Genomic DNA, 58,312 nt, shown 5'->3' with positions numbered 1-58,312 from the left:
TTTCATAGTACGATATAATTTCACCAAAATATAAACTAAAAAATAGATATACCGTGTTCTGAAAAAAAAACAAACAAATAAACTCAAATAAATTATTCTTCAAATAAATAAACTATAAAACAAACAAATATATGAGGAGAGTTCAAATGCCTCCATTTTTTGTGCCTTCATCATGCCTCTATTTTTAAAAACTTAATAACTCAAAGTTTAAAACTTAAACGTCAAAATAAAACCGTTAGATGTAATCTATGTTATTTTCTCTATGTGCCCATAAAAAATTATCACATTTTGATTTTACTTTTATACGAATCAATAAGTTGAAAAATCAACGTCTAGAAATTATCTACATTTGTATACATTTTTACAAGCTCAAGATGACAATCAAAACAAAGTTGAAATGCCATAATTTTTTACATGTGCATAGATAAAATGATATAGTTCATATCCAACGGTTTTATTTTGAATTTCAAGATTTAAATTTTGAATTATTAAAGTTTTTAAAAATGGAGGCACAAAAAATAGAGCCATTTAAACCCTCCTCCAAATATATTGTGTTTTGAAAAAAAAAATATGTATGGTCCGTTGTTTAAATTGGCGGACCGCTTAATGGGCTATCCATCAATTCAATTGGTGATCCATTATTCGGTTTGCCAATTGTATTGGTGGATACCTCATTTAGGTCAGCTAATTCAAACAACTGACGTGGTAAATTCAAAATCTCAGAAAAAAAAAATCTGGTTATTTGATTTTTTTTTTTTTTAAATGGTAAAAATAAAAATGTCTGTCTTTAAAACCCACGTATTTTGTATGATCAATATATCAATAAAACAATCAATTCAATTATCTCGCTTATATAATAGTAAGAATTTGACCCAAGTTCAATTAGGATTTTTTTTATGCCCAATTATAGGAAGGTTTTTTCCTCTATTCAAATATGAATGTATATATTCGTGTGAATTTTGTGAGCATATAATAATAAACACAAATCTTGTACTATGGTAAAGCAAAATAGAATATTCATATATCAAGGCTATTCTATTTCCTGCAATAACATGAAATATGAATGCATATATTCGCGTGAATTGCAGAAAATAGAATATTCGCGTAATTTTGGCTGATATATGAATATGCCAAGTAATTAAATAATACTTGCCATTCTTTCGTCATTATAGGAATAATAGTATAATACGAATGTGTTTACCAACCTTTTTTTATTATTAATTATTGAGGACATTTCAAAGAGAGCATAATTCCTGGTGATTTTATCTTGATTTATGTTAATTATAGAGCATTTTGCGGTTCGTTTAGTGATTTGTTATTGCAGTGTTGTCTGATTTTGGTTAGAATCAGCTCAAGAAGTACTAATAATTAACTATATTGTTGATTTAGTAGTACAGTCGGCTAGAGAAAAAAAATCTTAAAACTGTGGTTAAAAAATTAAGAGTTTAAATTTCTCTTACGATTTTGCAACTTTTGTGAACCTTTCAAAAAAAATAAATAAATAATAATTGTTAACGTACAACAGTAAGGTAATCGTAGATGTTATTTATCGTACTGCACGTGCAATGATTTTGTTCGAATTTTTTTCAAATTGTCAACAATAGCAACTCGGTCAATAATATGAACTGGACAAATGAGATTGTCTAAATTAATTACCATTAGTGATTTGCTCTCGGGTAGGGTACGGGTACCTCGGGTAAACCCGGGACGGGTAACGGGTAGGGCGGGTACTCGGGTAGAACGGGTACGGGTAGGTGGGTTTTTTTTTCAAAAACTCTACCCTACCCGTTTCATACCTGTGCCCATCTCGGGTAGGGGTAACGGGTAACGGGTACCTCGGGTAGGGTCCAGGTATTTTTTTTTCTTTTTTTTTCTATTTTTTTTTTCTATTTTTTTCCTGTTTTTTTTTTGTCTGAACCGGCGGGAATTTTTGAAAAAAATTGAATTTCAAATTGAAACGGGTTAACGGGTACGGGTTAAACGGGTAAAGGGGTGCGGGTACAACGGATAAAGGGGTGCGGGTAGGCGGGTTTCGGGCACGGGTACGGTGGGTACACGTTGGGCGGGTTTTTTTGCAAATAATGGTGTCATATCCGTTTCAAAACCGTACCTGTGTACCCGTTTACCCTCCTATACCCGGACACGGATACGGGTACCTCGAGTAACGAGTACGGGCGGACCGGATTCGGGTAACCCGTTACGGGTTTTAGCAAACCACTAATTACCATACGTTGTGCCCGAGCATTACATATATAATTTTTGCTGATTAATATTTTTATGTTTTAAATTGATTTATCATTATAACAAATTCGACGGACATGACCCGGGAATGATTGCCCTTGAAAACTACCGTGTCCACCTAATATGTGAATTGCATATTAATAGCAGAGTAATAATAGACAGGGCCTAAGAGTGTACAGGCTGATGTAATAGGAGTCATTAAATGTAACAGTACAGGGTATGGTGCTTATATACATCTCCAACTGATTCTGTTATATCTAATGACTCATATTACATGAATTATCCTATTACATCAGCCTATACACTTGACTTAGGCCCTGTCTATTATTACTCTGCTATTAGGTGCGCTGTTGATGGCATATTGATTAACGCCATCTGTTTTGATCCGATAGCATAGACGTCTATATTTCCTATCGGGACAATATGCATTGAATCGGACTCCAATAGCGCATCGCGATTCTAACCGAAATAAAAGAGTTTTTTTTATAGTAGTGGGAAATGCACTTTTTTGTACTGATAATGTTGCACTAGCCGAAGGAGTATCGCAAATACAACCTCCGATATCTATTGATTGGAGAGCGGTAAGAGAATTGCTCCAGATTTGGAAATTTTTAAAGGGAATCCCTCTTTTAACTGCATATATGTTTCTAGACGCCACAATGAGTTGGCAGATCATTTAGCAGGTTTAGGTAGAAGGGAAAATTGGGATTATGTGGGTTTACTTATCCAATATTCAAATGTATCCCCAGGATTATGTAACTTTGGTTTGTCATGAATGGGACTTTTTTTTAGGAAAAATAAGGATCTAGTCCTTATTTGTTTTATTAATCATAAAAAGTTTCAACATGAAACCAATTACAGAAACTTAATGTTATTCAACCTAGTTGAATATGAAAAAAAAAGAGACTGAAAAAGGAAAATAGAAATCTATCAAAAGCAGGGTTTAAAATGCAAAAATTATAAAACTCTTCTTGTCAGTGAGGAGAGATGCACTGTTATTGAACTTCCGCCATCTCTTCTTATGCCACTTTGCACTGCTCTTTTGAAAATACGACACCATCCATTGTTGCGCACCATCATTATGTAACTTTATTCTCCAATTTGTATTCGGTATCTCTGTCATTGGTACCGGTCCTTGTACCAGTAACTAATTCATCACTGTGATTGACAATTTTCGTACCAATATTCAGAATCTCCACTGTTTTCGGTCACCAATATCCGGTCTCTTACCAGTAAGCAATTCCCTCATGAATGGAAATTGTCTACGGCCGTGTTTGAAAGAGAAAGAAAGAAAAAAAAACATTTAAATTGACAAAGTTTGTTCATATCCTTAATTTTGATTTTTAATTTCTGGTTAAACTAAAAAAAAATGTCAAAAAGTTTAAATAGCATTGCGGTGAGAAGTTGTTTAACCAACGATACATTTGATGTTGAATGGAAATAATTAAATATCAAAACATATATATCATTTTAAAATATTTTTATTAGTTGACAACGGCAACACAATATTGTTAGCTTGTAATAATCTAGAAGTCAATAATACAATAAATTATTATAAAGCTTTGTTCATGAATTGAGTGATTAATAAACTGTCATTTTGTTGTCTTGAGTATTATTACATTTATGGATCATTCATTTATCCGACTAGAGTCAATAACTGAAATTGTGAAACTTCATAATATAGATGATATATATTCTTAAAACTCTCTAACCGAGGTAATTAGCAGGAACACTAATTTACCGTTACAAGGTTAGTATGTGGATTAAAAGATGATCAAGTTTTACAGACCACTGACAAGAGATGTCATTTTAATCACATAAATACATGTTCTAGGAACATGGTATTTGACAGACCCCAAATGAAACATTAAATGGAATTGTGTACGTGTCATTAATGTTTTCATTCAGTGTTAAGTTCTAAAGTATGAGGTATTTATCTTTCCTACTAAGAGATGTATATGTGTGATTGTTATCTAACGCTGTCGGTAAAACACAGTTATAACGGTAGCTCTTCGGTATACATAGCTTAGCTGAGGTAGTGATGGTTTACCAAAAGTACTATTGTCCCTCGTATCTCTATACGAGCTATAGCATCACTGGGCCCCTTGGTAGAGTAAGATTATCTGCTAGCGGTATAATTACAAGAGTAATTATATTTGATAATCTGCTCAAGATCAAGAAAAGATTAAGTTTGCAAGGATGACACACACCTACCTTGAAACTGATCTGATAGCTATGAGACGAAAGAATTAACATGAGTAAAAATAGTTTACTGGATGTTGGTATTGTACAGTACAACATCATCTGTGTAATTGGATGATCATAGTGCAGATGTCAGATGCCTCATATGATTATATATAGAAGTTAAAACAGTTTTAATTCTATTTACCAACATAACACAGATCCTATTGGGTCACACCGTATAGGAGTTGTTAGTTTGTAATAATCTAGAAGTCAATAATACGATAAATTATCATAAAGCTTTGTTCATGAATTGAATGTATATCATTTTGTTGCCTTGAGTATTATTGCATTTATGGATCATTTCGAGTTCATGACTGAAATTGTGAAACTCCATAATATAGATGATATATACTCTTAAAATGTCACTGACCAAGGTAATTAGCAGGAACACTAATTACCGCTACAAGGTTAGTATGTGGATTAAAAGATGGTTAAGTTTTACAAACCACCTGACACGAGATGTCATTTTAATCACATAGATACATGTTCTAGGAACATGGTATTTGACAGACCCCGAATGAAACATTAAATAGAATTGTGTTCGTGTCATTAATGTTTTCATTCAGTGTCAAGTTCTACAGTATGAGATATTTATCGTCCCCACTAAGAAATATGTATGTGTGAGTGTTATCTAACGCTGTCCGTAAAAAACAGTCATAACGGTAGCATTTCCATATGTATAGCTTAGCTGAGGAAGTGATAGTCTGCCAAGAATACTATTTGTCCCTCGTATCTCTATACGAGCTATAGCATTGATACCTCGCATATTTAGCCTATATTTGACTTGATTTCGTACCAAATTCACGTTTTAAATTGTCAAAATCATGTTCATTTCATTGATATATCCTTAGAATTTGGTACTGCTGAGAGTTTGTTTGTTTTCTGCAGGATTGGAGCAAAATAAACGAAGAAATGGCGTTTTTGGACTCTCTGGTACGACCCTTACCAGGCTTGGTACGGCCCTTACCAGGCTTGGTACGGCCCTTACCAGGCTTGGTACGGCCCTTACCAGGCTTGGTACGGCCCTTACCAGGCTTGGTACGGCCCTTACCAGACTTAGCCGATCCAGCCTCCCTCCCATCTTGTACGGCCTGGCCGTACCACTTTGGTACGGGCCGTACATAGATGCCGTCTGACAGAATTCAAATCTTGGCAGAGGCTATTTAAAGCGAGGGATCTCTCCATTTTCGGAGATAGACATTTCATTCCAGATTGAGAGCTCAGAGAAAGAGAGAAAGAGAGCAAAGGAGCAAGGAGAGAAGAAGAAGGAAGAGGAAGAGGCGAAAATCGACGGATCAACCTCTTCTCCACATCCGATCTTCGATCTAGTTCTATCATGCCTCTCTTTATCTCTTTATTTGCATTTCTGGACAGATCTATGACTTGTGAGTAGTAGATCATTGTTTCTAGGGTTTGTAGATGGATTTTCTTGATTTGTGTTGCTTTTCTTGATTTGGATCTTGTATGAACTCTTTTGATTGTATTGATTGTGTATTTGCTTGTCTTGATTGCTTTGTCTTTCTGTGATTGCATATGGTGTGCCTATAGTGGTAGATCAACCCTAACAAGGTCATGTGACCATTGCCTTCTCTCAACCAAACCAATCCCTTTAGGTAGACTTGTTCGAATTGAAGCCGAAAGGTTGAATTCTCCCCTAATTGACAGATTAGATGATACCTTAGATCTCCAATCAATCAACTAGAGGATCTGGACCAAAACATGAGAGTTGAGGTTTAGAAACCCTAGAAGGTGAAGAATTGACTCCAAAACCTAGATCTTGAACCAACAAACGAGAGTTGAGGTTTAGGAACCTTAGGTATGGTCAATTGAACCTTTCTCAAGAGTTTAATACAAGGTACCAGCAAGAAATGCATCAACTCGAACTTGTAAGCTCTGTTCTGGTAAATCAGTACGGGTCTTACAAGAGTGGTGCGGCCTACCCGTACCAAGCCCCACTCGGCTTGGTCGGACCAGGTTGGTGCGGCCTAGCCGTACCAACTTGGTAAGACCCGTACCACTAGAGGCAAATCAGAGATGAAGTCTGAAACCCTTGAAACATCTTTTATCCTAAATCAAAACACAGTTTATACCTTTCCTTGCACAGTTACTATTCTATTGCATTGTTTGATTGCTTGAGTTGATTCTTTAGGAAGATTAAGTACCAAAACTTTCTCTTTCTCACTTCTAGTCTTTAGTCGAGATAAGTAAACTCTAGATAAAGAAACCGTCCCTGTGGATCGATACCCGATTATACTCCTCGATAGGGTTGTGCACTTGCAACCCTAATCGGAAGGTGTAACCGCGGTTTTAAAAGGTACGCTCCCAAGCGTACCGAAACTTGCGTTGCGCTTTCACGCGAACAAGCATCACTGGGCCCCTTGGTAGAGTTAAATTATCTGCATGCGGTATAATTACAAGAGTAATTATATTTGATAATCTGCTCAAGATCAAGAAAAGATACAGTTAGCAAGGATGACACACATCTACCTTGAAACTGATCTAATAGCTATGAGACAGAAGAACTGACACAAGTAAATTGTTTACTGGATCGTGATATTGTACAGTACAGCATCATCTGTGTAATTGGATGGTCATAATGTATACTGTCAGATGCCTCCTATGATTATAGAAGTTAAAACAGTTTTAACTCTGTTTACCAACATAACACATATCCTATTGGGTCACACCATATAGGAGCTATTCGGAGAATCTTACTGATTAATTATAAATTGATTGTAATTAATATTAAGATGGTTATAATTAATTATACGTGTTATAATTAAATTATATTTGTCATGTTAAAAATGACAAAGCAAAAACTAATGGTTATAATTAGTTATACTTGGTATAATTAATTATAATTAATTGTACGCCATTTAGAATGACAAACAGAAACACTGGTTAGTTTATAAACGTGTTTGACATGTTGTATAAAAATTACCAAACGAAAACCGTAGACGAATATAATTGTACATGACAATTATACATATTTGAATTGGATATTTACTATTAATAATGGGTTTGGGTTAATGGGTTTAGAATCCATTAAACTAATCTAACCAATATGAAGTTGCAAAATCAAATTTGAATGCCAAAAGGGCATTTTGGTAATTTTGGCAACTTCGGGGGTATTTCGGTCTTTTGCGAACCTCCTCAAATGCCTATAAATAGAGGGGCATAGGTGAAAGAGAAAACTCACTAATTCATGTGTTAATCCGATTACTTCGTTAATTAGAATTTCTCTCTTTCTCTGTTTACGGTTTTTCGATCGGTGAATAATGTTTTACCGAATTTTCGCGGTATTTCAGATTTGGTTTATTAGTGAATCTGATTAAGCGAAATTTTTTGGCAAATAGTGTTTTTGCATAATTCCGTAGTTTATAGTATTTCTGGCAAAAGAAATAAACTGCTCTATGGTTAGTCCTGGTGGATAACCAATAGAGGTATCACACGTGTGATACTCCGAGTCGATTCCTTCCCTGGCGTAGCTCTACTCGCTCGGTCTGCATTCCAACTGTGATTTGGAAACAAGGTATAAACTTGTTATATTAATTTATTTAATTGATAAATAGATTTAATATTTTAGAAATCAATTATGGAGTAGATCTGTAAATAGGATTAAACGGATCTTCTTGATTCATTTAATCCGTAGCTTAAGGTAGATGTAAAAGTTTTGTTTTACTCTTTTCGCACCTTAAGCAAATAAATGAGTTTGAACCGTCAAAACCCCAACAAGCAAATAAATGGGTTTGAACCGTCAAAACCCCAACATACTTAATCAATGGGTTTGAACCGTCAAAACCCAACAGGAGTTAATCAGAGAATCTTATTGATTAATTATGAATTGATTATAATTAATATTAAGATGGTTATAATTAATTATACGTGATATAATTAAATTATAAATGTCATATGAGATGACAAGCAAAAACAAAAGTTAATTTATAAGCGTGTTCGACACGTTGTATAAAACCATACTGAAACCGAACCGTAAGAAATATAATTGTTTAGAACAATTATATATATATTTGACTTGAATTTTAAATATTAATTATGAATTTGAATTTTGGATTGAAAGCCCATTAGAAATTTAAACCTTAATTAAAAATTAAAACTAAAAAAAATGCACAAAAATAAATCAATTGAATTTCGGCCATGTAACCAAATTCAATTTGATTTTCTCATTTGGCAAACCGCCACAAAATGGTATATTTTGTAATTGGTTTGATTTTTGGGGGCATTTCGGTAATCGGGCGAACCTCCTCATTTTTCTATAAATAGAGGGGTGAGGGTGAAAGAGAAAAATACTAATTCACGTATTATAGAATTGTCTGATCAGTTCGTTAATTATATTTTCTCTCTTTCTCGGTTACGGTTGTTATGGGATCGGTGAATAGTGTTTTTCCGAATTTCGCAGTATTTCAGTTTTGCTTATTAGTGAATATGAATAACCGAAAGTTCATGAATAGTGTTATTATGCCTTTTTTGGTGAATAATATTTTTGTAGAATTCTGCGATTTATGGTATTTCTGGCAAAAGAAATAAACCGCTCTCCGGCTAGTCCTGGTGGATAACCGATAGAGGTATCATACGTTTGATACTCCGAGATGAACCATTCCTGATCGTTCTTCTCGCTCTACTGCATTCCAATTAGAATTTGGAGACAAGGTATAAATATGTTATATTAAAACTTTAGAAAACAATTATGGAGTGGATATGTAAAAAGATTAAAGGAAGTTTTGATGCCGAAAGAATACTGAAGGTGAACTGTCTTGGAAAGTTTCCTAACATACCTCGTTTAATCTTTGGCTTAAGTTAGAAGTAAAAAAAAAATTATTTTACGTTCTTTCCGCATCTTAAGCAAATAAATGAATTTGAACAGTCAAAACTCCAACATACTTAATCAATGAGTTTGAACTGTAAAACCCAACAAATATAAAAGGGCAAATTCACGTTAGTTATTACCTGCTTGACCAAGTCAGACTATTTAATCAATATGTAGCTGGTTCAGTAGTTCGCATATTTTGCTCCACCAATTATATACAATTTTTCTTTTTTATGAAAAATAGGGATCATGTCTCCATTTTATTATTTCAAATTAGGTTCGGTGTTATAACTATCAGGTTTTGATGTAAAACTTGTGCCCCCCATTATAAAGTTAGACTCTACATTAAGTCTTTTACGTAAATAAAAATTGAACAAAAAAACCCTCAAATCATATTTACACCGAACCCTAAATTTAAAGCTAAAAAAGAAAATCTGAAAAACAGAGAGTAAGAAAAAGATGAAATAAAATGTAATTTGATTTGCTCATTCTATGCTAATTAAAATTTGTCCACTGATTGTAAATTTCTTCCGCCAGTTTGTGTGTTGTTTTATTCTTCTTCCTAAATTTCTGGCACACCTCTCTTTCCATGTCACAAAATGTGTTATTGTCAAAATCTCGCGAATCTTTTTAGATGTCTATTTGTCCATCAGTATTTGTGTCATGTCGAGATTTGATCTCTGCCTGCCTAATGGAAGTCAGTTTAGGGTTGTCATAATGTCATCTGAATTTCTATTGAGATAACACAAACGCAAAATAAGTGTTTCATGGATTTTCCTTCTGTCTTGCATAGGATATATCTATTTGGTAAATTCTTTCCCCTCTTCATCAGATTATCTATGGTCAGAATTTTGTTGAGGATCATTAACCACACTAATACTTTCATTTTTGATGGAATCTTCAATTTCCTAATTGGTGTATATCTGTATGCAAAATGGGACCCTTTTTTTAGTGTGTTTGAGTGTTATGTAAGCTAATTTTATCAAAAAAGCCTCGCTACTCAAACATTTCCATATTGCACCATCTTCTATTGCCATATTGATGAAAATGTTTCCTTTACTCCTCCAGGTTGATAGCAAGTGTTGTATATCCGAAACCTTTCTAGTAGATGGATCTTCTTTGAACAATGTTAATATGTCTTGTAATTCAAAAACTGCTGAAATGTTGCTTGTGGCATTGTGGTGAGTATGTAAAGTGCCGCATATTTTTGCTTAAGTATCCTAAGTCCCCAATCTTGCGACCAGAATTGTATGGTGTCTCAACACCCCAGAGTTCTTCAGATGAAGCAATCACCAAAGGATATGCACTCTTTGATTGTATGTAGAAAGGAAGGATGGTTCGGTGGTATTGTTTTGTTGTCAGACAGGATGTTTTGAAACATTGTTTTTCAAAAGCCTTTTTTTTCCCGAAATTTTTATTAATAGAAAATATAATAAAATAATATCCAGATTAGGGGACGCTTTTTGTGATTTTTCAGATATAAGGAAAACGTTTTTAAATATCGCGGCCAATGGCCGTTGTGGTTTATAACGGCCATACTTAGTGCCTTATTAACCATTCTAACTACATTAACCATGCTAATTGAACCAGAGAAAAAAACCGGAAAAAAACCCTGTCCGTTGTGAATAGAAATGGCCAGGCGAAAAAAAATAAAAAATTGCTGTCCGTGATTAATAGCAACGGCCAGGAAGAAGAAAAAAAAAAAAAAAAAAAAAAAAAAAGAAAAAAGAAAAAAGAAAAAAGAAAGAGGCTGTCCGCGATTAACAGCAACAGCCCACTTTTTAAAAAGATGTGTCAAGAATGTTGCAACAGTAAATCTGTATTGGAGCTTTTACAAAGAAAAAAGGCCTTTTATAAATCAATCCCATCGCATCATTTTTCTCAGAAAAATATTAAATAAATGAATGGTATTTGTGGGTCCCTAGCATCAATTTTCTCAATTGTCGCTCTTCCAATCAATCACATCACATTACAACATTTTTTTATTTTGGGTACAACTACAAGACTTTTATAAAAGGGCACGATATCGTTCCTTATCACCACAAAATTTGAGCCATTAATACCAAGTGGGCCGTTGCTGTTAATCGCGGACAGCCTCTTTTTTTTTTTCTTTTTTTTTTTTCTTCTTCTTCCTGGCCGTTGCTATTAATCACGGACAGCAATTTTTTATTTTTTTTCGCCTGGCCGTTTCTATTCACAACGGACAGGGTTTTTTTCCGGTATTTTTCTCTGGTTCAATTAGCATGGTTAATGTAGTTAAAATGGTTAATAAGGCACTAAGTATGGCCGTTATAAGCCACAACGGCCATTGGCCGCGATATTTAAAAACGTTTTCCTTATATCTGAAAAATCACGAAAAGCGTCCCCTAATCTGGATATTTTTTTATTATATTTTCTATTAATAAAAATTTCGGCTTTTTTTTCTAGTGATATCTATTCCCAATACCATTTTGTCAGCAAAGCCATGTTAAAGTATGTTAGGTCGAGTACTCCAAGACCCCTAGTTGATTTTGGTTTGCAGATAAGATCCCAATTTGCTAAATGGATTTTTGAGGAGTTCATATCCGTTCCCTTCCACAAAAAATTCCTTCTTACTTTGTCGATTTCACAAATCACGTACTCATGTAGGCAATTTGAGAACTGGCATAAAGTAAGTCGGAATTGCCGATAACACCGTGTAAGTAGAATTACTACATGAACATAAAAGACTTAATGTAGACTTAATGTAGAGTCTAACTTTATAATGGGGGGCACAAGTTTGCCAATTATGGAGAGATGCGAAGCCACCCACCCCATCAGTCTTTTACTGAACTTATCAATCAAAGGTAGATAGGTCGATTTCGGTAGTTTTTTTTATCAATCAACGGGAAATTGACATTGTAATATGTTCATTAGAGAGTGTGATAAGTGTTATAAAATACAGTCTATGCGGCCACAAACGCGTACGCGTTTGTGATCCTCAAGCACATAGAATCCGGTTATGCAGATTAATATGCGGATTTTATAATCCACTTTAAATATTTTATTTTTATTAAAAAAAGGTTGGATTCGGATCCTAAAAAGTTTTAACTCAGAAAGGATATCGGGTAAAAAACTAAACTCAACTTTTTATTCTCATCTAGACTAAATTGTCTAGTCACAACAAGAATGAGACATTTTTCGCGAGGATAAAAAAGTGACTTTTTGCGACGGACTACTCTCATTATTCAGCCTTTTTTTTTTGCGATGGTACTTTTTGCGACGGACGATCGTCATAAAAGCGTTTTTTTCCTCGCAAAAAGTGTCTACTTTGTTGTAGTGAGTTAAGTTGGTTTGAAGAGAATGGAGAGAACTTTCTTTATAGGAACTCCGGCATCTTCATAATGTTAGTTTACAGATGTGGGACTAAAGTTATCGGTTCAATTAATATTTCAGCATTGAGGTGCCCCAGGTAGAGGTGCTACTTTTATCCGATTATCTGGATCCTATTCGGAACCGAACCGGATCTGATCCGGATCCGATTAATTTGGATAGGGTATAGTTTAAAAAATATAATCAGTTAAATTATGGATATGGTTACAAAATTAATAATTTAATAACCGACCCGGATTCGAACCGGAACAGATACTGTAATGGGTAGGATATGGGTTTCATTTAATTATCCGACCCATAACCAAACCCGACCCGATACAAACGTATAAATACCCGATAAAACATATATCAATAACTATTAATATATAAAAATACAACTTTGCATATTAATTTTTGCATAAGCCGTGGTGAACTCAATACTTTTTTTAATATGAGAAAATAGAATGCAGTGACATATTCGCTATGTTTATACACATAGATTGATGCCAAATTTATTCATTCTATAACAACCGCATTAGTTTTTAAATAAAATTTATTACTATGGATATATTCTTCAATATTTGCCTTGATATCCTTTGCATAATAATGGAAATTTATTGCTCTCATTGATATGTCATTTCTACAATTTATTAGTATTTCATTCATAGATTTTTTGAACCATAGAAAATGAAATCGTCATCTCTAATATTTTACTTTTTAAAAATTATCTCTCTTCTTCAATATTTTTTTTCAAAAGTTATTTTCTCTCAATCCTCCTGATTTTTTTGTGACATATACCTGCTCGGATCCAGAACCGCCTCGTATCCGAACCGGACCCAATAATCTACAAACAAGTTATGGGTATATATCTACCCGGAACCGAAAGACTGGACTCGAAATATCTACGGGTAAATGGGTACCCGGATCCGGACCCGATCCAAATTGAAACATATAAGTGTATGAATCGAAATTTGGACCTGAACACTTTTAGAGTACGGGTCCAAATATAATAGTATCCAGACCCAACCCGACCCGATAGCACCTCTAGCCCCAGGTTTAATATATTATTTCTTTTCACAGGGTTCCATTTTATTTCAATGTTTTTGGGCCAAGAATTTAAACCACGCAACATTAGTTTTATTTTCTTCATGCAGGCCGCAATATTACTAAAAAATTATGTCGTTTTAGATTAAATTATGCATGACTTAATATACATGCAGATTCTTTCAGATTTTCGACCACTGTTATAATCATGATTATCTTATGTTCATATATATTCATAAATAATCAAAACAATTAATATTTAATGAAAAAATATGCATATATAAGTCCACATTAAAATTTGTATACGCGGTCGCATACCGTATCAAAATCACATTTTATAACACTGAGTGTGATCCAGTTTTGCGACTCTCTAGAGATGAGCGAGCAGTTCTTATTTTGCCATATTAATCGATAAACCAGAGATGTTTCGAAAAGCTGTCAGTAATATTTTCCAAGTCCCCCAATTATATATAAATCGAGTAATATATATTAAGAATGACAAATTGACAAACAAATTCGTTCACAATTTTCTCGTTATACGTGTGATGAACAAGTATATGTTTTTGAACAGCAAGATGAGACAAATAAAACTAAATTATAAAATACAATATAGTGCATTAATTAATTTGGGTCAAAATGTGTCACCAAGAAATCAGGACACTGGGAGATTTAAGTTAGACGGCCATTTTTATTAATATCCCTAAAAAAAATAGAAATTTTAAAAATAACCCTGTCCCTCATTTTTTTTTAAAAATGCCCTGACCGCCTGGGCCCAGGGCGGCCCAAAAACCATGTGAGGCGCCAGCCCCTGGGGCGGCCCATAAGCCAAGTGAGGCGCCACACAGCCGGGCGCCCCATATTTAATCTGATTTAAACCCTTCGTTTTCTGCCTCTGTCACTTCCCGATTTGAGAATTTCGCTCGAGGCGAGAAACTGAGTGAATAGGTATGTTTTTAATTATAATAATTAGTCATTACTGTTGATAAAGACGGAGTACTGTAGTTAATTTTGACTGTTGTAGTTACTGTAGCGTACTGTACATTTACTGTAGCACACTGTACATTTACTGTATCTGACTGTTGTAATTACTGTATCGTACTTACTGTAGCGCACTGTACATTTACTGTATCTGACTGTTGTAATTACTGTATCGTACTGTAGCAAAATTGTAATTTTTTTAAAACTTTTTTTAAATTATTTTCAATTAGTCATTTATTACTGTACCCATTATTATGTCATGTAATACTTGTAAATTTTTTTTGAAAATGTAGTTTGTTAAAGAAGAGATGTTAGTTGCACTGTATGTCGGCGGCAAGCTAGAAAGGGATGAAAATGGCGTGCATTACACGAAAGAAGTCGCATTTGGCTTCGAGATTAATGAAAATACCACATTTGAGGAACTGAAGCAGCTAATATACGAAAAGACATATGTAAACCCCAACAGGTATGAAATAGAATTGGCTACACGGATTGACAACTCACGCGGGGGGGGGGGGGTAGACCGTACTTTGTTAAGTTTCCAATAACAGATGCCAATTTGTGGAGAGTTGTGTATACTCAATTTGTAGCTTGTGGGGTCCCGGTAATGGACATATATTCGAATAGGGTTCCCCGAACGAGGGCCGGACCTTCAGGTTATGACAACCAGGGGTACCACCAGCACTCCCCTTATGACAACCAAGGGTACCACCAGCACTCCCCTTATGACCACCAGGAGTACCACCAGCAATCCCCTTATGACAACCAGGGATATCACCAGCAGTCCCCTTATGACAGCCAGAGGTACCACAGCCCCGGTTATGACAACCAGGGGTACCACAACTCCCCAGAAAATACTGAAGAGTTGCCACCACCACCCAGACAGACACCCATAATCCCTAGATTTCCAACTATGCCAGAGTCAGGACCGGTACCCGTTAATCGAAATGATATTGATATTGATGTTGATGCTATTGATGCCATACCAGAAAGGGAAATGGAAACGGGGGACGAATACCAAGGGGTTTGGGAAGCTGATGACTTATCAGATGGTGATGCAAATGTACCAGGTTTATCCAGGGCAGAAAAATTGCCGATTACAGGTCGGGGAAGTAAGCATCCGGTTGCCACATTCAACGACACCACAGCTTTCGAAGAGGCAGACATTAGTTTCTTCGGTCCTCGTGTTGAATACAATAAAGAACTTGCCGCAGGGCAAGTTTATACCAACATAGACGAACTTGTAAAGAAAATAAATGAGACTCATGTTCACGGCAACTGGCAAGTACAAATGTCGGCACCGTATATGAGCGATGGCATGGCCCTTTTTTGATAAAGACGGAGTACTAATAGAGGGAGCTCAACAATTCAAGGGTATAGCATGGGCTTTCGGTGCTTGTATCCAGGCTGTGCCATACATCAGACCCGTTATCAACATTGATGCATGCTTCATGTCTGGTCGTTACGAGGGGAGGCTACTGATAGCATGCGCATATGATGCTGAGAACCAGCTGTTGCCTTTGGCGTTTGCAATTGTTCATAAAGAGGACGGCGTTTGCAATTGTTCATAAATTCGGAGATGTCAGGGCGGTAAACTGTACATGCCAGGGACCCCAACTAAGTCACATACCCTGCAATCACGTGATGGCGGTATGCCGAGTGAGGAACTACTGCGAGGATCACTATGTTGTTGACATGTACCGTACCGATTACCTTGCTTCCACTTGGGGTGGATCTTTCCATTCTTATCCCGATTAGCACGAGTGGTCTGCATATGTCGGTGATAGAATACTCCCTTCAGAAGGATGGATAAGAAAGGGGAGGAGGAGACACAAGTGTATTGTAATGACCATGGACGAGATGGGTGGTAGGCGACCGTCGGGAAATTGGGCTCGCCGTTCTGTTTTTGATAGGCGCACGGCAGGTATGTAGCATTGTACGAAATTCATTTATGATTTTATTATATTACTAACTGAATTGTATTCTTATTTTCATATGCCATAAACGCGCACAACGAAAGAGAAAATGCTAGAGTTGTTGCTGAAGCAACTGGTAGAACACAACCCCCCCCCCCCCCCTCGTCCGAGCCAATCATCTAGTTGCCAAGCCTCTACAAGTAATGCCGCACCTGCAGCTCATACCAGTACAACTAGTCGTTTGTTAGGTTTATTGAGATGTCGTGGTAGGGGCAGATAAACTTGCTATTTTGCTTGTGTGAACTTTTTTGTTTATTGTAATATATTACTATGGGACTGCTGTATTACATTGGCGCGCATTATGTTGAATATAAGCTTTAATGGTGCAGAATTTTAATAAAAACAGCGATTTTCAAACCATCTTAATAAATAGTAAAAAAATTCTAAAAAATGTAAAATTTGGTCTCCAAGCATATTTTATAATAGATTGAACATCTAACGGTTTAGATTTGTTGTTTGATACACACTAAAATATAACCCCGGAAGCACCTCGGCCGAAATGCTTCCGGTAGCCATACACATAATATTTTATTTTTTGACATACACATACACATATAAACCCTAAACTTTTTTCACAAAATTATTCAAATCAAAATACTAAGATAAAAAAAAAAAAAACGGGTTATGAGGCGCCCTGGGGGCTGGCGCCTCACTTGTGCTATGGGCCGCCCCATGGGGAATTTTGGGCCGCCCTGGGCCCAGGCGGTCAGGGCATTTTAAAAAAAAAATGGGGAACAGGGTTATTTTTAAAATTTTGATTTTTTTTAGGGATATTAATAAAAATGGCCGTAAGTTAGACATGATTTCTTCAATTAATTATATTTAATGGAGTTCATTTTGATAAATAAGTTCTTCCAGCAGCATACTCCTTTGCTTGAAAATATTTTTGTTTCTAACATACATGAATTTGCAGTATGATAGTCTTGTTGTTTTCAAACAAGATACTAATCTAGAAGATTTTTTTTTTCTTTTGCAAAAGCTGACGGTCTCAAATACAAATTTTGAATAGAAATGCTGCTCTCGTGTTAAGTCATATGATCGATTCATTATTTCAGTTTTTTTATTCGATCAATTGGATTCAATATCTCACCATACAAAATTTGGCATCTCATAATATTTTATAAGGTTTATATTTTTTATGATTAATGTTACTTTGAAAAATAAAAGAGCCCGCACAACGGTTTCCTGCTAGTAGTGTCAGTATGAGGTACATTGATAGGAGCCACTCGTGCTCTCAAAAATTTTGAGCGTAAATTAAATTTATTCCTCCGAAAAAATATTTTATTTTGACTTATGTCTGTGCCAAATTGGCAATGCTATAAACTTGGTTCGAAATTTTTAGTAAGTTCTAAATTAGTAAATTATTTCAAAAAAAATAAATATTGGGTTCTAGTTAAAAAAAAGGCATAAAAATAGAATCTTCAAAATTCAATTTTGAACTTTAATCGTGTCTGGGTCTACGCTAAACCTTGTACGAAAATTTGTAGTATTGTATGTTTATCGTATTTTAATTTTTTCCAAACGTGGAGTTCGACTAAAAAGTGAACAGTTTCTGTGATGGAAAATTTGTTCCTGACCATAAATCTTATTTTGTACTTGTCATAATCATGTAAAAATTCCGTGCTTTCTCAAACACAAATGCAACAACAGAAGAACAAACAAATAAGGGTATTTTAAAGAACCCAGATACAAAGAGAGGGAAAGGACAATTAATCTTGATTTTTTCTTTAATGAAACAGGTGGCTAAGGCCAATAAGAAGCCGGAACAACAGAAACCAAACAATCATAATGAGCAAATACCTTAAAAACCATATAAATTCTTTATTACTTTGATTCGTGTTACAAGAAAGAGCAATAAGTACAAAACCTTTTTGTTACGACTATCTGTGGTTGTAAAAAAACTAGGTTTAACAAACTCTCATCTAGCTAGTATATTACTGATGTTTTGCTGAGCTACTAGGGTAATATGGATCACTACAGTCACAAAAAATATGGACTGAGAGAGATTAGGTAATTTTTTTTTATAAACAAAAAAAAAGAAAAAAAAAGAAGAAGAGCTCAATGTTCCTCTCCTTTGTAACTCTCCTCTGGGTTCTGCTCCTGAAGCCAAAGACACCAACCACCTCCTCCCTGCTTCCTTCTTATGAGAGCTTGTCACAGATATTCAAGGGAACTTTGGTTCCTGTGGCAGGATCTACCTGCCTCTTTTACAAGCTCTAAGAGCCATTTTTTTCCATCCTCTGTATTGGGATTAACTGTGTCAAATTTCTCTTCACATACCTTGAGCACATATTCAAGTATTTCAAATGCATCCTCGACCCTGGTAATGAAAAATTGTAAGAGAGAAGATCAATGTAGTTCAACCTTTGCTAGGTTCCTTTGTGGTCCAACGGCTTTTTGAAAAACTATATATACTCTTTGATCTATGTACTTTTTCTGATTTATGACCTATTTTGACTACAGTTGTATTTGGGTATTAATTTCCTTGATTATCATTACTTGGCCCTTTCAATATATTTTAATTCACATTAGATTTTTTTTCTTGTTGAGTAAATTAATTTAGTAAGTTATGAAATGTTGTGTCATCCACATAAGTCTATTTAGGAAAGAAATAGTTATATCAAAAATTAGATAAGATAATGAAATAATAATGTCTCTGTTCTATTTTGCATCAGACTCACACAGTACAAGACATCATATGTATAAACAAATTGTTATTTTAAAGTTAATATGATGATAGTACAATATGATTTTAGCACCAAAGTCGAACTTGGCCTTACTGAATCAAATAAACAGCCACAAAATATGGAAAATTTAAAACAAGTTTCAAAAAGCCAATTCTAGACTTATAAAAACATATCTTTGGGGGCAGCTTTGTTATATGAACAAAAAAAATTAATTTTTTTCTGTCAAATTTTATTGCATCAATCAAACACAATGCAAATCATCCTTAAATTCAACGACAGAGATTTCAAAAACAATCATTAATTCCAAGTATTAAATGGAGGCAAAGGGACTCAAAAGTACTAAATGCACCTCAAGCAGAATCCTTACCTTCCCGTGTCATCATAAATTGCTGTGACCTCAAGAGTGTCAGAGTAGGCAGGCCCGCACTCTCGTTCAAGCACCATTATCGACCCCTCAAACAGCTCAACGGCCTCGTCAAACTTAAACAGCTGCACACAAGCCAGCTCCATCTCCCCTTCAACTTTCAGTTTGCTAACAGTACTCTCAAATGAGCTACTTGCATTGGCGTACCTCCCATGAATGTAGCAGATCACCCCCATTTGCACCTCCAGACCTGCACCGGCTCTCCGCTGGCCAGGAGATGATTCCTTGGGGGGCTTCAGTGTGCACTGGAGAAACTTGAGGAATTCTTCAAGCTCACAAAAAGACTCCTTAAATTGGAGCACCTCAGCCAAGTACCTGTGAAAAAGTACAAAATTTTATGATGGTAAGATGGTAATTCAGGGAAACACAAGTTTTCTATTTTCAAGTGATTCCTGCAACGTACACTGAGCTTTGCCTGCCAAAAAAGGTAAACAAACCTACTGATTGAGTAGTAAAAGGCTATTTTTGCTGGAGAAATAAAATTCACAATTCAGTTACTTCAGACAGAGATTGTTTAATTAATCCCAATTTCAGTTCGATATACAATTTATAGTGTAACCACTGTTTTTTTACTAAAAAGAAGGCAAAGTCTAGTGAATGGAATGCCAATGTATTGTCATACAAATACAAAATTAAACGTCACTTGAAAGTATAAGCTATGGAAACTAATATCAAACAAAATCAAATATGAAGTTTCATTGCTTAACATATGAGTTTCATCTTTCTCTCCTATAAGATGCCTCCATTATAATTTATCACTAAAAACTACAATAAAAAGTTATTAAAAAAAAATCATCAACACTAGTGTTATTTTTTAATAGACCTTAGAATAAAGAGTTAGTTTTAGAAATTTTAAAATTCCAATTCAATTTATCTATACTACAAATTAAATAAAAATAAGCCAAGTTTTGTGCTCAATTCAAACTCATAGATGCAACAGAAAACACAACCAGATAAGATGAAAAATGAAGGAAATTTAAAAAATATAATAATGACCAAACTCATACCTTAGAGCATAAAATAACTGTCATTGCCAACTTTTACAGCTATGCTATCACCTCCAATGCAAATGAGCTCATTACTGCTTGCTCCAGCCACATGACCTACTGGGCCAATTCCACTTGTGCGGCTTATAGGACCGCTGCTTCCTGGCCCACAATCCCCATTGCAATACTCAATACCGCGTCTCCTTACTCTTGGAAGTCATGACCCACGGCCAGCAACTCGGTCTCGAGACTGACCTCCCCCCACACGATTCTTAGAACCACCTTGATTTCCATCGGAACGTTTTTGTCCACCATCACTTGAATGGCCTCCTGCACCATTGTCCCCCTCGTGTGCTCCAGCATCACCCCCATTTCCGGGGTCTCCCGGCCATCCATCAGGTCGAACACCATTCAACAAGTGCAATGTAGGTTCTTTATTATATATCAAACAGAATTTCTGTTTTACTTTGATTTCATTATCTATGCCCAAAACATCTACACGTGAATAGGATCCGGATAGAAATCCCTGGGATATTCTATCCCAATTGCGAGCTAACTGCAGATTATTGTCGTCAACAGTGACCGGTGACTCGTATTGCTGAAATCCCTTTTGGAGCAAATTGCGTATTGGGAAAATTCTTAAAGCTTCAGCAAAGTAGAGAACCAGTATAATAAAAGACTTTCGAGCTTGTTTAGGGTTGTTTGGTTTACGGCTTTCGTCAAGAGTTTTTGTATAATCGTCTAACACAGTTATGGCATTCTCCAGAGCAGCTCTAGACACGTCTATGTCTGAAATATCATTTGGATAGTTGCCATCAAAGTATAGAGACCCGTGTTGTCCCGGGAGACTAGAAAAATCATCATCAGGAGCGTTCCCGGTCACTAATCTCCACGGATGTGATGGCCCACGGCGTAAGCCATAAAGCCACAGTGATTCGAGACTTTTAACTATTTCGATAGTTTTCCCACTTAAATTTTTTAAACTAACTATGGACCATCGCGAATCTTTGGTAAGATTTGCCAGACCCACTATGCCCATGCCGGCATGAAATCTGTCTAACCGGCGAAGGATCCTCTCATGATATCTTTTGATGAAATCACAATACACACCTGTCCCCACATCAAATGCCTCTTCAAGTACTATAGGCATTGAAGCTGGTGTAGCGCCAGAGAAGCTAGGCAGAGGAGATAGCAACATAGTTAAACCAGAGAAATAAGATAGTCAACTACAAAATAGAAACATAGTAAAAAAATTTTGGACAGTAAACCTAACAGTTTTAATCATACCTGAACGGTCTTTCCAAGATAGTCACCCCTTTTCTCCTTTTCAGATACAGAAGACCAAAAAAAAAGAAAAAAAAATAAACAGCAAAAAATAATCATGCATATTAGATAACAAATGGGGTACTGAAAATGAAATGGAATATTCAAATTATTTTCAGTTCCTCTACACATTATGATTGTCTTCCTATGTATTCCCAGTGTATCTGAACTAACATCTAACATTTCAAAGCTTACCATTTATGTTGTAAAATTAGTCATCTACTTGCGATAACAAAGGTACCGTAAAACTCATCGATTGATTGAGTGAGTGAGTGAGAGAGAGAGAACCGATTTTAATGGAGGTGACGAGCGGAGACCGGGCTGGAGGAAAGCGAGAGCTGGGGTGGCGGGAGGGAGAGAGAAAAAGGAAATCCAGGTGGAAACCGATTTCAGATGGGCATTTCTTCACGGCCTACTAGGCTTTTAAAAGCCCAAATGAGTGGGTTTGTGGCTGTGTCCACCGGTCTAGTGATAACGCGGCCCATCTCCTTGTAACCTAGGTCTCTCAATAACATGCTCGTTTACCTCGTAAAATTAAGGTTATGATATGTTAAAGTAAAACTAAACTAGAGTATGCTAAAGTGGATATTGCATTTCAACCCTAATACCAGATAATAGAATAAAAGATTGCTAGGATGATAGAATAGAAGTACAACTTACTATTGTACCTTAAAAGGTTGAGATTTAATTATTTGGATAAATATATTATTTAATTAACAAAATTGACCAATTAACATGTCACCCATATGTTAATTTGGTACAATACCACAAAATAGGAAATAAAATCCACAAAACAAAATTCATATTGAATTCTACTTAGATAATTATAAATTTTGATATAAAATACATCTTCTAACTCAAAATTGTTGAAAAGATATAAAATTTGCAAAATCGAAGGTTCTGGTTGGTGTTACGTGGCTCTGGGTACACCTAGCAATTACCCTAAGCTTTCTGGGTGCAAACTAGAGACAAACAAATCCCCAGCAAGGGAGACGCACAAGTCAGTGACTCAAGCCTATTTTCGCTGATGTCTAGAGATAGGTGATCATGGTTCAACAAAATTGAACCATGAACCTAGCCGTCAATGCATCGGCATAGCAAAGACCTAGTCTACCCAAACCTGACATTGGAATTAAAACCAGCGCTCCTGCGCCTCTGACCCCTTCGTTCTGCATGGACTCGGAACACAGTAAACCAAATATGAGGCTTAGTCCGATTCACAGTGAACCATGTGGTCCCATCCGTATTGTCTCGAATCAAACTGAAAGATTGACATGGGCCCCATCCATCAGTTCCCTCTTCCTCCATTCACGCTCTAAGCCAAAATTGAAACCCAAAATTCGAAGAAGCTAGTAAAGCTTAACACAAGCTCTCACCTGGTATCAACAATGGTTTATACCCTCTCTTCTCTGCTCAAACCTTTACAAACAACTCTCTCTCACAAGCTTCAATTGTGGTCGGGAAGAAAAAGAAGGTTGAAATAGGAACTCGGGCTCTATTGTTAATTGGGCTCTGAGATTTAAAATGAATGCTAATTAGGCCTCTGCGATGTCATATAGGTTGCCAATTTGGTTCAAGATAAGCTGGAAAAGGTGCATTGCAAAGATGGTACAAGCCCGCTTTATGTCATAACTGGTGAACATCAAATTTGTTGCTTAAATGGTAAATTAGACCATGGAGCAACTTAAGCTATTGTATTCGACACCATATGCCGCTCCACTGTTGCCAGGAGAGCTAATATCAATGTAGGTGCATAATTGAACTCGGTACACCGCCAAACCAAGACAAATGACCCTATATAGTTGTTACCAGCCCTGTGGTCCCTTCGAACACATGTTGCTCTCTCCCTGGATGAAGCAAAAAAATGAAAATTCCTCTCCAAGGGTACAGGAGTATGATAGGGCCGAAATAAGTAGTATTTATCTCTATCATTTGACTTAAAATATTATCAAATATTGAGTTACAATTGTTAATTTTATATAAAATCATATTACTTTTGCCATTTTAATTGATTATGTAGGTATTATTATGACTAAAACAGGTATAAAACAAAGCATTCTAGACAGATTGGTCCCAGCCATGCGGTTGCCCATCATTCGCATACAAGTGAAGTCCGCCAAATGCATAAAGGTGCACTACAAACAGAGAAGAATTTCACAGCACAGGAATTCCATGCAAATGAATTATGCAACCGCATGCAACCCAGACAAACACACATGATAACTAGCATACAAGCAGTTGCAGCACTAAGCTTGGCAACCAAGTTCCACTAAACTCACTAACACATGATGGATGAATTAGAACTCATCTTCTTATATGGACATAGTAGAAAACCTAGTAGGATATAAATAGAGTAGATTTAGGGTTTCCCAATGAGAGCTTATTGTTGGGTTTTACATGCTGCTAGATGGTGCAATTTTAATTTTTTTATTATAATAATTTCTCATTGGGTAAAGAAAGGCGCGTCATCTCGAAGGTCGCGGGCCCAAGAGACGTAAGCATTAGTGTCGAACTCCGTAAACAACTCTCATGTCAAGTGTCTCTAAACTCTATTATTTATTTTACATTTTAGCTTAGAACAAAATTATCTTAGTTTTCGCCAAGAATAACTTATAGACACGCTAGAACTTTATTAATTAGACAAAAATCTAAAAATGCTCTATTCACCTCCCCCTCTAAGTGCCTTTGGGACCAACAATATTTTTATCTCTAAAGTTGCAGTATGGTAAAATATGTATTTATAATACCATTATATTTAATGGAAATATTAAGATCTTAATAAATAAATAAATAAAATACTGTAGCTAGACGTTGACCGGCCCAATGCAGGGAAGCTTGGTAGATAAAACTGGCCGCCCCACGTTTGGGCAGTCAGGGCAAATTTGAAAAAAGAAAAAGAAAAAGCGAAGGACATATTTGATATTTTTATTATTTTTTTAGGGTATTAATAAAAAATATCGGGAATATCAGTAATAGCCAAACTGAAAAAATAACAATGGCCAGGAACCACTACTAATATTTTGTTTTAAACATTACACCCTATGAGCAGGGACTGATGCAGGATTTTCACCAGGATTTTCACCAGGGTAGGGCAAAATGTTAATGAATTGGGTTTAAATAACTAATCGGGTTCAAACCCAATAAGATAATCGAGTAGATAATCGAGTATTAGAGTTCTACAACCTAGTAATTCAATATTACCATTTACTTATCACAAATTCAATCTACCAATTATCCAACTCTAAGATCTAAAAATTGAATCTACCAATCAATTAGGATTCAAAGACCAGAATAGGTCAATTCTCTTTTTCAGAATAGAGCAAAGTAGTAAAATTCAGTTGTCCTATCCTGTGACACACTGCATCCGCCCCTGTACGGGTGCAAACGGGTTGGATATTATTCAACCGTATCTGACTCCGTATCCGAAAATTTAATACGGATATTCGATATCCGAATATCCGTGCGGATACGAATACGGATATGATTTTGAATTTTAATTATTCGTATCCGAATAATAGATATATATTATATAATTTAATATGAATTATTAAAAAATTATGTTATTCACTATTATAAAAGGCAGATACAGTTAATATCCGATCCGTATCCGTATCCGAAAAATAAAAACGGATAGATATGATTTTACCACCATCTGATCCGTTTGCAGCCCTACGCCCCTGCCTATGAGGCTATGACAATTCCATGAGCGTCCATGTGACGCTGAAATTTTTTGTGGAAAGCGATGTTCAATTTTGTTGGCATATACAGGATACCATATTTTTAACCGAATTCTGAGAAATACGATTTTCAAATGTAAGATACTATATTTCTCAGTACATCTTGTTGTATGAAAATAAACTATTCTTAAAAAAAATTTCCGTATTATATCTGAATAATAAAATTTGATATTGTCTAATTATCTACGAATTACGAATATATTACCATGTAAACTATGATGCACATCATCCTCCAATTAAAATATGTATTAATATAATGAGCCCGAATAAAATTCGGAAACAAAATAAATTAAAAAAGCGTTTCTGTCGTAAAGTACTGCAGAATTAGTTATTTTAATTTACCATACTGGACGGGTTTAAAAAAAAAAAGAAGGAAAACGCTGGTATAAAAAAATGAGTAATTTCTGTTTTCTAACAAAAGAAAAACACCTAACAACGACACCTTAAATAACAAAATATAAAACCACATTAAATAACAAAAACAAAAAATGACCACCTTATAACAAACAAACAAAAAAATCATATCTTCTGAGGTAACAAAATAATATTCTGCTAAAGTCCATACCGTCCAGGCGTCCAATCAAACTCCGCACGCATATTAAGGAAGCTCCATGCATCGCACGGTCCGGATCTAAACAGAAATATTCTGTTACCTCAGAGTTCCTCAGAGGAGGAGGATATGGACTCGCAAAAAAAGGGGCCCAGCTCACCAGCCGAATAATGGAACCCACGAGTTTCCCGCACAATAATTGACCAAACTTAGCTGTCGCTCTATGCATCCATTGATGTATTGATGTCTCATCATGCTTCACGCTCTTTTCATTTCCCATTTCTCTTTCGCTTAACCAAGTCTCCCTTAGACTCCGTCCACTCTAATCATCTCTCGCCTTGTCTTTTCTTGCTCCACATTTCTCTGCTTCCTCCTCTCAATCTCCTCCCATACATATGCCACAAGCAAAGAAATTAACCTTACAAGAAGAAGAGGAAGAAGTTCATAGAAAGGGGGTAAATAAGGAGACATGGCGAGTAGAATTGAGATGGATTATTATAAGATTCTTGAGGTGGATCGAGATGCGACCAGTGATGACATCAGGGCAGCGTATAGACAGCTTGCGATAAAATGGCATCCTGATAAGAATTTGAATAAAGTTGTGGAAGCAGAGGCCAAATTCAAGCAGATTTTGGAAGCTTATCAGGTCGGTCTTCTCATTCTTTCTTTCTTTATTTTTACAAAATTAATAAATCTCATATGAATTTACCATCAAAGATCTGTTCTGGACCAAAGATTCTACCTTGATTTGTGTTTTGAAAATTTTCCAACACAAGTTATCACTTTGAGCATTCAAATGCTACCTCCTGTTACTGAATTAGATCCCAAAGATAAAAAAATTCCCTGTAGATCATGAGAAGTCAACTCTGATCTAATAATTTTGATACCAGTCACACCATATTTATATTATTCCTTCACCTTCCTTTTTAAGTAACAGAGCAGCTCAAACAAAAACAACTTCGTTTTTTTACATTTAATTAATCATTTTAAACATATCCTCCTCCAAATTTTGCATCTTCAGTAGGTGCTGATTGATCCCAAGAAGCGTTTAAAATATGATCGAAACAGAGAGAGTAATTCTGCCACCAAGTATGGTGAATCCTCATCTCGCAATGCAGAACAGAATGCATGTGCAAGCCAATACTCGCAATATGGAGCATTTAATGAGGCCTTGTTGGCATCGATATTTCGTTGGAGGGGTAATCCAAAACTTAAAGCTCCACCGATTGAGCACCGGCTTGTTTGCACTCTAGAGGAATTGTACAGCGGGACCGTGAAGACTATAAGACTTACAAGAGATGTTCTTGTTTCTTCAGGGTAGGCACAAGTTTCTCTTTAGTTATATGATTTTGTGCTTTTATGTTACAAATTTACACTTTATCCATGTGTTTGTTGGGTTTGGAGGGATTTTGGTTTTTCATTTTTCTTCATGCTAATTATCTTACATGAGCAGTCCCTACAGTTGGAGTTTGAATAAGTACCAATACATGCATGGTACACATTCAAACTCAATTAGTTAATGCTGGATTTTCAAATAGTTAATTTGATTTTGTTGCCTGTTGAGATCATTGACATCTCAATCAGTTGTTAAGCATCCAAATCATGCTCTTTGATTTTGAGTTCTTTCTTTGTAGCTATACAACCATTAATGTTTAGGACCCAAAATTGGTTACTTGGTAAATTGCCATTAAAATTCACCTTATGATATCTATGACTTGTTATTCTTGCAACTTGTTAACATCTTCTTAAATTAAAACATCTGCTTGTGATTTATTCCCTACAGTTGTTAATAAAAGTTAAATGTCTTGTAATCTATCAGGAGGAAAATTGTAGCAACCGAAATGCTAACCATGAACATATTGCCCGGAGCAAGGAAAGGTACAAGATTTATCTTCGAAGAAAAAGGAAGCGAAGCACCAAACACGACTCCCGCTGATATAATTGTAACAATAGATCAAGAACCTCATGCTGTTTACACAAGAGAAGGTGATGATCTGATAATTTCTGAAACTATCTCCCTGTGGGAAGTGTTCACTTGCTCTTGTTCTCTCGATTTGACCACACTAGACAGGAGAAAATTAGCGGTACCGATAAATTGTGTTTCATTTCCACCCTTTCGTGAGAAGATAATTCCAAGGGAGGGAATGCCATCGACAAAGGATCCATCAGTACGAGGTGCCCTTCGGATCAAACTAAATCTCAAAATGTTTTGAGCACATACAACAGCATATAAGTGAATCCAGAAGTCAGAATTCACAATCTTTCATAAACTCAGTACTCGATGTGAAATGCTTGACTAATTGCAAGGATGCAATTAAACATTATTTTACTGAATGAGAAGAAACAAGAAACAAAATCTCGACTGAACCGATATTGTGATCAGATTTGTACAGTACTGAGATCATCCAATCCAATCCAATGTCCGTTCGTACATACACTAGATCCAGAACAATGAATGAAAGGTTCCGTTTACCATTGCATTGCTACTTCTTTTCAACTAGTCCGTTTAAGTATAAATCTCCGAAAGATAGATACTGGTATTTTAAGGTGAAAACAGAGTTGGTACCAAGTTGTTCATATTATTTGCTGTTCTTTCTTTTCCTTTTGATTGATAGATATATTTTTTTTCTTTTGTTTGATGTATTCTGTCATTCTTTTCCAGTGTCTCATGCAGGAAAAATGCTCCTGTGGGCACTTATAATTTTGTCATTTTTAATTTCTTTTTTTCCTTTTATAAAGCAAAGTGTACATAACATTATTTAATTTATATAGTTAGGTATCTTTCATTCTTTTATTTTTGTCCTCTTAAAAATTCTTTCGTAGAACTGATCTTTACTAGAACCTTTTGTAATTGTATTTATTTTTAAAAAATTACCATTTGCTAATCGCCTGAACTTAATAAAATTATTAATACTATAAACTTTTTAATCAATATGACTTCAGTACGGGGATTTTTTATTGGTAGTAACTAATAAAAAAGAAGAGAGAAACGGTAAGAGTACCAATATTTTTATAGTGATAGTAAGATAGGTATCATGTGTACCGATCCTAAAATCTAAACCAATTAGAATAGGAAATATTATACCGATTCTTTGCAAAATAATAAAAAAATCTGAGTTAAAATCGGTGCATATAATACTGATTCAAAATTTGACATTTTTAAAATCAATACAATTCGTACCGATCTTATTATCAATAAAAAAACACCTATACTCTTTCTGTTTCTCTCTCTTCTTTTCTATTAATTACTACTAATAAAAAATCCCCTTCGGTACTCAGTTTCCGTCTAACTGCTGTCAGTTCGGCGTACAATTTAAGTACGACCTCTAATTATATAAAATATCCAACTCCTAAACGGTTCCTGATGTGACCAAATCTCCTGGCTTACATGGTTCATCGCTACATTCATTTAATGTCCGGCCATTTTTATTAATAACCCAAAAAAAAAAGTTTTTTACAAAAATAACCTCAAAATCTAATTTTTTTCAAATATAACCAAACCGCCAGGGTTGCTGGCGGTCCACTTCTATAGCGGACCGCCACTATTCCTGGCGGTCCACTTTTTTTTTTTTTTTTTTTTTTTTTTTTAGAGATCTGATTTTTTTTCTTAATATTTTCATTTGTGAAGTTTTAGTTTTTTTTTTGTTTAGGGTATTTGTCAAAAAATTAAGGACTTGGCATTTATTAAAATTTTAAATTTCAAGTTCTGACAGCTTGGGCGGTCCACTAGGGACCAGACCGCCAGTATCCCTGGCGGTCCGCTAGCTGTCTTATAAGCACGCTTTCTCTCTCTCTCCAGCACACAGTCTCATTTGTTAAACCACAGAGAAGAAAGAGAGAGCGATTTTGGCGATTTTGAAGCGATTTTAGGCGATTTAGAAGCGATTGCTACAGGTATTTTATTTTTTATTTAATTATTTTCTATTTAATTTTTAATTAATAATTATTATACCCGCAGTATGTAAATACTATAAATTAGTCTTTAATTAATATTATAATTAACTTTTAAATTGCAAAAAATAATGAATCTATTATACTGTAATTCTTATGAATTTTTTTTTTTAAATGTAGTTTGTTAAGGAAAAAATGCTGGTTGCACTGTACGTGGGCGGTAAGCTAACTAAGGGTGTAGAGGGCGTGTATTACTCGAAAGATGCCTCATTCGGCTTGCAGGTTAATGAAAGAACCACATTTATTGAACTTAAGCAACTAGTATACGAAAAGACTGGTGTAAACCCCAACCGGTATGACTTAGAATTGGCTACCCGAATTGACACACAACGGGCATGTGCATATGATGCTGAGAACCAGTTGTTGCCTTTGGCGTTTGCAATTGTTCAGAAAGAGGATGGTGAGAACTGGGGATTCTTTATGCAGTTTTTAAGAAGACGGGTGATTGGGCCAACAAAGTTTTTCTCTGTAATATCAGACCAGCACAAAGGAATAAAATATGTTTTTGATCGGGAAGAATACGGTTGGTCAACACATACTGGCGAGTGTGTGCACAGGTTGTGTATGCAACACGTTGCGGAGAACCTTAGCAAGGCAACCGGACACGATACATGGGTCCTAGAAACATTTAGACGTAATTGCAAAAAGAAGAAGCCGAGAAGGGTGGAAGAGATGAGTAGAGAATTTGCAAAGGTATGTGTTTGTTAATTGTTTACATGTCTTATTGTACTTCGTGGACATATTTTTATTTTTATTGTTTACTTATATTATTTTATTTCCTTATTTATATGTAGTATATGTCGAAAGCAAATCTCTACTTAATGAAGGTGGGCAAAAATAATCCCAGAGATGTCCAAGAGCCACCAGCATACGAGAAAATATATCAAGCACGTGATGGAGGTTACCGTTGGGGAATTATGACCACCAACGGTTCTGAATCGCTGAATGCAGTCTTCAAGGAGAGCCGGACGTTGCCTGTGGCTGCAGTTGTAGAAGACACTTTCTACAAGTTAAATACCTGGTTTCAGGAACGGCGTGCTAAGGCCGCAGAATTAATAAGGATGAACCAGTCATTTTCAACAAGGGTGGAGGAGAAACTAAGAAAACACAGGAACAAAGGTGCAACTATGACCGTGATCCCGATGGGTAATGATGGTACAGAATTCGAAGTGCACAATCCAAATGAGTACGTTCCTTCTAGCCGTAGACCAGATGGCACTATGGAGTTTGTGAAGAGGGCTTTCAAGTACGTAGTGCAATTCCGAGAGGCAAGAGAGGTGACCTGTACATGCCAAGGACCCCAACTAACACAGATACCTTGTAGTCACGTGATGGCGGTATGCTGAGTGAGAAACTTCTGCGAGGATCACTATGTCGCTGACATGTATCGTACCGATTACCTTGCTTCTACTTGGGGTGGATCTTTCCATTCTTATCCTAACCAGCATGAGTGGCCTGCGTATGTCGGTGATAGAATACTCCCTTCAGAAGGATGGATAAGGAAGGGGAGGAGGAGACACAAACGTGCTATAATGACCATGGTCGAGATGGGTGGTAGGAGGCCATCGGGAAATCAGGCTCGCCGTTCCGTTTCTGACAGGCGCAGGGCAGGTATGTAGCATTTTTCGGAATTAATTTATGATTTTATTATATTAATAACTGAATTCTGTTGTTATGTTCAGATGCCATAAACGAACACAATGAAAGAGAAAATGCGAGAGTTGTTGCTGAAGCAACTGGTAGAACACAACCACCTCTTGCGACCCAATCATCTAGTAGCCAAGGGTCTACAAGTACTGCTGCTCCTGCAGCTGACACCAGAAAATCTTCTCGTCTATTGGGTCTATTCCGACGTCGTGAAAGATGAACTTATTATTTTGCTTAGGTGAACTAAGTTATGAATATTTGTGAACTTCAGTTGTATCGTTGAACTTTAATTGTATTTGTGAACTTATTATTCCAACGTCGTGAAAGATACGTTGTAATTTCAGAAGACCATTTCGATGTAAAGCAGAAAAAACATAAAAACCAACATGAAATATAAAATAAAACTGCAATCATAATAAAGAGCTACAGTCCAAAATACATCATAAAAAAACTGCAATCATAATAAATACATCATAAAAAAACTGTATATGTATGTGTATATGTATGTATGTATATATGTATGTATGTATGTATGTATGTTTGTATATATGTATATATTATACATATATTATAAAAACCGAAAAAAAAGACCAACAAGCTGTCAGAACTTGAAATTTAAAATTTTAATAAAGACCAAGTTTTTATTTTTTTGACAAATACCCCAAATACCCTAATAAAAAAAAAAAAATAAATAAAAAAAAAAAAAAGTGGACCGCCAGGAATAGTGGCGGCCCGCTATAGAAGTGGACCGCCAGCAACCCTGGCGGTTTTGTTATATTTGAAAAAAATTAGATTTTGAGGTTATTTTTGTAAAAAACTTTTTTTTTTGGGTTATTAATAAAAATGGCCGTTTCATGTCTGCTTCATATTTGAAGTTTTGAACCGTTATAAATATTTGGACAGTTCCTCTGACCTAAACCATTAGATTTTATTTGGACAGTTCGAATTGAGGTAAAGTTGGAGCTTCAAATAAGACCGCGACCTCAAATTCGCTACCTGTCTTAATAATAGTGTTTAATCCTCTCCTGCGATCTTAATATAAGATCCTTATTTTTCCTCGGGAAAACAAAATCCTCTATTGATTGCAACAAGGAGTGAGTCTATGGTACTATGCATATTACGATTTGGCACCGTGTTACAGCTCTATATTCGAGTTTTCAAATCCTAACGGTCGATCCGAACCGTTCATCTTATTCTCCATATTAATATGTGTTTGGAGACCAAATTTTACATTTTTTGAAATTTTTTTACTATTTTTTTAAATTTATTGAAAATCACTGTTTTTGGATGGTCCAGAATTTTCAGATCAAGTGATTTTCTAAATATCTAAAAAAATAGTAAAAAAAATTTTAAAAAATGTAAAATTTGGTCTTCAAACACATTAATATGGAGAATAAGATGAACGGTTCGGATCGACCGTTAGAATTTGAAAACTCGAATATAGAGCCGTAGCACGGTGCCAAATCGTAATATGCATAGTACCATAGACTCGCTCTTACAACAAGTTTTAGGTTGCTCAGCTGTTGTATAATTTGGCCGAAATGTTTATGGATAGGAAATAAAAAAAAGATACTTAATATCGGAGGAATTCTAAAAAGATGGAGTCGGGAGTCCGCAGTCGGAAAAAAAAAAAAAAAGCACTTCTGGTACGGTGGTACCTATTAAAGAATTAGTAACAAATTAATTAATCTTGAATGAAAATATAATTGTTCGGGATTTGGGGTGACAAATTAATTAATCTTGAATGAAAATATAATTGTTCGGGATTTGGGGTGAGTTCTTTCATCGAATCTTAATATAAGGTTGTACAATGGCAACGACAGACATGTCAATCATCAGAGAAGAAGAAAAACAAAAAAAAATCATTACAAAATTTCGTTGATGTTTCCGTGTGGTCTCTGATTTCCTGTCTCACGGGTCACTAAATGCCAAACTACACAACCAACTTCGAACGGTCAACACGTGCCCCCCAAGTAATTTGAGAGAGAGTTTGGAATCGATCAGTATTGTCACGTAGACTAAATGCCAAACTACACAACCAACTTCGAACGGTCAACACGTGCCCCCCAAGTAATTTGAGAGAGAGTTTGGAATCGATCAGTATTGTCATGTTTAGTTGTAGAGTAACTTTAATTCGGAGTAAATTGTTTATTTCAAGTTAAGATGTAGTAAGTTAATTATGTTTAATAAAGTAAGCTAAATTACTTCTTTAGATGAAGTAAGCTAAATCAAATTAATTCAAATTTTATTCTCACTTACTCTATCAATTTTATTTCTTATTTAGTGAATTAAGTGTGGAATAAGAAGTTTAATTTACCCCTTACTCCACAACTAAACATGACCTAAATAATAAGCAGGTACCAACATAATATATTGTTACTGTAGTATTTCCTTTTCTTGACGGTTAGATTAAAGCAATTGATGTAAGAATTCGTTTCCCCCGCTTCTTATATCTAATTAGAGAGTAGGTCTGTTTTTATTTATGTACGTCTGTTTTTAAAAACAATTGATGTAAGAATACTTTTCAAAATTGCCAATCCACTTTAAGATTCGTGCATGATCATTTTAATATTTATGTACGTCTGTTTTTATTTGTGTGCATATGAATTTTAAAATGAATTGAACAGTTTGAAGCCATCAAACTCGGAAGTAGATATGATGTCTATTGGATCTGCTCCGTTAATTTAATATTTTATACCTCTTAAATGAAAATTATGATGCCTGATCATCCTTTCTTAATATGATGTAATTTTTTTTTCTTTTTATATTTATAATGAGAAGGGATCGGATGACACTCTTTTTTGGTGACATCGGATAACATCGTGTATTTTCAAAGTTTTCAAAGTTCAAACAGTCGATTCAAACTGTTCAACATAATAGATTTGTTAAAATGTGCTTGCAGATCAAATTTTACATTTTTTGGAATTTTTTTATTATTTATTAAGTATTTAACAAAATCGCTATATTCAGACCGTTGAATTGTTGTACCCATCTTAATAAATAGGAAAAAAAATCAGAAAAATGTAAAATTTGATCTGCAATCACATTTTAACATATCCATCAAGTTAAACGGTTTGGATGAACTGTTTGGACTTTGAAAATACACAGTGTCATCCGATGCCACCAAAAAAAGATGTCATCCGGTCCCTCATTTATAATATCTTAAGTTGGTATGCTATATATATTTTTGGTGAACTGTCATATGCCGGCTTCGTGATAAGTCCATATTTATTTATAGAATCAAATTAATTTTTTAGCAAGATGCAGACTATGAGCAAATTATTTAATTTTTAGGAGCGTTTTTTTTTTAAACTATTTTAAGTACAATTTGGGAACCAATGGGTCTTCTATGTGCAATCATTATTATTACATGCATGGTAGGATTTCGAATTATAAGTTTGGTGAAATTGGACTTGGTTTAGCTATTGATTAGGAGTTAATAATTTTTTTAAACAGTTATGCAATTTGATGAATGACTAATCAATATTATAATTTTTAATTTAATTTTATTTTAATTATAAGTTCATTGTTAATATACGCTATTCTATTTAGTACATATCCATGGCTTTGTGTTGCTATGATTATATGCATAAATATTCTAAACCATCATATACTTGAGTAGGGTTGTCAATGGGTACGGCACGGGTCGGGTGGAGGCATTTTCATACCCATACCCATTAAAATTGATTTTACCCATATCTTACCCATACCTATTAAAATTTTACCTTACTCTACCCTACCCTTATCCGTTAATATTATCGGGTAACGAAACGGTAGCGGATGATAACGGATAATAGTAATATAATAATTAGTTTTATTATATTTTACAAATGAAATATCAAAAACTCATTCATTTCACAATATGTAATTGTATTTTTAATAAAAAAATTAAAAATGAATGTGCAATCAGTTCCAACTAAATTGTTTTTTTATAAATGAATAAAATTCAAAAACACGAATATATATATTTAAGTGGGTTGGAAATTGAATTATATATATATGTAAATTTTATAGTTACCCTATAGGTAACGGGTACGAAATAGTCATTACCCATACCCTTATCCATTTGATTAACGAAATTATTTTTTACCCATACTCATACCCAATAAGTTAACGAAAAAAAAATCTTACCCATACCCGTTTTATCGAATACGATACGGATTGGGTAAACAGCTAAAAAGGTACCATTGACACCCCTATACTTGAGAAAACGGATGCGGGTATGTGGAAGTAATTAGATCCGATACTATTTCAGGCTTATTGAATATTGATAGTTGACCTTTGTCTAGTTTCTTGTTTGCCAAATTGAAAACGGAACCAAGGACTTGGCTCCCAAGCTTTCAGTTGTTGGGAAAAATTGTTTAATTAATTGGTGTCATTCAGATTCAACTTCCATTGATGTGCTTAAAATCTACAAAAATAGACAACTAAATGAGCTAATTAAATTGTACTTACATGTAAGTTTTGGTGTTAAGAGGAAAGCAAGGACTAAATTATTTATGTATTTGGAAACAATTGTTGCAGTGGCGGAACTGAAAAAAAAAAAAATTTACACGCTGGAAAAGTTTAATGTAAAGTAATTTTATTTCATAAAAATGGTACAAAAATAATTACTGTATAAAAAATTATAAAATTTAATAAATAAAATTATAACCTTTTAATTTGTAGGAGGTTTTAGCTCTCTTTTCTCTAGCTATCATCTGCCCCCAAATTGTTATATATATTATAATTTGTTGTCTATAAAAAAATTACAACTACAAAAAGAAAAAGAAAAATGTAATTATATAATGAAGATGGTTATAACTATGGTCATTGTGCGACATTAAATATGTTCAAGTTTCTTCAGGTTGAATCTAATTTATTGAGACTTACTCTTGTCGTATATAGCTTGCATATAATAATCTGCTTAGTGCAACATTAAATACATTTTATAACTAACATTATTGCATAAAATGACCAACAAATTATATAAACTTAGATGCTTGTAGGTTATAGTGAACAATTATTAATAAAGTATCTTTCTATATTTTATTATTTTTTAATACTTAATTATCTATATGTTATTTTCTAGTATTTATTTATTGTTAGTTCTAAAGTTATTTATATGTTAAAATTTAAACTAAATCATAAAATTAATTAAGATAGTTTCATCAAAATTATAATACATTTAATTCATATAATTTTTGAAATTAGTATGTAAAACTAGGAAATTGCAAATGAAATTCGCAGCTGGATTGGAGCAATGTATGAGAGACTAGTCAGAGATAATCATTTAAAACTCTTTTCTTTCTTGTTTATTTATTTATCCTTCCTCTGACTTATTTTCACAGTTTTTTTTTTTCTTTATTCTTTCTTGTGTAACTTTTTTTTACATTTTTTTTTCGACTTTTGTAAGTTTTAACATATCTTGGACCTGTTCAGCTACCCATGTTCTCATTTTTTTTTTGAACAAAATATGATTTTTTGCTTCTACAAGAATGAACTTCCAATTATTTTTTGCTTCATATTTTTTGTTCTTAACAAGAATGATTTGTTCATTTTTAATATTTTTTTTATTATTTCTTCTCCATCAGCAATAATACAATAATTTTCTAAACAATATGAAATTAATTGATCAAATATAAGATCAAAATCGTAAAGTTTATTTATTTTATATGCTAATCATAATTTTCAAAATTAATTTTACTGTTGAAGCTATTGTGTTTTTTTTTTTTCATAAACAACAAGCACAATTAGACATACAATTTAATTAAACTAACAAAACAAACACAACATATAATATAAAAAATTAATTAAACAAGCATAATTAAAGTAACAACGTTTAATTTTTTGATAATATCATATATACAAATATAATGAACATAATTAGTAATTAGTATTAATATAATATAGTTTAATTTTAGAATTACATCTTCTATTAAAAAAGAAAAAAAAATCTATATACACCTTGTCGTTGTACATCCCAGAGAGTCGAGTGAAATCTAAAATTTCCCTCAAAAAAAAAAAAGTGAAATCTAAATTACTGTTGTTTTTTATTTTCTTTTGAAAATTAAGAGGAAGGGAAATGAAACACTTATTACTCCAAGTAGGTACGGATTTTCTGTGGTGTGCAAGTATAGCTTTAGGTGCAATATCTAACTACAAGGGTAACAAAATTGAAAATAAATCTGCTGTAATTCCGAATTCGGTAAACAATACCTTGAAATTCCTGCAATCTTGAATCCAATAGTCGAATTTTTTTTTCAAGAATGCATCACGAAACAGTTGGTTTTTCTGTGCAGACATCTCGAAACAGTTTGATGGCTGGATTCGGATTGTAGAAATTTGAGTCACTGTTCATTGTTTTCAGAGTATAGCAGATTCATATCCAACAAACTTGCAAAAGTATTTTATAATGATTGAAAATATAAAATACATTGTAAATGTATAACTTTCATTAAAAGATAAACAACACAAGCAATAGTCTTTTACAAAATACTTACTTTCGTATTGATGCATATATATTATTTTACGGTAATTTTCCAAATTTACAAAAAGCTACTAATTGTTATAAGACCATAAAATTTATATAAAATTCGAGAAAACAGCCCCACAAATCACGATCGACCACACCTGCCGGAAGTTCATACAAAACCAAAGAAAATCTAGTCTCTCTCTTTTTAATTTTGTTTTTGTTTTTTTTTTTGCTGATACTCTTTTTGTAAAGTTTTGTTGGTATATGCGCCGCCTTCTCTTCGGCTCAGCTATAAGTACCAGTACCTACCACTACTCAAAGGTCTCCAACCAACACAGGCAACAGCAGCTGATCACTGGATCAGTCTCTCTCAAAAGGAGGAGAACTATCAGAGAAAATCTGATAGCTAGCAGCACCATTGCCAAGTACTCAATTATTTCTCATTAAGGAGAGAAAAAGGAACCTCTTTTTTTTTGATGGAGCAGAAGTGGAACTTCAAACCTAGCAGCACTTTGCTGGACGCATCTTCTCTCTCCGTGCGCAGTGTTCTATCCCGCATAATGGGCCACATGGAGACTGATGCAAGCGATCTGAAGCCAGTAATCCCGCTTGGCCATGGCGACCCCTCGTCATTCCCTTGCTTCAGTACAACACCAAGTGCAGTGGATGCTGTTAGCAACGCACTCCGTTCAGGGAAGTTCAACTCCTACGCGCCTGGTGTCGGAGTCCTCTCCTCTCGAATGTAAGTCTTAAGCTTTGAATTCTTACCTTTTGTTGTCCCTTGTTATATGTGAATTTTCTTTTTGTTGATGTTTGTTTTCAAGATTTTTTTATTGTAGAATTTATCTAAATATGGGGGACCATATTGGTACATCTTTCATTAATTTCTTTTTGAGTGAGTATATGGTACTATGCATATTACGATTTGGCACCGTGCTACGGCTCTATATTCGAGTTTTCAAATCCTAACGGTCGATTCGAACCGTTCATCTTGTTCTCCATATTAATATATATTTGGAGACCAAATTTTACATTTTTTTGAATTTTTTTTACTATTTTTTTAAATTTATTGAAAATCACTGTTTTTGGATGGTCCAGAATTTTCAGATCAAGTGATTTTCTAAATATCTAAAAAAATAGTAAAAAATTTAAAAAAAATGTAAAATTTGGTCTCCAAACACATATTAATATGGAGAACAAGATGAACGGTTCGGATCGACCGTTAGGATTTGAAAACTCGAATATAGAGCCGTAGCACAGTGCCAAATCGTAATATGCATAGTACCATAGACTCACTCTTTCTTTTTTACTTAAATTTTTGTGAGCCACTCTTTCTTGCTTCACCTTTTTTTGCATAGTCATTGAAAGAGATAAATAGGATAGGAGTATGACCCCCACAACCAATTTAGAGAATCTTCATTTTCTATTTTATTGTCACGTGGTCCTCCTTAAACTAAATCTCTTTTACAAGTTTACTCATAGTCAATGCCTACAATTTTATATATGTCAGTACTGGTTTTGATATTGGCCTGTGCAAAAAACGACTTGTACAAATATAAATTTTCTTCTATGAAATTCCTAACATTCTGTAGTGAAATTTTGCTATGTATTGGTTAATTTCAGAAGAAGAGGACCTGCTCAATTGTTACTTGCTGAAGCAGCAGTCCTAGATATTTAGACGTCATAGATACTGGTCTTGTTGTGGCATCTCTTAATATTATTAGTTGGCCATATCGACAGATAAGATAACATTGTTTTATATTAGTAGTAATAAGTTACAAAAGTTTTGTACTGAATGGAAAATTTCACTAATAGTTTTTGTTTTATATTAGTAGTAAGTGACATAAGCTTCTGTGCTGAATGGAAAATTTCACTAACAACTCACAAATTAGTAGCGCATTTTTCTAAATTGATGAAAGCACTACATAAATCTTAATTATATGGATTCATATTTCAGAGCAATAGCTGAGTACATGTCACGTGACCTCCCATACGCACTCTCACCTGATGATATATATATGACAAATGGGTGTTCGCAAGCAATAGAGATCATAACCTCAGTTCTGGCACGACCCGGTGCCAACATACTGCTTCCAAGACCAGGTTACCTGTTTTATGAGGCAAGAGCAGTGTTTAACAGGGTAGAGGCTCGGTATTTTGATCTCGTCCCAGAGAAAGGATGGGAGGTTGATCTTGATGGATTAACCGCAATTGCAGATGAGAATACAGTTGCAATGGTTATTGTTAATCCTGGAAATCCGTGCGGTAATGTCTTCAGTTATGAGCATTTGGCTAAGGCAAGTAAATTAATTTGTTATTAGATTTTAGGTTGGTAATTTGTTGTATTGTATAAGTTGAGTACAGTACCTTCAGGGGTTGAGTTCACAATCTAAGTAAACAGTAAGTTTAATAAGGAAAGCACAGACAAATTAAAAAAAGTACAAAAATTTACTATTTTCTACATACAATTTTTTTTTCTCTTCTTTGCTTTAGTCACTTGATGCTGATGGTATCTTCAAAATTCATAGCCTATATCCCTCTTCAGATTTGCTCAACTAAAGTGACTTAGATATTACTTTTGTATTTTTTTTTTTCGTTTTGAAATTGCTTTTGTGAAAAGGGGTTTTTGTTGTCATAGAAAAAAAAAGGAATGGCTGAGAGAGAAAACTTTGAGATTACGGTTCAATACTTGAAAGACTAGTGACCGAGAAGGTATCTACTTAATTAATTAAAAATCTGGTTTTCTTACTTCTTTGTTCTCATCTTTAGGACTACTGCAGAAGCCCTACCAAGTAGTGTGTATATATGAATTTTGAAACTATATATTATACACATTTAGTTTTGAATAATTACAAGTAAAATTTGGGATGAAAAATGTTGCAGGTAGCAGAGACCGCTAAGAAGCTCGGCATATTTGTAATTACAGATGAAGTTTATGGACATCTGACATTTGGATCTAAAACATTTGTGCCAATGGGAGCGTTCAGTTCAACCGTACCGGTTATAACACTTGGGTCTATTTCAAAAAGATGGGTTGTACCTGGCTGGAGGCTTGGCTGGATTGCTTTAAATGACCCCAATGGCATATTGAAACACACCAAGGTAGTAAACAAATTTGGTTATTACCAGCCAGTAGTAATTTCAGGCTGGCACATAACTACGAACATAAAAATTGTTTTGCTTATTTTCATTAACTTTAAATTTGTTTCTGATTTTTCAATTGCTTCATGATTTTATCATAGGTGGTGGACTGCATGAAGAGTTATCTTGACATTTCAACAGATCCTGCAACATTTATTCAGGTATATGAGTTTTCAATCTATTTCACACAAAATTTATTTAATTTATCTCTCATGATGCACACCTATAAGTTAACATTTCTAATCCATTCAATAATTATTTCTGAATTATACAATAGTTGAGGAGATTCAACAAGGCATTTGTTCAAGCCTTGAACAATATTTGGGATTCAACAAGGCCAAATTATTCATCTTAATTAACATAGTGGCATTTTTGTTTCTTATAGGGGGCAATATCTGATCTCATAGCAAACACAAATGAAGATTTCTTTCTTAAGACTGTCGAAACATTGAAGATGACAGCAGAGATATGCTACAACAAGTTGAAAGAAATCAAGTGCATTAATTGTCCATGTAAGCCAGAGGGCTCCATGTTTCTGATGGTAAATACAACAAAAGTTTCCCTTTGTGAACCTTCAATGCCTCAAAATAAACCATAAATATACGAAATATGTGTGCCTTCCTAACAGATTGGCTCTCCTTCTTAATAAAATTTAATAAATATTAACTGATCCTCTAACTTTTCCTCTTTTTGTTACCGAAAGAGAAAGCAGGGGACGAACAAGGTTCCGGAAGGTCGTTTCTTATAATTTGTAAATTACACACTAATTTTTTTCTCCATTTGCAGAATTTTAACTTCACTTGACGCTTATTACATACAAAACACAATATTTATGTGGTTTCTTTTAACTAACATATCCCATGAGGTTAAATGTTTTTAGGTTTATTGCAAGTGACTCTCTTTAACCATGCCAATTGCCATGTATTGCAGGTACGTTTGGATTTATCTCAACTGGCGGACATAAAAGATGACATGGATTTCTGTTGCCAATTAGCTAAGGAGGAACATGTCATAATTCTTCCTGGTAATTCTTTCTCTCGAAAATGGTAATTCTCATTCTCTTATATATTATTTTTCTTTGGATTTTAGATGCAAATATATCTCTGTGTAGGTTGTGCAGTGGGGTTCAAGAACTGGCTTCGTATAACACATGCAATTGAGCCATCTTCTCTCGATGATGGTCTAACTAAGCTCAAATCCTTCTGTGAAAAGCATGCCAAATAGGTGAACTAGGTGAAATTAGGAAGTTTTTATTCTTAGCTATTTGGTATTGAACCGTCTTCCCTCGAAGACGGTCTGAAAAGGATATTGGAATAATGTACCATTGTGTTATTGTGTTAGCAATATTGAATGTTGGGCAAAAATATATAGAATGATTGCTTTGAAGCTGGAATAAGTTTATCTTTGGCGTTGGCAAACTTGATTATTGCTGTGTTATGGAATAAGAAATTATGCTTCAGTTGTAGACTTGTAGTAGATATGTTTCCCTTAGTACTCTGCTTTCATTTTTCCATTGGTTAATTTAAGATGATTTATTCAGGCACATTTTGGCAATCAACCTGACTGGAACTCATTTTGTGTGTAGTTTTGCTGATCTTAGGTGTTTTGAGTCCTAATTAATCCTCAGAAAAGGGTAGAAAGGTAGAACAAAATCCAAAAAAAGAAAGGTAAATAAACGCACAAACATACACACAAAACGGGTAGAGAGGTAGAATAAAATGCAAAAAAAAACCTTGAATAAATGAAAAAACGAAATTAAGAGAATAATAAAAAGAAAAATTATGGAATAAATATATAAACGTTTTTGTGGAACTTTAAATCATACAAACAGGAAAGGAACTAGAACACGACACAAAATGATATAGCCAAGTGAATTTTAAAGCTGGTTGACCATCATTCGCTTTGAACTTGAAGGTGAGTAGCAAAGATGGTTATATAAATATATAGATAGACTAAAATCCTTGCTTATATTAATCAAGGAATCTATAAGAAATGAAGAAGTTCATTATGCTATTTTATTGTTTTTAATACTTTCATTGAGGGTAATTCACCTTTGATCCTCACTAGATAATAATTTCTGAAATGCAGATGCGAGTGATTGCGCAATCTGATTAATCATTATATAGTTAGTGCATTTGTGGTGAAATTTACATGGATCATTAAGCCTCGATTCTTGCCTAAAACAGTGAACCCTCAATTAGTCAATTGAAGCACAGAAACTTCCAAGAGAAAAGCCCACCAAGAAATACTAGAAATATGCACTAGCCCAAATTTTATTGGCCCAGTTCTAAGGAACGGATCAAGGTCTTGTTAGGTACACCCAAAAAGAGAATTCGTATCCTTTGAGATATCTCAAACTTTGCGTGATTTTATGAAAAGTCCCAACCGTTTAAAGACGTTCTGCACGAATATCAAAGCACACAAAATACTGACCCCTACATCACCCCCGAATAGGCACCGGACACGTCGGTCACGCAAAAGTTGAGATATCTCAGAGGATACGCACTCCCAAATAGACGGCTCTCAAGGGGAAAAAAGACTTCAGATCATCTGTTTCGGAATTTACATGAATGATTCTGTTTCAGTTTAATGAACGCAGACATGGCAGCTGTTATAAACGAACTCTTTGTGTAGTAGGTTCCAACGAAGCCATCTTTCAGTGGATGGTAACAGATTTTTTACACAGATTGTGCAACAGAAAACATGGATAGGAAAAGATGTCACATGCGACTTGAGGCTCTCTTTATTCTTTAACGGTCGCCTTGTTTTTTTCTAGTTCTGACAATGATGATGATAAATACACTCCCGTTTTTAACGCTTGCAAGTCCATCCACGTGATTCCGTGATTCACTCATTCACATATTCACATGAAGGAAAGAAAAGAGTATGGCTAATATAATATCAGTGTCATTTAAGTTTATATAACATCAATTTTAAAATCTATTAAATTGAGTTCAAATGGTGAATTCAAACCGTTCAAACCAATTTACTTTATGAGTGATGCGCTTACATGCAAACTTTTTATATTTTCGAGTTATTTTAGTATCAAATCAAGCGACAAAAAAAATGAAAAATGAATGTATTAAATTAACTTAAAAACTCACATATTTGACCGCTTGACTTGATATCAAATAAACTCAAAAACTTATAAATTTTTCATGTAAACGCACAACTAATGAAGTATATCGGTTTGAACGGTTTGGATTCACCATTTAAACTCGATTTGATAGGTTTTGAAGTTGGTGTTATATAGACTGAAATAACACTGATATTATATTAGCCAAACCAGTTAAAAGTATTAAATAACTAGAAAGATATGTATCAAGTTAATTAACTAGTGAGTGTGCGGTTTTACCCTTTCCGTTCGCAAATAGCGAGAGAATCGGTACCGTTTTACAACGTGGAAGTTACAAGGTTAATTACGTTAAGAAATGTTGCCAGAGAAGAGAAGAGCTGTCAAGAAGTATAGCGAAAAATCGTGACAGCCTGTTTTGGACGGAGGGCCTTTTAGTCATTTTCTTCTTTCAATTGTATTTGTACCCTCTTGGGTAGAAATCCGTAGTATGACAGCGTGGAATATGCGATCCGCGGATCAATTAAATATCTTCATTTTAATTACAGGCGTTAGATCAATATCCAACGCTCAACTGCAATCCAAGCCAGCTGCGTCAAATAATTAGTGCATATTATATCGGGGCATTTTCGTCATTGTGTCGACATCAGACGAGAGAGAAGAGTCAGATAGGTTCGCGCTGCCTAGAAAAAGTACCCGCTGCCTTAATTTAAAATTCAATTAATAAAACATAATAAAAAACCTTTTGCGACTTGTCAATTAAAAACCTTCCCAATTTTCTACCAACCGGATAATTCCAGCTCGTCCTCTTCAAGGGTACGCCCCCTCAAGATTCGCACCGGATTGGAGACGAGCGTGGGTTTCTTTTGCATAAAATTACTGGAAATCTCCATTTTCTATGACTGGATAGTATCATTATGATACTAGAAGTAGACCAACCAAGAGAGGAGTAAGTTGGAAGCAAGCTTGTCGTGATCTCCAGTTCCAATCCCTGATCTCGTCTCTATAACGCTTCTCCCCACTCTGATCAGAGAAGCTTTAAACCAATTGCCATGCCTGGCTTGGTGACACCGTCGGATACTGCACCGCTCCGTGTCTCTATGCCTGAGACCTCCGCAGCATCCTTTGGCGGTGGCGACACACCAGTCCGCCGTTCGCCGGCTCCGAGGAAAACCCCTGCATCCCCCACTCCCTCCTCCTACAAAAAACCCTCCCCATCGAAGAAAACCCCATCCTCATTGGACATGACCGATTCATCCCTCGACAACCCAGATCTCGGTCCGTTTCTCCTAAAACAAGCTCGGGACACCATGATCTCTTCAGGCGAAGGCGGTCCCACAAAGGCGCTAGAGTACGCACTCCGCGCCTCGCGCGCACTGGAGAGGAAAGGGGAAGGTGCTGAACTGGAACTGGCGATGAGTTTACACGTCACTGCCGCGATCTACTGTGCTCTCAGTCAGCACGCTGAGGCAATCCCGGTGCTGGAGCGCGCCGTGTCGGTGGCCAAGGAGACTGGAGAAAAATATCAAGACAAGGAGGAGGAGGCGAGTCTCGCCGAGTTTGCCGGTTGGATGCAATTGGGAGATACACATGCCATGCTGGGGAGAACAGAGGACTCAGTCAGTTCTTATGAGAAAGGGCTCGAGGTGCAGATCCGTGCCCTTGGAGAGAATGACTCTAGAGTTGCCGAGACTTGCAGGTGAGCTATTCTTGATTCTAAAAGTTGCAATCTTCAAACTTTATTTGGTTTGAGTCATGAATTTGTTTTGTATTTCTATCATTTTAATGAGTTTTGGGTTAAGAGTTGTATTTCTCTCCTCTGACATTATGTGTCTATAGTTGTTCGATGTCACCTAGCCAAGCCATTCCCTGGATCTAGCCTTTTTTTAGTAAATCAGTGGTTAGACGAGTGATTCTATAAATTGGAATTGAAGAATTGTTGAGTATGATTGTGGGAAGACCTAGAGTTGAACATGGTTGATTTTTACTACAGAATTAGTTGTTTCTTTCATTAGTGCATTCTGGATTAAACCATGAGATCTTTCTCCCTGCCCTGAATAACTGAACACGTGAATTCTACTTCTTCGGCAAAGAACTCGGTGTAGAATAGTTCTATCAGGAATGACTTTGGAAAAAATAGAAATATCTGGTGTTTTTTGTATTACTATTATAAAATATATAAAAAATGTCAATAGGTACTTGGCCGAGGCGCATGTGCAGGCACTCCAATTTGAGGAGGCTGAGAAGCTTTGCAAAAAGGCACTCGAAATCCACAGGGAGCATAGTGCGGCGGCTTCTCTTGAGGAGGCCTCTGACCGGCGCCTCATGGCCCTGATCCTTGATGCACGTGGGGACCATGACGGTGCCTTGGAGCACCTTGTGCTTGCCTCCATGTCAACCTTGTCCCATGGCCGTGATGCTGAGGCAGCCACCATTGATATTGCCATCGGAGATGCCTATCTCTCCCTGGCCCGCTTTGATGAGGCGGTGTTTTCATACCAGAAAGCCTTGACGGTTCTGAAGTCAGCACGAGGTGACTCCCACCCATCTGTTGCTGCAGTGCTTTCGCGTCTCTCGTCATTGTATCTTCGTACTGGTCGTATGAGAGAGTGTCGATCATATTCTGAGTCATCAATGAGGATTTTATCAAAGCCGGCCCCTGGTGCCACCCCAGATGAGATTGCATCTGGCCTGACTGAGGTAATTTATCATTGTACTGCAGCTATGTAATTATATCTGGTGTTGAGAGTTATATTGATCGTATTCATAATATATCTACATTATTATAAATTTGATAGCATTTTTTTTTTTTTTTATTCATGTTCAACCTAATGCAAAGAATTTGACCTAACTGCTGCAGTAGCTATGGCTCAATAAGCAAAAATTATTGTGTACACTATTTGAGTAACAGTAACATGACTGCACCAACATAAAATGGAAAAAGTATAAGCATTACCAAAACCATTGTATGCTAAGAAAAATATATTGGATAGAAAGAATCTATAACTGATTTTCTGATGGAACCATGTTATTGCAGTTATTAGACCAAAGAATGTATAATACTGCGAAATTAATTTGACTTGATTATTGTGTCAAAGCTGAAGTGAAGTTTTAAGTTTTAACTACCAAAGGTTTTTTTTTCTTTATTTATAAATTAACACCAATAACAAATTTTTAATAGGTTGCCTCCATTTTTGAGTCCCTGGGTGAGCCGGAAGAATCCTTGAAGTTGCTCCAGCGCGCCTTGAAACTCCTCGAGGAATCCTCTCCTGGCCAGTGGAGTGCGGTTGCAGGTGTGGAGGCGCAAATGGGGGTGATCTACTACATCCTTGGGAGGTACGCTGATGCAAGGAGCTCATTTGAGAGTGCCGTCAGTAAGCTGAGAGCTGGAGGGGAAAGGAGGTCAGCTTTCTTTGGAGTGCTTTTGAACCAGATGGGGCTGGCTTGTGTGCAGCTGTTTAAGATTGACGAGGCGGCTGAGCTGTTTGAGGAGGCGAGGACAGTACTCGAACGGGAGTGCGGGCTTGCCCACTCTGACACGCTTGGAGTGTATAGTAATCTCGCGGCAATTTATGATGCCATGGGAAGGTAAGGATTTGCCTATGTTGCATTCAGTATTTTAGTATTGTACCTAGGGGTGTTCATTGGTTCGGCAAACTGAAGTTATAATTCGGTTTCAAAAATAGAACCAAACTGAACCGATTTAGCATTGCAACCGAACTGAACCAAATTCTTATTTCGGTTTGTTCGGTTCAAACCGAAATATATTAATTTGTTTATTTAAAGCAATTGACTTATAACAAACCGAAGTATATTAAGAAATAAACCGGAGTATTAAGAAACAAATTGGAATATTAAGAAATAACCGAAGTATTTAAAGTAATTGATTAAGAAATAAACCGGAACGGTCTGGACCAAATCCATAATATATAAAAGTTCGGTCGGTTCGGTTATTTCGGTTTGAAAATTTCCAAACCGAACCGAACCAAAGTTATAATTCGGTTTTAAAAAAGCAAACTGAACCAAACCATTAAACCAAAAAAACCGAACCGTTTGATCTAAACTAATTCAGTTCGGTTCAAAACCGATTAAACCGGACCCAATGAACACCCCTAATTGTACCTGTTGCTGATTGGTACAATAATATCGGTGTGTTTGGATGAAGACTTGGGTTAGTGAGAATAGTGAGCTAACCCAAATTTGAGATAGTGAGCTAACCCAACTTTTAGTTGAGTTAGTAAAATAGCATGCTAACCCACAAAAGACAAACAAAGAATAGTCCATTTTTGCTAACCCAAACATATCCAAACGTAAAATAGTAATCCGGAATAGTAGCTAACCCGGGTTAGCACTATCTTTGCCTCATCCAAACGCACCTTATGGGAATATACTGCATACTAATTATCTAAATTACAATGGTCATTTTTTAATTCATGTTTCATGGTTTTATCTGTGGGTTAGGATTTTGTTAACCCCATTTGTTTGGGGCTTGCAACTGCAAGGTAGAAGTTTTACTGAGGATTTGGTAGTAGGTACTGTACAGCCTTATTATACCTGTAATGGTTAGTTTTTAAATTTGATTTTAAGTTTGTTTTGTGCATGCCCAATCATTTTAGGATCCAGAAAAGTTTGTAAATGTTCTGTTCTAAAAATAGGAGTTGTACTTTCTATTTTCTAATACCATGAAACTGGGTAAGAGTATGACTACAGGCAACTTTTTAATTATTCCACATGGGAATATTTCTCAACTTTGTTTTTGACTTATTTGTCTTATTGAATTTGAAGATGGTTTTACATGGTGTTTGGTTGATGCAATAATTTTAGAGGTATTACAAACTCTATCCCAACTCCCAAGAAGTTTCTTTGCTTTGTTTGTGTAAGAAAGCTAGTTACTGAGGAAACAGAGAAAGAGCTTGACTATGTTATGTTAATTCCCTCTTAATCTCAAATAAAAATAATTTTGTTGCATCATGATCATAACTTTGCTCAATCCAGAAGAATTGTCTTACAAGTTGGGAATGAGTTTTCTGAAACTTGGTTAAAAAAAAATCATGTTTTATTGGCTGTTAGTTTGATAATTAATGAGGCTTTAATTTGACAGTATTATTATATTTTTTTGTCATCATATTATTTTAAAACATATTTTTATTCAAATTTATGATGATTTATACTGTATTTGATTAGATTAAAAATATGACAGATGAGTTGTATCATATCATTAACTTCTGATACAACATTATTTTCCTAATAAATGAAATATATTTAATGAGTTTGACTCCACACATCATTACTTCTGAATTAATAAACTCTTTAATAAGAAAAAAGTTGGTTTTGATTAGAGACATAATCAAAGGCCCCAATAAAGACAATCAAACCACTGCTGTGGTAACACAGTTGGAAGTGGTACAGCTCTTCATTCAGAAGGGCATAGGATCGAACCCTGCAGTCCACAGGTAATTAGGGAGTGAGTTGTGGGGTGAGTGTGTAGCCTACGGGCAGTGATAAAAATAAAAATAAATAAAGACAATCAAGGAAGCATCACCCAAAAATCACTATAGTCAAAATGTTGCATTAGAAAAGGTACACAGGTCGACAACAAAATGTTAGAACAAAAAGGAATACTACCAATGGTTGAGCAAAATTTGATCTCCTTGCAATTTGTCATTACCAGGGTTGAGGATGCCATTGAAATACTTGAACATGTGCTCAAGGTACGGGAAGAGAAACTTGGCACTGCTAATCCCGATGTAGAGGATGAAAAGAAGAGGCTCTCAGAGCTCTTAAAAGAGGCCGGTAGGTCCCGCAACAGGAAGCAAAGTTCCCTTGAAAACCTCTTTGTGTCAAACTCCCGTAAGAAGGAAGCTGGGAGGAGGTGGTCAGCCTTCGGCTTCAGGAGCACAACATAGAAGAGAAATATCTCTCTTTTGTAACATAAATCAAAGTAATGTGTAAAGAATTGTTAGGTTTTAGGTTCTTGCTGATGATGATTGCTTGGTTTGCTCATCGAGCTTCTAATTTTCTTTTGTTTTTCTTTTTTTTGGGTTATTTATGGCTGCAACACCATAATTGGTTTGTTCTTGTTTTGGTGTGTTTGTTTTCAGATTTATTATTGTTGTGGGAAGAATCGTGTTATCCTGGTGGCAAATAAATATTTTATGGTTGGCTTGTTATTTTATATTCACAAAACAAAGGCTGATACAATTTATTGCATTCGAGCTTTTGACATCTATAATGTTGCTTCATTTATCACTATCTGAAACACACTTCTTTTTCAGGTATATTACTGTTCAGAGCTTCTACAAAATCTAATGTGATATCAACCTCGTAAAGGAAATTCAAGAACGTAACACTACAGAGACTGTGATCAGCTTCAAACAAAACATTTGTACCATTTCGAATTTAATAGAACAATTGTTGAAATTAAATATAGTAAACTAATTCATTTTCCCATATTGATCTGGTTGAAGGCAAATTAATAAAAAAAAGTAAAAATTATGAACTTAATCAAAATTAACCATTATTAATTATCGTTTGAAGCTCATTCGATGTATTTTTTTTTACTAACACACCAAAAGGTTTTAGCTGGTCCCATTTCCCAAAAAAAAGAAGAAGAAAGTATAGTCCGCTGTCAGTACTCCAAACGATTCATTTCTCGCAATTAAAAAGTTATCTTAATTAAAAATAAAATTATTAGGGAAGTCCTATGTTCGACAAAAAGTCAAAAAGAATATAACTTGTGTCCAAAAATTTCTTTTATAAAAACTTAAATCCAAAAATATGTTACATTAACTTAATCTTCACCAGCCGAATTCATTTCATTAAATTAAAACAAACTATACATTGTTTTCTTCCAAGGTATTACCATCCCCGTCAATACACCCAAAACCACCCCAAAGCCACGCCTCTTCAATGGAGCACATCTCACTGTCCATCAAGATCGACGTCTCTATGTCAGCCCAGAAATCGTCTCCCTTCTTTGCCTGCTTGTCCTCTTCTTCCAACGACGTAGTGGATGAATTGGATGAAGAGGAAGTGGATGGTAGCTTGTCGAACTTGGCTGCAGCTATAGCTGCGGCCTGAATATCCTTCGGATCACTAGTCGAAGGACGCGGAAGAAGGTCGACTATTTCTGGAAAGTTTAGAACGGCCTTTCGGCCCTTCAAGCATCGGGCAGCTACGTCATAGGCCCGGGCCGCCATCTCTGGGGTCGGGAACGATCCCAACCAGATTCTTGATTTCTTTCTCGGTTCACGGATCTCTGAGACCCACCGACCCCACCGTCGTTTCCTGATGCCTCTGTAGACTGGGTGACGGCTTCCTATGCTGGAGCTTTTGTCCTTTTTTGACTGGCTTTGCTCCGTTTGTCTTGGTTTTGAGCGTATGGCCTTTTGATGTATACATGGTGTCTCTTCTGGTGTACTGCCTGTATAAGAGATACAAATAGAAGTGTAAGAAATATTTTTATATATGTATATCGCATTTTGTTTGGCAAGGAGATACTATAATGATATACATGATATCAGATACTTTGATATGGCATGCATATTACTTGGTGACGGTATAATTAATTAGTAGAGGAAAATGATATATATGGTTCAATAATTCACTCAACAGGAGTATTCCCTAACACTGCAGAAACCAATAAACCGTATATCTTTCCATGAATTCCATAAAAATAAAGAAATTAAGTACCAGTTTGCTGTACATGCATTGCGGTTTCCATTCCTCTATGGACTACTAATGAAGCATGGCACGGTTGCAACGAGATTAACTGGTAATTAGTAGACCAGTAGACTGCACGCAGAGCAGTGCAAAGACCCTTAAAATAGAGAGATGGCTTGCTGGCCTTAAATAGCTATCAAAGATAAGTACCATCTCAACTACTCATTAAAATTGTTAATCAGAGCATGTCTACGTACTACCTTATCATGCCAAAGTGCAATGCCCCTAATTTCCTTTCACAAAATTAACCATAATATTAGTGACTTATAACAAATAAAATGTAGATACAGATTCTGGAAGGCAAAGCACTTGATTTTTTTTTGTTTTGTACCATAGTGTGTATTTTTTTTGTTTTTTTTTCCCTTTTTTGGGATTTGTGATTGGGGTCTAAGCCAATCCAACATATTTTAATATTCACAAGATATCTCCAGTCGGATTCGAAACTTGCGATATCTCATGCATAGAGCATTGTCTTTTGCCGCTAGATCAAATTAAATTAATACTAGTATTCAAATTAAACATAGTGTATTATGTATACAATATATATATATATATAGAGAGAGAGAGAGAGATGGGCTACGGTGAGTTGCGAAGTAAAACACGTTTTTACTTCACGCAATATTTTTATTTTTAAAGTTCAAATAGCCGATCCAAACTGTTAAATATTTAATCTATAATAAAATATGCTTGGAAACTAAATTTTATATTTTTTGAAATTTTTTTACTATTTATTAAGCCACTTTGAAAATATGAAAATCCGGGCGAACAGTAAAATTTTCTGGACGGCTAGATCGGCGATTTTCAAAGTGGCTTAATAAATAGTAAAAAAATTCCAAAAAATGTAAAATTTGGTCTCCAAGCACATTTCAATATGAAGATCATGTTGAGCGGTTCGGATCGACGTTTTGAACTTCAAATCGCAAAACATGAGCGTGAAATAAAATAGTCGCTTTACTTGGCAACTCACCGTAGCCCATCTCTCCCTCTCTCTCTCTCTCTCTATATATATATATATAGAGAGAGAGAGAGAGAGAGAGAGAGATAGGCTAATATGCTTTCGGTAGCATATGGGCCGAAATACACACGGTCCAAATTTGAAATTTCAAAATTCAAAAAGTCAATCTGAACCGTTCATCTTGTTCTCCATATTAATATGTGCTTGGAGACCAAATTTTACATTTTTCTGAATTTTTTTACTATTTATTAAGTCACTTTGAAAATTACTGATCCAACGGTGGCTTAACAAAACAGTAAAACCGTTGGATCAACGATTTTCAAAGTGGCTTAATAAATAGTAAAAAAATTCAGAAAAATGTAAAATTTGGTCTCCAAGCACATATTAATATGGAGAACAAGATGAATGGTTCAGATCGACTTTTTATATTTTGAAATTTCAAATTTGGACCGTATGTATTTCGGCTCATATGCTACCGAAAGCACATTAGCCTATATATATATATATATATATATATATATAAGAAACAATTCGAAAAGGTCTGCTTAAAAAAACTTCAGAACCAGAATATACGTTGAAATCTTAATTGAAATTTTATCGGTCTAAATTAAAGCTAATGGCTTATAAATCGGTATGATCTATCACCGAAAAATATTGATAGGTGGCCTATAAATGCCTCTGTAATAATGTTTGTATTGTTCTATATGTTTTTTTCTCCTCCAAATGTTTTATTAATTTTATTGTGAGTTCAATGCTAATGAAAAGTTTCTCAAGTACAAATACAAAAAAATATGCACCAAATCATGTTCGGTTGTTATTAATTACTTGATGAGTTATGAAAGTAAGAATTATTGTCATCAGAAACAATAATAAAATAAGATTAATTAACACTTGTTGAAGGCTACAGCGAGAAGACAATCAGAATCAGGTCCCACTTGCAGCTGCCAGAGGTGCAGCGTACAAAAATATCTTTTGTACAAGAAGAAAAACAAATAATTTCTCTTCACTATTTTATGATAACTAAATTATCTTTTGCCGTCCACATATATACTTTTTTAAGAGAACAACACGACTACGGACTACCTCAATTTTAATTTTAACTTTTTTTAAATATATATCCTTATATATATATATATATATATATAGAGGTAGGCTAATAAATAATTGATTGTTCCTAGTCTTCCGTGCAACCAAGTCATTTTTCGATTTTTAAAGTCCAAATGATCGATCCAAACCGTTAGATGTGATCTCCATATTAAAAGGTGCTAGGAGACCAAATTTTACATTTTTTGGAATTTTTTTACGATTTATTAAGCCACTTTGAAAATTGCTGATCCAACGGTGGCTTAACCAAACAGTAAAATCAGAAGCTACCGTTGGATCAGCGATTTTCAAAGTGGCTTAATAAATCGTAAAAAAATTCCAAAAAATGTAAAATTTGGTCTCCTAGCACCTTTTAATATGGAGATCACATCTAACGGTTTGGATCGATCATTTGGACTTTAGAAATTCAAAAACGACTTGGTTGCACGAGAGGCTAGGAACAATCGATTGTTTATTAGCCTACCTCTCTAAATATATAGAGAGAGAGAGAGAGAGATGGACTATGGTACATTGCAATGCATGGAGGGATTTGTGCATTGGACCATATATATATATTATTTCCAAGTACAGGATGAACATCCTGAAATGCTCCATCCTTCGTTTTATCTTGCCCCAAAAAAAAAAAAAAGAATCAGCGTTTTATAACTGTAAAAAGATATGAATTTAGCCAAAACTATTGAACAAATGTATTCAGAATTATGCATGCTCTTATCAATTTTTTTAAAACTGAGATGGTCGTATTGATTTCTTAAAATATATATATACAGGATAAGAAGAAACAATCCTACTAGTCTATAACTATGACATAATTAGAGGTGTCACGAGGAAGGAAAAGGACGTGCTGCCTTAGCGTTGCATGCCCCTTGTGAGAGGGAGAGGAAAAAGACATTGATGGAGAAAGCAACGTGTAGCTAACCTGGAGACACGAAGCACTTTGGACGCCTGAATGCGATAAAATTAACATCTTCTGAAATTTCAATAAACTGGAGATCTCCTTTTTCTAATAATGTATAACAAACTTGTGGAACTTCTGCAACTCTTTGTATAGAAACGGAGAACACCTGTTTTATTTTCAATCTCTCCGCTCCTCCCGCCTAATTTACCTCCACAAATAAATAAATGCAAATCTGAGAAGTGATTGGGTTTGTACTTGTTAGGTAACCTCGTCAAATTGTAACAACCAATTGCACTCCGAATTAAAAAAATCTACGCATAAACACTTGTAAGTTCTTTCTTTTAATTTTATTATATTGGCTGCCCAAAGTAGGCACAAATTGAATAATCCATAACATATATGCTGTACTGTATATACCTTATAGAATTATTTATGGGACTCCGAGAAACATTTATTCAAGAAAAAAATAAATTTATGAAATACAATCATTTCCGTCAAAAAAAATCATTTAATCAATAAATTTTGGACTCAAGAGTATACATTTTTTTTTAATACTAAAGATGTGAATAATTTAAAATAACATAATAATTTCCAGATTTTTCATATAAAATGTAATCAATTCCACCAGATTTTTATCATTGGTAGTCAAAGTACTCAATTTGATTAAAAATATCGGAGTATGTTACTGATGTATCATGAAAATATCAAGTATTATCTTCATTTCCTTTAAAAATTGAGATATCTTAAAAAAGAAGTAGAGGATGCCATTAAAGGTATGACAATAGTGGGACCTCAGACTTTTGACGTGTCCAAACTTAAGCTAACAAGAAAATTTGACGTGTCCAAACTTTCAAACAATAAAGCATATATTTTTAGCAAACCAATCCAATTTTCAAGAAATTTGAGTACATGAACCTCATCATTTAAAAAAAAAAAAAAAAATTTAACATGGACCTGTTCAGCCGTTTAAAGAGAACGGGAATAGAAATTTTTGAATGACTGAAATATTGTGCGTATGGGCTGATTTTCACGAAGTCTGGATAATTTTTTTTTTCCACCCACACAGTAAATGGCTGAACAGGCCCGAAGAATATTGTGCCCCTCTAGAAAATTTTAACGCAGATCGAACAAACAACACACTACCAAATTGATTTGTATATAATTAAAATTTGGGTTACAAAAAGTTTCTTCAAAATGTCACTTAATTTTTTTACAAAAGGATGCTGAAATGCATTTATCTCTGATATCCTTATTGAACAAGTAATTATTTTCGCCTCAATGTACGCTGGCTCTATTTTTGTCAGATTAATACATTACAACAACTCTAAAAATATCAGCCACATTTCACAGTGGATTGTGCTAACAATTAATGGTTTAATCAAGCTAAACTACAATTATTTTCCCATCCAAGGAATGGTACCTTCCAACTGTAATTCCTAGCAGGATTTTGATTAAATTATTTTGTTTGCATCCCTTTTGGCAAAGTATTTTTAGCCTGATCCCAAATTCCAAGATCCATCACTGTTTTTGTTACTCAGCAGCTGAGGTTTTATATAGTTCTCTTTAATGTAGCCATCTGTGTATATATCAAGTAGTTCTAGTCCTTTTCTTCTTCTTTTTTTCTGACAGAAAAGTGAAGCTCAGACACCCCTTTCAAATTGAAAAAAAAAATGGTTGCAATTTACAACAACAACAACAACAACAACAACAACAACAAAAAAGTTGAGTTCAAATGAAAAAAGTTCTTCAACTAAAACATGAAATAAATTAGAAATGGAATAAAAAGTAAAGTATCCAGGAAATGAACTGAATCAGTTCATTTCAGTATTATGTATTAAATTTCGCCAATCATTGACAAATTCATGGCCAGCTGGAAAGACAGTTTTGACTTATTTCTAAAAAATATTGTGTTGCTCCTCTCTACAATTCAGTAAATGCATATTAGTCCTTACATTTTCTGAAAATATATGTTCTTTGAACTAGTAGTTTATATAAAATTTATCCTGGAATTTTTTAAAAAGAAAAAAAATTAGACCTTCAAATAAAATAACAAAAAAGAGATTTGATTGGTCCTTAAGTATTGATTTAAACTTAGTCGTGGAAATTTTAAGAAAAAAACTAAGTTGTTAATTTGATCATTTCAAAGAAGTTTTAGAACCAAGTTTCTTTTCCAAAAGTCCAAGGACATATTTGATTTTCTAAGAATATTTTGTTCCAAAATATATCAGTTTCCCTCTTTCATAATAAACTCTGTTTCATAACACCAAAACATTTCCACCGTATATAATACATAAAATAATAAAATTTCAGGGCTCATGATCAGAAAGCATACACAAAGTTTATTACATATTTACATTTCCAAAATACTTCCAGGAATCCAGAGCAGCTATCAATCAAAAAAAAAGAAAAAAATAAATAAAATAAATGGTAAATAAGATCTAGAAACGATATATAGAATATATATTGATTAAAAGATGAGTGAGTCTATGGTACTATGCATATCACGGGTTGTTACCGTGCTACGGCTCTATATTCGAGTTTTCAAATCTTAACGGTCGATCCGAACCGTTCATCTTGTTCTCCATATTAATATGTGTTTGGAGACTAAATTTTACATTTTTTGAAAATTTTTTACTATTTTTTTAGATATTTAGAAAATCACTTGATCTGAAAATTCTGGACCATCCAAAAACAGTGATTTTCAATAAATCTAAAAAAATAGTAAAAAAATTTCAAAAAATGTAAAATTTGGTCTCTAAATACATATTAATATGCAGAACAAGATGAACGGTTCGGATCGACCGTTAGGATTTGAAAACTTGAATATAGAGCCGTAGCACGGTAACAAATTGTAATATGCATAGTACCATAGACTCACTCTTAAAAGATTATATAAATTAATGTAGCTTGAGATTCAGATCAAACATGAACAACGAGATGCGAGACTTCTTCAAAAGGTTTATGAGATTCGCACAAATTCTCAACAGACGGTTCAAATAGCGGGCAATAATTTCTTCGCAATTAT

At 34.8% G+C, this 58,312-nt stretch overlaps 4 protein-coding genes across 6 annotated transcripts; 3 read left to right on the top strand and 1 right to left on the bottom strand.

The window, feature by feature from the left end:
- The first annotated feature begins 26,617 nt into the window (after positions 1–26,617).
- Positions 26,618–29,139, top strand: LOC144564705 (uncharacterized). 2 transcript variants are annotated; one of them, XR_013514712.1, is made up of 3 exons: positions 26,618–26,991; positions 27,367–27,662; positions 28,165–29,139. XR_013514712.1 is itself a non-coding variant. In XM_078314304.1 (3 exons), the coding sequence occupies exons 1-3, from the start codon at positions 26,815–26,817 to the stop codon at positions 28,556–28,558; spliced, it is 864 nt and encodes a 287-aa protein (XP_078170430.1). In that variant the 5' UTR covers positions 26,618–26,814; the 3' UTR covers positions 28,559–29,139. The 2 variants fall into 2 exon arrangements, 1 of the variants encoding a protein (XP_078170430.1); XM_078314304.1 differs by having other exon boundaries at positions 27,370–27,662.
- Positions 29,140–38,738: 9,599 nt separating this feature from the next.
- On the top strand, positions 38,739–42,976 carry LOC144564061 (nicotianamine aminotransferase 1-like). Of its 2 annotated transcripts, none has more exons than XM_078313566.1 (7): positions 38,739–39,139; positions 40,355–40,694; positions 41,281–41,499; positions 41,640–41,699; positions 41,924–42,079; positions 42,469–42,562; positions 42,650–42,976. In XM_078313566.1, the coding sequence occupies exons 1-7, from the start codon at positions 38,874–38,876 to the stop codon at positions 42,760–42,762; spliced, it is 1,248 nt and encodes a 415-aa protein (XP_078169692.1). In that variant the 5' UTR covers positions 38,739–38,873; the 3' UTR covers positions 42,763–42,976. The 2 variants fall into 2 exon arrangements, with proteins under 2 accessions (XP_078169692.1, XP_078169691.1); XM_078313565.1 differs by having other exon boundaries at positions 38,741–39,139; positions 40,355–40,698; positions 41,285–41,499.
- Positions 42,977–45,507: 2,531 nt separating this feature from the next.
- KLCR1 (Tetratricopeptide repeat (TPR)-like superfamily protein) lies at positions 45,508–50,772 on the top strand. Its single transcript, XM_078313564.1, has 4 exons — positions 45,508–46,310; positions 46,807–47,311; positions 47,793–48,199; positions 50,283–50,772. The coding sequence occupies exons 1-4, from the start codon at positions 45,664–45,666 to the stop codon at positions 50,515–50,517; spliced, it is 1,794 nt and encodes a 597-aa protein (XP_078169690.1). The 5' UTR covers positions 45,508–45,663; the 3' UTR covers positions 50,518–50,772.
- Positions 50,773–51,354: 582 nt separating this feature from the next.
- On the bottom strand, positions 51,355–52,426 carry LOC144564062 (ethylene-responsive transcription factor ERF023-like). Its single transcript, XM_078313567.1, has 2 exons — positions 52,304–52,426; positions 51,355–52,034 (listed from the first exon to the last, which is right to left on the bottom strand). The coding sequence occupies exons 1-2, from the start codon at positions 52,332–52,334 to the stop codon at positions 51,445–51,447; spliced, it is 621 nt and encodes a 206-aa protein (XP_078169693.1). The 5' UTR covers positions 52,335–52,426; the 3' UTR covers positions 51,355–51,444.
- Between the last annotated feature and the right edge of the window lie 5,886 nt (positions 52,427–58,312).

Source organism: Carex rostrata, chromosome 13 (genome assembly GCF_964058835.1).
Source record: "Carex rostrata chromosome 13, lpCarRost1.2, whole genome shotgun sequence".
Taxonomy (NCBI): domain Eukaryota; kingdom Viridiplantae; phylum Streptophyta; class Magnoliopsida; order Poales; family Cyperaceae; genus Carex; species Carex rostrata.
Note: the sequence above shows the minus strand (reverse complement) of the source record. Positions and strands in the feature narration are given on the sequence as shown.

Bases quoted from the DNA above. Each gene is read 5' to 3' on its own strand.
- KLCR1 (XM_078313564.1), top strand. From the start codon at position 45,664: ATGCCTGGCTTGGTGACACCGTCGGATACTGCACCGCTCCGTGTCTCT. The intron at 47,312-47,792 runs GTAATTTATCAT...AATTTTTAATAG, and splicing joins TTGCATCTGGCCTGACTGAG to GTTGCCTCCATTTTTGAGTC. The intron at 48,200-50,282 runs GTAAGGATTTGC...TGTCATTACCAG, and splicing joins ATTTATGATGCCATGGGAAG to GGTTGAGGATGCCATTGAAA.
- LOC144564062 (XM_078313567.1), bottom strand. From the start codon at position 52,334: ATGGAAACCGCAATGCATGTACAGCAAACTG. The intron at 52,035-52,303 runs GTACTTAATTTC...TCTCTTATACAG, and splicing joins AATGCATGTACAGCAAACTG to GCAGTACACCAGAAGAGACA.
- LOC144564705 (XM_078314304.1), top strand. From the start codon at position 26,815: ATGGCGAGTAGAATTGAGATGGATTATTATAAGATTCTTGAGGTGGAT. The intron at 26,992-27,369 runs GTCGGTCTTCTC...CATCTTCAGTAG, and splicing joins AGATTTTGGAAGCTTATCAG to GTGCTGATTGATCCCAAGAA. The intron at 27,663-28,164 runs GTAGGCACAAGT...GTAATCTATCAG, and splicing joins GATGTTCTTGTTTCTTCAGG to GAGGAAAATTGTAGCAACCG.
- LOC144564061 (XM_078313566.1), top strand. From the start codon at position 38,874: ATGGAGCAGAAGTGGAACTTCAAACCTAGCAGCACTTTGCTGGACGCA. The intron at 39,140-40,354 runs GTAAGTCTTAAG...TTCATATTTCAG, and splicing joins GGAGTCCTCTCCTCTCGAAT to AGCAATAGCTGAGTACATGT. The intron at 41,700-41,923 runs GTATATGAGTTT...TGTTTCTTATAG, and splicing joins ATCCTGCAACATTTATTCAG to GGGGCAATATCTGATCTCAT.